Source organism: Ixodes scapularis, unplaced genomic scaffold (assembly GCF_016920785.2).
Source record: "Ixodes scapularis isolate PalLabHiFi unplaced genomic scaffold, ASM1692078v2 PGA_scaffold6__148_contigs__length_123643588, whole genome shotgun sequence".
Taxonomy (NCBI): domain Eukaryota; kingdom Metazoa; phylum Arthropoda; class Arachnida; order Ixodida; family Ixodidae; genus Ixodes; species Ixodes scapularis.
This window is the reverse complement of record NW_024609881.1, coordinates 39,036,394-39,108,482: the sequence shown is the minus strand read 5'-3', so window position 1 is coordinate 39,108,482 and position 72,089 is coordinate 39,036,394. Positions and strand designations below refer to the sequence as shown.

The 72,089-nt window shown below is 44.8% G+C and overlaps 2 protein-coding genes across 2 annotated transcripts; one reads left to right on the top strand and one right to left on the bottom strand.

The window, feature by feature from the left end:
- Positions 1–25,137: 25,137 nt before the first annotated feature.
- On the top strand, positions 25,138–27,610 carry LOC120840037. The gene is made up of 3 exons (XM_040210463.3): positions 25,138–25,409; positions 25,497–25,710; positions 27,506–27,610. Exons 1-3 carry the CDS (start codon positions 25,213–25,215, stop codon positions 27,608–27,610), a joined length of 516 nt encoding a protein of 171 aa, XP_040066397.1. The 5' UTR covers positions 25,138–25,212.
- Positions 27,611–37,765: 10,155 nt separating this feature from the next.
- Positions 37,766–41,371, bottom strand: LOC120840035. The gene is made up of 4 exons (XM_042294742.1): positions 40,850–41,371; positions 40,573–40,789; positions 39,286–39,366; positions 37,766–38,160 (listed from the first exon to the last, which is right to left on the bottom strand). The coding sequence occupies exons 1-4, from the start codon at positions 41,195–41,197 to the stop codon at positions 37,766–37,768; spliced, it is 1,041 nt and encodes a 346-aa protein (XP_042150676.1). The 5' UTR covers positions 41,198–41,371.
- Between the last annotated feature and the right edge of the window lie 30,718 nt (positions 41,372–72,089).

Sequence of the window (72,089 nt, the reverse complement as noted above, 5' to 3'; positions counted from 1 at the left end):
CATAGTTATTTGCTCTTTCGACGTCTACCATCACATTAAAGCACTATTACGGCGTTTGACGTCAGGATAAATGAACATTTTTTTTTTTTTCTTAATTTCTGTGCCGTCATTTTTAAAAAGTTGTAGTAATTAATATAATTTGTTCACGTCCCGTCAGAATAGCTTCATTGCTATTTTGAAGTCCTTGGTCTTCCAGGAGCTTGAAGAGACAGTTTGGCCTGGCGCAGGTGGCGTGTAAAGTTACTCATTTTTTTCCGTTCGCCGTGGCCTATTTTAACTATAGCACTGGACACACTAGATCTATCGGCTTCAAAGATCGACGTGCTTTCCGACACGATCAATTCTTCAATCGACTTCAGTCTTTCTAATTCAATTTTTTTTAAATTATTGATCAACTAACCCACCATTTTACAATTCCAGCCGACTAACACATCGCCTAATTTTAACTAAAAATAAATTATATTGACAGACAAGTGTTCGGTAATTCGTGTCAAGAATGCTTAATCATGAAACGTTCAGTTTCATGATTTATTTCACATCATTCTCAAAAATAAAGAGCAATAAAGGAGTTATATATAGCTAGCATAAATATTTGTGGCTACTCCGTGCTTTTGTGTAAACCAACGGCCAAAATTAACCGGTCACAACGTTTTAAGAGGACAATGCTCGCATTCATTTGCAACACTCTATTGGACGCCAAGTGGCATAATCTGGGCTCGTTTAAAGACGCCCTCCAATAATATTTGAGCTTCTTTCTATGTTGTGTTATTTACCTCTTTAGTGATTCGGTGAACTCAGTGAATAAAAACTAAAGCATAAAATAGTAGTGCATCATATTTTTAATAGAACATAAGAGAACCCGGGACTGGACAAAGTTACCCAAGGAAGTATTTGCGATTACAAATACTGAGATACATGAAAGGGAAGGCTAAATGCGAGATGCTGAGGTACATTTGTAGTTTATATCTCGGGAATTTAAGAGACACTTCCGTAGAAATGGCATAACTGAGTCCTAGAACAGAGAGACTGGAACACAGATATTAAGTTTTACAAGTCCAAAATATGTCGCCATTCACTATCCATTATTTAACACTCAAATACATATACCTTGTGGCAAATAGTATCTGTCTACTTGTCTCCAATGGCTATGTAGTACTTGTATTGTCCAAAATAATTTAAATAGTTCAAACAGTCAGAAACCGTCACAAGCAGTCCCCCCCCCCCCCCCCCCCCCCATTAATAGAAATATCTTTATAAACAAAGAAGATAAAAATAAGGCTCGATGGACCTCTTGACGCGTTGGACCCCTTGACGCGTTGGACCTTTTGACTCGATGGACCTCTTGACGCGTTGGACCTCTTGACACAAATTGGACCTTTTGACTCGTTGGACCTCTTGACGCGTTGGACCTCTTGACTCGAATTGGACCTTTTGACTCGTTGGACCTCTCGACTCGGATATCACGTGGCTATTGGACCTCTTGACTCGTTGGACCTTTTGACTCGTTGTACCTCTTGACCATAAGCGTTCGTGGAGTAGCAAGACAGGCGCGGTTCTGAGCTTTGCCCTTGGTGGCGTTGTCAGCGTTGTGGTTGTGTCAATAGCGTCAGCGCGTCACAACCGAGCCGCTCGAAGTACCCGTGGGGTGACGAGCTTGTGGCTGGCCCAAGGAGCACGTAGCTTCCACAACACTGTCAGCTTAGGGCTGAACGGGGTGGGGAAAGCAACTTTTGTTCGAGTTTTGAGCGACGGGCTAATCTTCTAGGGGGAGAATGGCTGTTTCCGGTTGCACGAACGAGGCTCCGAGAAAGAAGGGATTCCATCCTTTCCGTCTTCTTGGACCCTTTGGTACAATGCGTGATTTGTGAGTTCAGGAGGAAAGCTAAGAAGGAAAACCTTGAAATGCCAAAGAGCGGCGCTGCTCCGAAGGAATCTGCTACGTCACGACTACGTAGCAGTTTCCACAACGTTGCTAGACTACCTCCCAAATACGCTCCGCATGCATCCACCAGGTGCACATTGAAAGATCGTTTATTTACTTTAAAATTAGTTTTATTGTGCTTTTCAACGGAAGACTGGTGTTTTTGAGGTTAGAGTGCAACATGCAACACATTAAAGCTAGAAAATGAGCGCTGAAATTTCGTTTCCCTACCCCTTTAATGAAGCGGTGAAATCATTTTCCTCTTTCAATAAATACCAAAAAGAATATAGTAATAACCTACAAAACGCATACTGTTTTTTTTTTCATGCAATAAGTGTCGACGGAAAAATTAAAAAAAAGCAAATATGTATACACCTCTCTCAACTCGCAAACAAAACCATCGGCCACAAACAAAACCAGCGGCGACGATCCATCATAGTGACGCTTGGAGTCGGTAAAGCACAGGGCACGTGCTGAGTTATCGACATTACACTCTAGAAAACAAAAATGTAGTCCTACACTTTTTTGTACCGTATAATACACTCCCAAAACTCCCGTTCGATGTACACCTCACTGACGCCGAATGGACGGCACAAAATGTTACTAGGGACTGGAAAGCGGTGCGATATTATTCATAAAACCGCTAAAGTACGTTTAAACAACCTTTAAAAAAAAAAAGAACCTCAGGTTTTCAGCAGGGCTGAGAAAATCGATTATTTTAATGTGAAAGCAGTAACTGTCGCATGGAGCGCAGTCGACGTTTTCTGTAACCGCGAAAACCGGCGCCTAAATTCCGGCTGAGCGAAACGAGCAAACGAATTCCCATTGGCTGCGACACGTCATACTTCCAAGGAACGCCAACAGAGAAGCCCCCTTCCTGGCTCTGCGGCCCGCGTGCCGCTAAAAGGGAGAGGGTTGCGCAAGCGCGGCCGCAGCTCTGCGGAGGGGATTCCGAGTCAAGAGGTCCAACACGTCAAAAGGTCCAACGAGTCAAGAGGTCCAATATTGGACCTCTTGACGCGTTGGACCTCTTGACTCGCCGTGGATCTCTTGACTCGTTGGATCTCTTGACGCGTTGGACCTCTTGACCCATATTGGATCTCTTGACTCGTGCCTCGATGTGTTAAGAGGTCCAACGCGTCAAGAGGTCCAATATTCCCAGAGTCCTTTTTTAATTATTATTATGTTGGATTGTGTTGGACAAATCACGGATTTTGACGACGGATTTTGTCGACGGCTTTTTCGCTGACTGAGCCAGGTAATGCTCACGCATTAAAGGGAAACTGAAGCGGTTCTCTATTTGAGAAAACACATTTCATTGGCCTTCATTCTACCTCCAGGTTCAGGAATATCAAGATTATTTTTCAATTTGGTGCACGGAGGCTTCAGAAATTAATTTTTAAAGTACCGCCGAAGCCCCTCCTTCCCGGGGCGTGACGTCACACTAGGAGCGTTCGGAATATCTGCTCTCGCGCATCTTCAGCGCCTGTCAAAGCTATGCACGCGCACTCTTGCTATTTTCAGAAAGGTCAGAAAGAGACGTCACGACTGGTGTCAGTGCGGGGAAATATACCTGGCAAGCTTGCCGTTGCACGCGCTGAACACACGAGCGACACGCGCTTGGAGGCCCGAAGATCCTAGTATGACGTCACGACTAGTCGAATGTTTTTTCGCTTTTTCTCGCTTTTAGTTGCATCTTCGGGGAAAACAAAAGTGATATTCAGATTCACGGGATAAAAATACGCCAGAATTCACCTCTAACTCGTTTTTTTCAAGAAGTGTTTCAGCTTCCCTTTAAGAAAGCAGACAACAGAGGTGCTAACAATAAAGGCTGAGAAGAAAATGTCGAAAAAAGAGCAAAAAGTTAAACTGTGAAGACTTCCACACGGCAGGGGGAATCTCACGAACACGGCTTTGATACATCGTTTCTGGCCGGTGATGTAATCAACATAATGTAATCAGTGTTCGTGAGTATGACCCGTGATTTGCTTGGTTCTGAAGCGACAGATACACGCGCGCTGGGCTGTGGTGTTCGCATGCTGGGAACTGGGTTTGCAAGCACCAGAAATCATTGTTGTTATAAACTGTAAAGCTTATCGCAACATTGGTTTGTTGGGGACCTGTGTGCCGCCTCTCTTCTACCCCTGACCACAAAGTCGCAAATCTGCATCTCTCGTGTTGCTCTCCCCCGCGAATATTGAGATTTGAGATGCATGTTTTTAGGAAGTGACTACTTCGACATCCGGGTTCGAAATAATTGTAAAACTATTTTGAACACATCTTTCGTCACATACAAAATATATGTCCATAGTTATTTGCTATTTCGACGTCTACCATCACACTAAAGCACTATTACGGCGTTTGACGTCAGGATAACTGAACGTAGTTCTTTTTTTTTTTAATTTCTGTGACATCATTTTCAAAAGTTGTAATAATTGTTTACATCTGTTCGCGTCTCGTCAAAATAGCTTCCTTAATATTTTGAAGTGCTTGGTTTTTAAAGAACTTGAAGAGACAGTTGGCCCTGGCGCAGCATGGCATGTAAAGTTAGTCATTTTTCCATTCGCCATGGCCTAGCACTGGACACAGTAGAGATCTATTGGCTTCAGAGATCGACCTGCTTTCCGACAGGAACTGTTCTTCAATCGGCTTCAATCTCTATGACCCAATTTTCTAAAAATGATTGGGCAAGTAACCCATCATCTTGCAATTTCAACCGACTAACACATCGCGTAATTTCAACTAAAAGTAAATTATATCGACAAACTAGTGTTAGGTAATTCGTGTCAAGAATGCTTAATCATCAAACGTTCAGTGTCATGGTTTGTTTCACAGCATTCTCAAAAATAAAGAGCAGTAAAGGAGTTACATATCGCTAGCATAAGTATTTCTGGCTGCGCCCTGCTTTTAAGTAAGGCAACGGCCCAAATTAAGCCACTATAGCTTGCACCGGTCATAACGTTTCAAGGAGACAATGCTCGCATTCATTAGAACACTCTATTGGACGCCAAGTGGCATAATTTGGGCTCGTTTAAAGACGCCCTCCAGTGATATTTGAGCTTCTTCCCATGTTGTGTTATTTACCTCTTTAGTGAATCGGTGAACTCGGTGAATAAATACTAAAGCATAAAATAGTGGTGCATCATATTTTTAATAAAACATACGAAAACCCGGGACTGGACAAAGTTACCTAAGGAAGTATTTGCGTTTACAAATGCTGAGATGCATGAAAGGGAAGGCTAAATGCGAGATGGGGGGCCGCGGTACATTTGTATTTTATATCTCGGGAATATGAGAGACACTTCCGTAGAAATGGCATAAATAAGTCCTAGAACAGAGAGCTTGGAACACAAATATGAAGTTCTACAAGTCCAAAATATGTCGCTAGGCACTATCCATTATTTAACGCTGAAATACATATACATTGTGGCAAATAGTATCTGTCTACTTGTCTCCAATGGCTATGTGGTACTTGTATTCTCCAAAATGATTGAAATAGGTCAAACAGTCAGTAACCGTCACAATCAGTCCCCCCCCCCCCCCCATTAATAGCAATATCATTATAAACAGAGAAGATAAAAATAGGACTCGACGGACCTCTTGACGCGTTGGACCTCTTGACGCGTTGGACCTCTTGACGCGTTGGACCTCTTGACTCGATGGACCTCTTGACGCGTTGGACCTCTTGACACAAATTGGACCTTTTGACTCGTTGGACCTCTTGACGCGTTGGACCTCTTGACTCTAATAGGACCTTTTGACTCGTTGGACCTCTTGACTCGGCTGTCACGTGGCGTTGGACCTCTTGACCATAAGCCTGCGGAGGGGCGGCCGCGCGCCCCTCCGCAGGGCCCGAGAAGGAGGGGAGGGAAGCGGGAAAATTCCCCCTCCCTTTTGTTGTGCACTACTTTATCACGTGTTCTACGCTCTGCTTTTAGCCATGTTGCGCCGCTCGGGCGGCCCCCACGGAGGACAGCGGAGTGTGCTCGTTGTAAGAATGCAATGTGTGTACGAATGCTTTCGCATTCCTACACGTAAGCTTTCTTAAGTGTCCGCCTGTAATTTTTTTTTTCGGTTGGTAGCACGAACATTAGACAATTTATTAAGTTATACCACTCAGGCCAGAGGCGTAAATTCGGCGCCTCCCTGCGGCGGCTCCGCCCATTCCCTTTAAGAACTGCAAGTCTGCCTTCGCATTCTTCAAGCACGTGCAATCAACCATCTCTTCTACTTGGCTAGCTAAATTCAAAGGGCCCCCAGGGAACACGATACCTAGTCGAATCTTCACGCAATGTAGAGTGCCGGTCACACGCACCCCCTTGATCTGGGACTGCTCGAGTCTTTCCTATGCTGAATCACCGCATTGGTGCCATTTCCCGGACCACCGCTTACGAATAGACAAGCTCCCAACTAACTAAGGCTCGGGATCGCCACAAGAAGATCCCAGGCTCTCTGCATGGTTACGTGCGAGACGACGATCTCACGAAATACGTTAATACTCAGTTTCACCTCAAGTTTGTCCAAAGCCGACGCAACGCGTCCATCCGATGGATCCAACCCAGGAATGGGCAGTATTTCAAATACAATTATTTGAAATACGTATTTCTAATAGTTTGTGTATTTTGCATTTGTATTTAATTACAAATTGGTTATTGTATTTTACCTGTGTATTTAAATACAAAAGCGTGGGTATTTCAAATACAATTGTAATTAAATACAATTTTGTGGGCGAAAATACATGCCTCAAATTTATTGTCACTGTCCAGAGCAGGAAGAAAACTACGTTCTGCACCGAATGCAGTGTCTCTCAATCAAGCACAAGCGTTTAGTGACCTCGTGATTACGGTGCTAGACCAGGGCAAGACTTGTGACGAAATGGACGTTCACAGGCAGACTGGTTAAATAAGTGCCTGTGACAACATGTGATGCTTTCTAGGCTGATTTCTATCCATATTTTTGCCTGGAACATTCTAAATGCGCGGGTCCTCCAGATTTTCGTAACTGGTGCGAGTTGCAACAATTAAAAAATTCTCTAGCTAGCGTCTTGGTCGTCTCGGTTCTTTGTTGGTCTATAGACTCTATACCAAATTGTAATCGACAAAAAAAGAAAAGCTGCTTGAAGCGCTGTACCTTTTCACCTATTACGTCCAAGCTGATTACATTTTTTTTTGTGATTATATTTTTATTATGTTACTAGAGCCTCGCAACTAACTCCCCATTGTGCGATTTTCAAAATTAGAATGAGATACCCAGAAAGCCGTTGCAGGTGCCCTGAAGTCGCTGACGCAAACTTTGAGGAATGGATTTGGAAATTTAGAGGAGACCAAATACACATGATTTTATTTGTATCTTGTACTTAAATGCTTTTTTGGAAATGTAATTAGATTGGTACTTAAATACCTTTTTGACGAAGTATAATGTATTTGTGTTTCGATACATATTTGCATGTATTTTGCCCATCCCTGATCCAACCAAAGAGCTCCAAGGGTGCATCGTGGCGGCGCTTGCTGTCTTTCAGGATTTTCTATAATCGGCTAGACCTGTCACGCAAAAAAGGGGCCGGATCGCGGTGAATTTACTTCGCGTAATTATAATGCTTGTACCCAACGCACAAATGCAACGAGCACAGTGACTATGCACTTTTGGCGTGGCTTGATTGTCTCTATCAGACCTTACCATCGCATCCGTATGGATTTAAAGTGAAACAGAATATACTCACTTTTTCTTGATGGATGGATGGTTGAATAAGTGGATGTTAAGGCTGTACCCCTTGTAGCTCGTGATAGCTTGCGTGACCTATTACACCGATTCCATTAACCTGTTATATTTTCGCTTCGGCGCCGATGACTCGATACTTCGTTTCACTTGAACTCTCGACGCAGCCGACGCTATTACACTCTGAACCCGGTAGCGGATGTATCCGCTATTTATCCACCACCTTTTTGCAAATTCGTGGTGGATATATTTGTGACGAATATATCTGGGTCCGCTTGAAAATGTTTTATCTGGGTTACCTGGGAGAACTTTTATCTGGGTCACCTCGAAAATGTTTTACCTGGGTCACCTTGAAAATCCTTTATATGGGTCACCCCAGATATTTTTTTACCTGGGTCACCTTGAAGACTTTTTATTTGGGTCACATTATATACTTTTCTATTTGGGTTGATTACAGAATAGTTCACCGCTACGAACCTTATTCGATACAAATTAAACCCTTCTTTTAGGGCTACTAACGTCATTCACAAAGCCTTGAACATATGTTTCCAATATAGTGATGCAGTCGGCAGCAAGGATAGTATGCATTTAAGTGTCGAGGACGGCGCTAGTGACGCTAAAAATGAATGGAGCTGAATTATATCTACAGCTAGAACTTTTCTTGCGCCTATAGCACGGGGTTATCTAAAAGCTTCAAGAATACGTGAGAAGCAAGAAATAGTACGGTTTTTCACATACGATGCTATATTTTTGCATCTAACATCATGAGAGAAAGACATGTCTCGTTGCTACATTAGGTCATTTAACAGGCGGCTGTTGGCAGTGAGCGCATCGGGTCGTTCTATGTCGCCTCAGACACAATATGTATCTATATGTAAACTCCGGGACACTGTGAGCACGGCTGCATCAGCAATTTTTCGTACAAGGGCTGTTTTTTTTTTTTACTTGCGACAAATTGTGTGAAGAAGAAAGGAGCGATTAAAAATATTTGTATATGCAGATTGCAGATACATGCTCTAGCCACTTTACCACATAATCATGGCATATATTTAGGCAGCCATTATGACATTGCACAAGCGTTCGCATGCACCCCCCTTTACCACTAGAAGGGGAGGGTATACGAAAGGGAGGAAGCATACAAAAGCTCGTGCCACGTCATAATGACTTCTATGTGGTTAATATTTGTAGGAGTATCTCGACTATGTATCTACATTCTGTGCGTAAAAAAATATTTTTAAGCATTATTGTCTTGTTTACTCAGTTCTTTGGAAGTGCTGACAACCCTGGCGGAAGCCTCCTTTGGGGAGGGCATCGAAAAGTTTGCACCCCGTCATAATAACAGCCTTAAACATTACGATGATTTTGTAAAAAGGTAGTCAGAGTACATAGCTACTATTAGCGTATATTAAAATATTTTAATCACTATTGCTTTTTTTACACATTTATTCGGAAGTAAAAAAACAAACAAACAAAGAACTAATACTTTATAGGGAAGTTTGTGTGTATAAAATATGATTGCTTAGGTTAGTGCGCCCCAAAAACCATTTTACACCAAACTACTAGTTTTGAAGACAGCCCTTAGGCTTTAAGAGGGACAAAACAAAAAAAAAAAAAAAACAAAAAAAAAACAGCGATTGCGTGTTTGCGCAGTGTACTTAATCAGCTTTCTCCAGGCACTACATTAGGATGTCTACCAATATGACACTTTCAAATTTTACGACTTTTTCAGGTTTCTCCTATTCTATCGTAATAGACCCTTTCCGGAATTCAGCCTGGCCACTTTGATCATTACCATCATCATCTAAAAACAGCATATGTGCTATACTAATGGCGGCCTTCTGTTTACTGATGAAGCAAGAAGTTGCTCCTAAGCAGATGATTCGAGGCCTATACATGCTAGATGTTAGCGCGGCGTGAAGCAGGAATTGGACGCAGGAGCTGCGTAAGCGTTCATTTCTAACTCGGTCCCGGTCAATCTGGTAGTAGCACTCACTCGGCTTCAAAGCCCCTTGATGTATAGAACTCTATCAAGGCGTCTATGTGGGTTGGCGCTTCGTTCTGACTGACTGCATTTGTTTCGCCATCGACACTAAAAGAAATTGAAAAATAATTGTAGTGAAGTGAACATTCTCGCTTACCGTTGACCTTTAAGTGACGGAGCCCTATTAAATACTGCACACCACAAGTTCATTGCCGCCATTAGTATAGTAAAAGATAAACTGCCATTTGAGTCACCAGATGGCACTGAATTCCGGAAAGGGTCTATTCCCTGCTGGGTTCCAAGGGGGGAGGACGTATCTGTACCCTTAAGCACTGTTTATATGTGAAAAACACTGGTATATCTGGCGGCCAACAAAGCGTTGGCCAATCACTACATCATACTACCTTGTCAGTCTATTTTTTTTATATTTCACCCAAAATAAATCTTTTAGCGCGAGCACAAGGAGAGCACCTCATCTTAGTACGAGCACAAGGATAGAAGCTATAGTGCGAGCGTTTCAAGAGAATGCGATTGGAGTTCCAGAGATTTGCGTCGGCACGCCAGCCGAGTTGCATGCAGTTATGCCACACCACACGCGGGTGATTTTCGGTCGCTCAGGGAAAGAAAAGCTGAATTTCCCGGACTGCGAGGTGTATATTACTCGACTTTTCAAGCTCGCCAAATTCGCTGACAACCCAAGCAGCACCAGAAAGTGAATTTCGATCGGCCTACGGTTGGCCAGTGTCTGGACAGCTTGGCCACTTTAAGTGCTTGGCCACCGGAGACATAAAGAAGGCCGGCAAGGGTCCGGCCACAAACTAGCTGTTTTTAGCTTGCCCGCCGGAGACATAAACACTGCCGGCAAGCGCCTGGCCAGAAGTGCTCATTTTCAGCTTGGCCGCCGGAGACATAAACACGGCCGGCAAGTGTTTGGCCAGCAGTCGTGATTTTCAGCTTGGCCGCCGGGGACATAAACACGCCCGGCAAGTGTTTGGGCAGTAGTGCTGATTTTCAGCTTGGCCGCCGGAGACAAACACGGTCGGCAAGTGTTTGGCCAGTAGTGCTGATTTTCAGCTTGGCCGCCGGAAACATAAACACGGCCGGCGAGTGTTTGGCCAGCAGTGCTGATTTTCAGCTTGGCCGCCGGAGACATAAACACGGCCGGCAAGTGTTTGGCCAGCAGTGCTGATTTTCAGCTTGGCCACCGGAAACATAAACACGGCCGGCGAGTGTTTGGCCAGAAGAGCTGATTCTCAGCTTGGCCGCCGCGGACATAAACAAGGTCGACAAGTGTTCGGCCAAAAGTGCTGATTTTCAGTTTCGCCGCAGGGACACCCATAATCTAAACTTTCATCGCGTTGACGAAACTTTGGCATAACGACGGGCAGCGAGAGAAGCATCATGAGCGAGTGGTTGGCAGGATATTAGTGCGTGCATCGCGAAAACACTGTTAGCGCAAGCAAACGATCACCGTTTTATTCAGTTTTTTTTTTCGTTAGACTTGAAACTAGCACTGTCATGCGATATGTTCATTTGGAACATTACTAGAAGTGGGAAAATATTGTGCCCGTCGTTGTTCTATGAAAATAAAATACGAAAGCAGCGCCGACGTCATCTTCGCACTAACAATACCGCTCTGTCGCTGCGCGGCCCTCTTAGCGCGAATACCACATCCGCGATTTTTCGGTTAGTGCTCCACATATTTACTTCCCAACTGCACTCGAAGAAAAAAAAGTTGTAGTCGGGTGCATCGGGCGCACATGCTCCCCTTTCCTGGAAGACGCACCCTCCGTTACCCAGCCAGTGTACCTGTACACCGACCATAAGCCCCCTTCTCTACCTTAACCTATAGGTGTATCATTGAACTCAGCTTAGTAAACCGCCACGCTAGCCACACACCCCGATCAGCTTGTGCTTGAATCGGATAAGATTGGATATTTCAGTCTTTGTGTTTTGGAAGAGCCTAAACAAGACGTCTCTTATATATTGATTAAATTTAAGCTAGTCTCAGTAATGTTTCATATAGGTGCTAGGATACTGATTTCCTGAGCCAAGGAAAGCTGACAGCTTCAGTTAAAACCGCAACGGAAACGTTCAAAATCGAACCACGCGTAAAAGAAAAAGAAAATGAACATCTCGACCTAGATGTGCAGAACTCTGGTTTTGTTGTTAACAACGTGGTTGTTGGAGGGTGGTGGGCAACGCCGTGACGCTATTGACGCTATCGTGGTGATTGACGCCAGTGATGCTCGGCCGTACTACACAGTAAACGTTTTTACACCTTTAAGGGTGAAAAAGGGGTGTTGTAGCAACTTACACCCTCGGCTACACCCTTTTAACATCCTAAAAACTAGGAATACAACTCGTAGAAAACTCGTAGAAGCCTACTTCATTAAAAAGAAAGGTCACGACTGCATAAGCATGCAATCTGTTTCACTATCAGACAAGGAATTCTCTTTTTTGGACGGTCATGTTTAAACCTTATTTAACCGCAAACTGATTGCTGCTGTCATATATACTGTTGTGTCTGCGCCAAATAAACAGTTGGAAGTCTGCGCTCCGTGTGTCGTGCTCGTTTCTGCCTCTGTCCTCGTCCTTTGCGCAGTTCATTTGTTACTGAAATCATGAACCAACTAGCCCGCCAAAAGGTGTCAGTTTAGGAATACAACCTCATAGTTTTACCGAAAAAGGTGCCGTTTCGTGTTACACCCTACGTTTAGTGAAGAATGTGAGAAGGGTGTAGAAGAGGGTGCTGAATAAATAATGTGAAATGGTTTTGGAAAGCTTATATATGGCTCTGTACATAATGTACAGCTAAGATTTCTGCTTGAAAAGCAACAGTTGTTAGCAGTCTAGTTTCTTATAATGTCAGTTGTAATTCATGCAAATAGCTAATAATAGAGTGCCTCTTTTGCATACAATTTTTATGTTTGCAAACAAAATTTTATATATGAGTTCATATTTAATTTTCTTACAAATCACTTCATGCTCAGAAATCGGAAAGTAGGGTGAAATGCTCTATACTAGCAGTTTTTACAAATATTTATTGATGAAAGTGTACAGTAAGAAATTCAGTTAGTCTCGAGTTTATATCTGGCAACATGAAATCAAAACATTGTGAAAATGTTTGACAAATATTCATGACATGCTGCTAGAACCGGTCCCATGACCATGTGAACCCGGGTAAAATATTCATTTGAGAAAATGGTGACATGCACAAAAACTCACACACATAAGGAGGCAAATCCCATAATAAACCAGTCCGAGACATCCCTTAAAAAATGGCCTATGGTCGTCTATGGGAAATTCAATGGGAGGCTATCAACCTCTGTAGCTTTGCATGGTCGGCCTTAAAAATTTATAGATACAGCTACAGCCAGCTATAGAAACGTTTAGGGCCCTGTGTCCAAAGTCTCAGGGCTATGTTTCAATAACAACAACAATAATAATAATAATAATAATCAATAAGTTAGTGTTTTAACAGTGTCCCGGGGCATCCAATTGTTCTTCTTGCGGGCGCAGTGCAATAGAACGCACAAACAGACGCTTGCGCGCTCGCAGTCGCACACATACACGCGCGCACGCACGTACACACGCATGCACACGCGCAAACCCACGCCCGCGCGCAGACGCACACGCATGCACAACCAGAAACGCACACGCGCATGCACGCGGACGTATCCACACGCGCGCGCACAAACACACGCACGCGCATGCACACACGCACACGCAGACAATTACGACGAAGAAAACGTTGCTGAAGTTAGTTTCGGTTTCGGTTTACACAAAAAAGAAACAACCTAAAGTTTAAATAAAACCTAAGATTTACTCACGTTTTGTAATGTTTTACATTATTATTTTAGTGAAATTCTTATTGCTACAAATTTAATAATACTTTGCTTAGTATTGTTCTAAAAAAATAACAATAAATAAAGAGGAAAAGAGACTCTTGAAGACTGCGCAAGACCATCGCTATTGCAATCAGTTCTGTTGGGCTCGGTTGAATGGTTTTTGAAGTTCCAGAGGCTTCGGAAATCTCCTTTTTTTACGTTTTAGCCGTTTTAATGGATATTTTAAATATCTACGAATACCGTGTTCAAGAATAACAATCGATGACTGAGAGCTGGGAGACGCTGCGTCTTGCCAACGCCCGTAAGCTCAGAACAGCCCATGCACGACTCGTGCAAACGCCGGTTAGCAACTTTCTTTTGTTTCTGCGAAGTGGGCTGCTGTTTGAAACTATGTCGTGCACCGTGCGCTTGCTAAGCTATGCTTGATTCTAACTATGATTCTGACCTGTGTTATTTCGTTATTTCAAAAGAGCGTATCTTCTTCAAAACCTGTGGCTCGCTCCGCAGTGTGAGAAAGATTCCCGCGCGGCGGAACCGTAGGCATGTTCTTTGCGCCGTCGTGCGGCGCTCGTCCGACGACGCTTGTGCGGAGCGTTCAACTGCCGTCTGACGGCAGTTCAAGCATTCAGTCGCCGTCCCAAAGTGTTACTCACAGGTCATGCTAGTTCTGACGTCTTGTCCTAACAGCCGCTCGCCACCGATTTGTTTCATAAAGCGGGAGCGAGAAAAACGTTAGAAGAGCGAGCATGCAGCATGATTTTTTGCATTAGCTAATGCCTGTGCATAGAGACGCGCGGTCTCTTCGTCATATTTCCGAGGGTAAAAGCGCTAAAAACAACGGACAAACAACGCCCTGTGTTGTTTGTTTATTTTACTTGTCCGTCGTTTTTAGAGGTTTCACCCTCGGAACTTAGGTCTCTTCGCGTTTACCGAACCGGCACACTTTTTAAGTTTACGATCGTGTGATGCAAAAAATAAAAGGAGTTTAGATGTCACGTTTTTCAGTAGTGGCGAAAGCCCTTACAAAAAATCGGAGCAGCTAGAAAAGGCAAAAACATGAAAAAAGGCGGAAAAAATTAACTAATGTCAAACCTCAATATTTGATGGAGTTCAAAGACTACCACCGTACCAACTCGCCCGGTTATTCTTTCTGTCAAAGAATAATAGCCAATAGTAATAAACAAATAAATGCCAACTGGGTCATTCCATGCCAAAGGAGACGGCAATTTTCGCCATATTTTGGATATGCTTGAAAAAAATAATAGGAATAAAGACACATTTGAAAGTAAGGATGGCTAAGTTTGAGGGCTTAATTATGTTTATTTTTGCTGCCGTCATGCTCCAAAGTGCCGGAAATTTGAGAAAACCTCCTGTATTTCAAAAAATTGCTGAAGAGAAGCTATTTTTACCACACAATTGTACCTTTGCATGCAATCAAGCATAAATATATTCTATCTTATCTTGAAAGGAAAACACCTTACACCGCCATTTTGGGTCCAGACAGGCACTCCAAACCGAAGCAAATTTTTAAGATTTCTTGATTTTTTTTTAAACAACTTGAAATTAAAATTTGACCAAGAAACTTTTTCTACTTATTTTCATCAACCTTATACTCGACTAGGTTGCATTACAACAGTAAAAAAATATTCGGACAGTTTTTAATTAAATTGTGAATATGACACTTTCTTAAAAAACTGCCCTATAGAGGGTAAACAAAAGCCATGTGGGCAACGGTGCTCGCATTTTCTGAAATAGCCAAAAGTTTAACCGACCCCATCTGTTCAACAAATCAAAAAATTGGAAAAGTACTTTTTGTTATTTTGGAGAAAATATTTTTTTAAATATGAGGCAGAACGGCATCGCCTCTAGGCGTCCACCCCGTCGGGAACGCACGCCGTCGTCTGCTACGGTCGAGTGAAACACTGCACAGAGTACTTACTTTCGTTAATTATATTTGTATAGCTAAAGCTGAGGATTTTGACATTATTACATGTCTATTTATAGTGACTAGAAAGGGGATATTTTTTTTTTGGTCTAAACAATATGTTCGGGTGCGCTTATAAGTTGAACAGCTACAACTCGAAATATTGTTTGGGATACTTTTTATCAAAGCCGAAACAAAAGCACATTTGCAGCTCACCGACGTTTTTGTTTCTTATGTAGAGAAATATAAAATATAGTCAAGAAATACTATATCGCATTTGGAATATCAGTGTTTCATTAGCTTTCAGTTCATATCATAGGCTAGAACACTGCGCACGTCTGGAACGTCACGGGTGTGAACCGTCTGCTGCGATGTCTTAAATTCGCATGGAAAACTCTTCTTGCACGATGGACGTGGGTGTTATTTTAGCTACTACGTAATAATATTCTTTTGGCACGCTAATTTGAAGTCCTTAATTCCACTTTACCTGTGCTCAGGTGACTGGAGGCAAAGCCGTCGTCTACTAACCGAGTTTGTGAACGCAGACGGTTCATCAAAATTGGTTAGCAGACGGCGCGTCTTCACTTTTTAATCATACTGCGTTTGCTTGTAAAAAATGAAATAGTGAACGTCGGAGATCGTCAACGATGCCGAGCGATAACGGTGATTTTCCTCCTTTTCAACGAAAATGTATTGGGGTGCCAATACATAGTGCAACTGAAATACAAAGAGGGAAACATTAAAACAAGCAGAACATTAAGAGTGGATATTCAGGCAAACGACCATTCGAAGGTTATAACACAACAAAAGCATGTTGCGTATTTACCACTTGTAAAATATATGTTACCCCTATATGAAAAAAAGTTATGTGTTGTGCTCCTATCGAAAACCCCTAAATATGAGTATTCGCCCTACCCTTTCTGGTATATTGATATCTTATCTGAGCGACATCTGTACATAGTATTTCTGTACTATATATTACATTCATGTACATAAGAAAAAAAGAAATGTCGATGAACTACAAATGTGCTTTGTTTCGGCTTTGATAAAAAGTATCCCGAACAGTATTCGAGTTGTCGCTATTCAACTTGCAAGCGCACCCAAACATATTGTTTAGACCAAAAAAAAAAAAATATCCCCTTTCTAGTCACTATAAATAGACATGTCATAATGTCAAGATTCTTAGCGTTAGCTATACAAATATAGTTAACGAAATTAAGTTCCCCGTGCAGTGTTTCGCTCGACTGTACCAGACGACGGCGTGAGTTGCCGACGAGGTGGACACCTGGAGGCGATGTTGTTCTGCCTCATATTTAAAAAATAATTTCTCCAAAATATCAAAAAGTACTTTTCTAATTTTTTTATATGTTGAACAGAGGGGGTTGGTTAACCTTTCGGTTATTTTAGAAAATGCGAGCACCGTTGCCCACATGGCTTTTTTTTACCCTCTATAGGGCAGTTTTCGAAGAAAGTGTCATATTCACCATTTAATGAAAAACTGTCCGAATAATTTTTTACTGTTGTAATGCAACCTAGTCGAGTATAAGGTATATGAAAATAAGTAGAAAAAGTTTCTTTGTCAAATTTTAATTTCAAGTTGTCTAAAACAAATCAAGAAATCTTAAAAATTTGCTTCGGTTTGGAGTGCCTGTCTGGACCCAAAATGCCGGCGTAAGGTGTTTTCCTTTCAAGGTAAGATATAATACATTTATGCTTGATTGCATGCAAACGTAAAATTATGTGGTGAGAATAGCCTTTTTCAGTATTTTTTTAAATACAGGAGGTTTTCTCAAATTCCCTGCACTTTGGAGCATGACGTCAGCAAAAATAAACATAATTCAGCCCTCAAACTTAGCCATCCTTACTTTCAAATGTGTCTTTATTCATATTATTTTTTCAAGCATATCCAAAATATGACGGAAATTGCCGTCTCCTTTGGCATGGAATGACTCAACTATTAATGGGTTACAAAGTTGTAATTGGTGCAGTGCAGCCCTACACTACTCTACTCTTTTGATGATATCAGGTAATGTGTAAATGTATAGGGCAGTTCATAGCAACCATTTATGCCCGACCCATTATATTGAGTTTTTTCTTTATATAAAAGTTATATGAAAAAAGTGCTCTTCCTAAATTAAGCCGCACCACTGAATGTACAATAGCGTGTAACGTTTATGTAAGTTCTCAGCAAAAGAAAAGGATGCATTAAAAAAGGCCAATCATTTTGTTTTCTCTCTGTTGGAGCTTCTTTCACGTACACGCAAAATGTAGGTGTCTACGTCTAAAAGAGTGGAATTGACATTTCCTGCAGGGCTGGAAGGCCTGACTCAGTTTGGCTAGCAGCTTGAAACCTATGTCAACCTGGGGAACTGAACCACAAGAGTGAGAGTGAGACCCGCCTTGCACTTCCTGAACGATGGCACCATGAGGAAGGGGGAGCTGCCCTAAAGTGAATGCAATAGCAGATGGGTCGTTCCAGTGAACCCCTATACAGATGATACCAAGCAGAAAATTATTAACAAATGTGTTATTAAAAACATGAAATGTGAATGGCACGGACAAGAAGGAGGAGATTAACACAGCGCTGTGTTGTGTTCATATCCTCTGTTCCCCTATTCTTCATGCTTTCTTTTCAATAATTGGCTACTAACTAGTCCAATCATCAGCACTAGTCAATAAAAGTATGCTGCTATTTATTAGTATATATTAACACCGTGGTTGCAGTTGAATCCTACAGTCATTTATTAATGGACAAAAACAAAACGAAGGGTGCAAGCTAGCCAAACAGGCTAAACACATAATTTATTAAAGACGGGTTCTCTTAAGGATGACACAAACGCAGAGAAGTATCAAACACAGCTGAGTATTAATGGGCAAAAATGAATAGGCGACCCAAAAAAGAAAACGCAGGAGAAGACATGAAGTCAGTCTTTACAATTTCTCTTCTGCTTGCACCACTTTACAAAGGGAATTCCTTCCTGGGCCTTACATCGTTTTACTGTTCACAACCCCTGATATACCCAAGGACAGTAAACATAAAAAAGCAACCTACTAACATTGGGGTAAATGTGATTGAACAAACAACAGGGAATGCCTTGAGCTTTCAACCTAGGAAATAAAAAAATATGCACAGCATCAAGATTAAAATAAAAAACAGACGGACGCATCACACCTGTTTCTAACAAAATTATAGGCCAAGAAACTTCCACTCAATGGCAAAACACAGGGAAGGCACTAATAGGTTTCTAGGTTTCATCATTGTTAGTGATTCTTTCAGTATACCCTTGTGGTCACTCCCTTTAGTCAAAATTATTTCATCATCACCATTCATTAAATCATCATCACAGTTGTGTTCTTTAAAGGAGTACGGAAAGAAAAAAAATGAAATATTCAAATTTCGTTCGGAAGTGAATCAAGTATGAGGGATAATAACCGTAAATGATAATCGCACGTTTGTATTTTGAACGACTGGCTATATTTTGCGTTCCAAACGGTGCACTCGAGCAAGCGCTCGAAGAGAAGCGAACAGAGAGCGCGATGCGTCATGGGATATCCGGCGCAAACAAAAGCAGAAAAGATTCCCCGCGTTCGTGGAGTAGCAAGGAAGGCGTGGTTATCAGCTTTGCCCTTGGTGGCGCTGGCAGCATTGTGGTGGTGTCAATAGCGTCAGCGCGTTACAACCGAGCCGTTCGAAGTACCCGTGGCGTGACGAGCGTGTGGCTGGCCCACGTGGGCTGGCCCAAGGAGCACGTAGCTTCCACAACACTGTCAGCTTAGGGCTGAACGGGGTGGGGAAAGCAACTTTTGTTCGAGTTTTGAGCGACGGGCTAATCTTCTAGGGGGAGAATGACTGTTTCCGGTTGGACGAACGAGGGTCCGAGAATGAGGGGAGCCCTTCCTTTCCGTCTTCTTGGACCGTTTGGTACAATGCGCGATTTGTGAGCTTAGCCAGATGCGTGTAGGAGACAAGTGATAAGCGAAGCGTGGGTTGCCTGCAATCCTCTGAGACAAACAAATCATGTCACTTGATCTCCAAACAGGAAAGCTTTACATGCTTCGTTTGTGGCAGACCATGATGTTCACAATGGTTCAGCTGTGCAGTGCGATGCTTGGGGCCACTGCTTGCTCACTTAGAGTTTGAGAAAGGGGGGTGCCGTAGCGCTTCCCAATTGCCCACGGGGTTATAATGTGGCTTGGAAGGAGCTCTTTTGTATTACTTCATGAAGTGAGTTGTGTTTAGTGTGACTCATTATTTCTTTATCACATGCCTCGTATGTGGTGATGTGGCAATCCCTATAAGTGAAAAAAGTGTAAATGTGTTCAGTAAACATGATAAGCTGTAAATCATGTAATAATAATATAAGAATATGCAATACCATATATGATTTTTGTACAATTTACAAGTTGTGATATGTGTATTGGACACATTCCAATGAAATGTTCACTGGGTCTATACTTCATTTCACCCTTCGTCTGAGCGCGGCGGACGCTACCAGCCAATCCAGCGTCGAGAGAGCGTCATGTGACCTTGTACTCCACATAACCAAAACGTCGCATGATACCCTCCCGGCGCCAGATTGACTGGGGTGGCCCAGCATCCACTGGGCCACCCCAGCAGGTGCTCATTTCATGCCAAGCACCCTTTATGAAGGGTGCTTGCCTGAACGCCATAAGGGTGTTAGCCCAGGGACAAACTGATTTACACCCTTAAGTGTGTAAAAACTTTTACTCTGTACTCAAGGCTTCTATTTCCCATTAGTGCCAGTAAGCTTGTGTAAAGTGAAAAATATTGTAACTGAACAGTAGAGAGTTTTAGTAGATCGCTTCTATGACTCCGATAACGATACCCGATACTCCGCCACAGCCTCCCTTGCGCATGCATTGTATCGTTATCGGGGCTATCGGAGGTATCGGAATGATCTACTAAATCTCTCTATTGTTGCACTGTCCCTTCACCTAAAGTTACTTCTTTTTATTTTTTTTACTGCTGCACTACCGGGGGATCTTAATGGTGGGACAACATGCCATCCCTGAACCCACGACGACTGGAATGGTGGTCGCAACCAGCGTCCTAAGACTTAGTACTCAAAAAGTCCAATAAATATTGAGCAGCCTTGTAGCAGCTTCGCGTGTCATTACTATGTAAAAGTTTCTGGGGTTGAGTTCTCAAACTTGACCTCCCGAAACTCTTGACAGTCTTCTGAGGAACACCCAGATTTTCTGGCAGTCTGTGATAAATTATGTATTAAGTGTATAACTACAGCCACTTTCGGCCAGTGACTGGCCGGAAGTCAATGGCTAGTGGCTGGCCAAACGTTGAATGGCCAGTGGCTCGCCGAAAGTGACTGGCCAAGGGTGAATGGCAAGTCACTGACCTAAAGTGAATGGCCAGTCACTGGCCAAATGTGAATGGCCAGTCATGGCCATAGGTGAATGGCCAGTCTCTGGCCTAAAGTTAATGGCCAGCCACTAGACAAAAGTGAATGGTCAGTCACTGGCCTAAAGTGAATGGCCAGTCACTGGCCTAAAGTGAATGGCCAGTCACTGGCCTAAAGTGAATGGCCAGCGACTGGCATAAAGTGAATGGCAAGTCACCAGACGAGGACGAAAACACTGCTATTGCCGAGCACTTTGGCCAAGCTTGGGCCATCGAAAATCTGGTTGGCCATAGTACACTTGCCAGCGATGGCCCATTCACAACGTGCTGCTTGGGAATTACAGGTTTTCTGTTTGCCAGGTTGGTAGACAGCCTGTATACAAGGTAGATCATAGGGATCCTCAGTGTTTGTGTAACTGTTGATAGCAGGCACGTAGCCAGGAAGGAGGCCCATGAGGCCCGCCCCCCCCCCCCTTTTCCCGAAATCATTCATTTTGCTGGAACCTCCTCTCCCCCTCACCCTCATACAGCATTTCGTCATGGGCGGCCTCCCCTCCCCTTCCCCCCCCCCCCCCAAACCAAAATCATGGCTACGTGCCTGGTTGATAGCCTGTTTGCATTAGAGAGGTACTGAAAAGTAAGGCATTAAACTAAACCAGCCAAAAAAACGTAACAAAAAGATACATGAAGCAAAGGTTAAACAATGTGAAACGTATTTATTTGATCTTAAAATATTGGCACAGTGAATCCTGGTGAGCTTCCAGAAATTTTATATGCGTATAAGGAAACATGATTAGTTTCAAAAACTGTATAGTAACGTCTATCAAGCTTCTTCACTCTCTCAAGCTGTCAAAGATTTTAAGAGGGCCTTCAGAAATACCCTTCTCCAACTTTGGCGAAAGTTGGCGTCGCCCGCCACCACTATTTGGATTAGTGCCAGGAGCTGAGAAAACGCCACTGGGTAGGTTATGTTTCTTGCATAATAAACTCCCAGGCAGAGCACCAGTGCTCGCTCCATCGATGTTGTCTCGAGGACGATCTTTTGGTCGCTTGAACACCAGATGACTTTTCGGTCAATGCCAAAAGATAGTTTCGGCCCAGGTTCCACGACGTTGTCCTCTGGACATTCTAGCTGCAATATTGAGTAAAAATTCCCACTCACTTATACCGTATGCAAAATGATCTTGTCAAGGATGAGTCGATTCATAATTTACAATAATATTTTTTAAGCTAAATAGCAAACAATGTGGTTTACCAGACTGATGAGCTCAAAACGGGTGTTCTAAGGCCTCATATGCTTGTCGATGCTGACAAACGAGCTGGATTCATTTCCTTGGTCTCGTCGAAACACCGAACACCCCTTTAAGCCAGAATGGCAAAATAAAGACGTCTCTCTCTCTCTGTCACCCAGTCGACGGGTTCACGCAGTTATGAAGACGACGAACTCTCATTTTTCCAGGCCGTGCGGACCTCCGGAAACGCTTTAGAACGGCCCCCTATCGTTTCATCAAAACTCGTTTCGTGCGACTGCATTTCGTGGACAACTTTTCATAGACACTTTTTATGTACACACGTTTCGTCGACACTGCATGATTTCGTGGAAGCTCGTTACGTGAACACATATCCTCCTGCGACAAAACGTCACAGGAGGATATGTCTTCACGAAATGCGACCGTAATACACATTGCAACGAACTGTCGCAAGGAATGTCGACGAAACGAACGCAGAAAGCCTTACGATAAAACAATCTATCGAAGAAACGTCGCACGTCAACGACTTGGCGATGACTGATTTCTCACCGCTTCAATACAGGTCCACCTAGTTCACTTCATTTCCACAAGTGCGAACGGATTCCAGAACACTAATTACTTATATCCGCCAGATTTTCGCTAGGCGAGAAGACAGTTCATTTCTACAAACATACTTGCAAAATCAGAGGTAAAGAAATGAACTGTGGAAACTTACCCAATGCTCGGTGCGAAACCGGGTGGTGCCAGCAATCGATGCAAGCACCGAGAGGAATGTCCGTGGCAAGCTGAACTAACTCTATCGTTCTAACGTAGCGGTCGCACCGACACTCAACACAGTTACCGCGCAAAGCGCCGCGGAGGTCACGACTTGTTGCCTCCATTATAGCTCCTTTTGTCTGAATATCGCTTCTCTCTCTTGGTGCATCTCCCGCGCTTTTGAAAATTTATGACTTCCCATTGGCTGAAGTTCTCCCGGGACCGGCGTCGGATTGTAGCGTGGTTTTGTTTTTTCTGTCGGCTTGAGGCTCTCTCTTTACAGCCAACTCTTCGTCCCCCTCCTTCTCCCTCCCCTTCTCCCGACGGTGCGGTCATGGATTCAAAAACAAAAACGAAACAAAAAGCAAAAAGAAAGAACAATTGGCCGCAGATTTCACTTTGTTTCTTCATTTTCGTGCACAAGTCAGGGTTCGCCATGGGCTTTGCTGTGCGCTCTGAGATTCATCCGCTACCGATCTATTTTAACCAAAACGCAAAATGTAAAAAAAAACCAAAAAAACAAGGTCCCTTAACCTTGAAAAATCCTTTTCGCAACAGCGTGGGGAAAAAATATTCGCTACGAAAGGATTCTATCTTTTTTGATGGATTCATTCGCTACGTACCTCTTTTTGTATGTTAGGTTGCTCGACATTTTGTTGGTATTTTACTTTTTTTGTGTCTGTAGCGAATACAGGACTGTGGAAGCCGGCTTTTTACCGCTGTTGTAGCGAATATATTCGCTACGAGCGCTTTTATTCGCTATATCTTCGCAACAGAGATTTAAAGTGTAGGAGCTGATGGGACAAATAAAACATTGTCTAAAACGCGAGTAACAAAACATTATGCAAAATTCAAGTACGTAGTACACAAAACATCACGAAGACTATAAGTCTGCTTTTTTGACGCTGTTTGAGTCACAAACCATAACCTTGCAGCCTCAACTGTGCCCCGACACCAAATGAAACGAAGTATAGTCTAGGAGAACCGGAGTGAATGCCCGCCCCCCCCCCCCCCCCCCTCTTTTCATGTAAATCATCAACGTTTCCAGCGAAGTACCGAGAATGATAAATTTACTACTAGAGTTGATTTTAATGTGGGCGGCAGCTATAGCAGCCAAAGTACTACCTTCGGCACTTAATTAAGGATGTACTTATTTAGTAGGTTTAGATATCGAACTTTGAATTTGTTCCGATATTTTCCCCAGCTGCCGCCGAAACCAACATCATTCATGGTACTCTGAGGAGCTCCGACTTCTGCCGGAAGACGACGACGCTCGCTCGAGACTTCTAACTCTTCAAGGTTGGAGAGAATAAAAATACCTTGTCCCAGCCGACTGTGTAGTCAAGTTTTTATTTCAGTTTTTTTTTTCTTGATGCTGTATGCCACACAATGGTTTTAATTGGATATGCCAGGTGTTATAACACTATATAGTCAACGCAGCGGACATAACATGTACCAAGTACCTGGAACGATGTATATGACTTCTTATTGACATTACAATGAGACAAAAACCTAAGGGGGAGTAAAGTGGTTTATAGAATTTTTTAATATTTCGTCATTATTCAATTTGTCATTTTAGACACACTAAGTAACCCAGGATTTACCTGTGAAAGACTGGAAAAAAATAGTGACACACGATTTTTTTTCTGCAATACTGCGCAGAAAAGATGGAGTGACATCGGACGTAAGACAGCCAATCGCGAGCGACCGCTTATCATCTGGTTTCTCATGGACTGCGGAGACACTAGAAATCCTTTAAGATTGACGAACTTCCCGGAGTATAAATAATATTTATACTCCGGGAAGTTCGTCAGTCTCACAGTGCATACTCGGAACGAATTCTGTGTGTGTATACATTTGAAGTGTACACAAGAAGAAATTCGTTCTGACCATGCGCTGTGAGGAACTGCGAAAAATAGGATCCTCCGTCAATACCCCTTATCGATATCGGTGTAAGAGATGACGGGCAAAGCAAGTTCTTCGCTGTCCTTTTTTATAGACGCTACATATATTTCTTTCTTTGCTTAAAAGTATAAAATTTGTAACCGCGGATGCTGATAAACGAATACGTGTGGCTACAAAATATATTTCTAATGGCGTCTTAAGTCCGTGGACCTGACTCTAAATCTCATGGCTACCCTGGTCCGAAGTTAAAGGACCCATGAAACCATTTTCGGACTTCCGGCCAAATAAGATGGTGTTTAGGGATGCCCCTCAACTCATACAATGTTTCCCGGGTCACGTGCGCATGACGCGCCGCGGGGTATGTGACTTCCGGTCTTGTCCTCGTTTTAGCGCTGTGGACGTTGCTACAGCGAGAGCAGACTCTCCCCTCTCTCCCGTATCCCTCGCTCATGTGCCTTGCTCTTTCACCGCGGCTCCCACAGTGCTGATTCCCGTGGCCCGTGGCTGTGCCACTGCCGCTGTTTCCCTCAACATGGCGACCTGGAGAGACGGTCTCAGTGAAATAGAGCGCGAGATGTTCGCGTATAGCGAGTCTGTTGGATTGTCGCCGTACTCGCATACGCCTGAAAAGCGCGAGAGAAAAGTTCGGTTGCCGAATGAGGAAGACATGTCGGCACAGCCCGATCCCCGTCCGGACCCAGATGCATGGCGTCTGGTCACCACGGCATGGTAAGCACCGCGTCTGGTTTCTCAACACACACTTTTTATCTGTAGTTGAGCAGTTTCCATGTGACGTCTCTTCGTTTTCAATCATAGGTGCTCTTGTAAGAGGTGCGAGGTGATGCCAACATCGAGGGAATGCGTTTGCGGCCGAGAATGCCCGCCTGCTGTAACTGCTCAACCGGAGGGATGCGTGACAGAGCACGCAGACTTTTCGCTCATTTGCCTTCAGGCTGCCGTGCTCCGAGTAGCCTTCTGGGCACTACAAGAGGCTGGTCACAACCCGGCGCAAGGGGAACAGAGGTGCTCCGTTCGTCTCCAACATTTCGACGTACTTCGACATACTTACAAAGCGCGACATCGCAGGCACGCGCACTTTATCACTCTTCGTTCACGCCCGAAAATAACAGAAGCCCTTGAACAGATTTACGGTGGGTTTCTGCGACATCAAGTGCGAGTGCAACGCTGCCAATTGCCTGGCGATGTGCATCGAATTTTCCTTTTACTCCCGTTATATTTCGTCGCAACCGAGATGGAACTAGTGCACCCCAAGGGTCGTTCACAATGCGACGATGGGGTCAGGGACACATTTTACATATTCTCTGTTGTAAATCTTTATAGGGGCAGAAATTTGTTTACCCATGTGGATACCACCTAAACATATCACTAGATCTGGAAGGCCCCTTGTGACCCAAATATAGATCCACACAAAAAGCAATTGCTTGACACGCCATTTATTCATTCATTTTTTATTACAAGTGCTCACCAATGGCTCGAGGCCTTTGCAATAAGGCACAGAAACAAGATAACTCCATGAGCTTGGTGCCATACCTGGGGCTCATCTCAGCCCATTGTCCCAAAGCATCAGCAATAACGGTAACTAATTCACGTTCTGCAATACTCTAGACATGTCGGGATATGAGCTTTCTCTAAAAGAGTCGAATCCGGAACCCTAAGCGAAGCTAATGTTTGCTGAAATTCAGACTGTATTCGTCAGTACATTGATCTCAAATTCTATTGAACTGAAATAGGTCATAGTACGCAATAAATACTACTACAGACAGGGGCGGATTTAGAGGGGGGTCCGGATGTCCTGACCCCCCTCTTGAATTCTGCGTGCGTAAAATTTAGGGCGTAAAACGAGGGGGAGGGAATTTCTAAACATATGGTACGCTGACCAACACCTGACCCCCACCTCAGGAAATTCCTGCATCCGCCCCCGACTACAGAAATGGCCGTTGTTCGTGGCTCAAAGGCACGCTATGTAAACATTCCAATTTATCTGTTACCAACAGCACTCGCCTCACCTCAATTATGAACAGCTGGCAAAGAATAGTTTTGAATTGTGCACACATTTGTTGTAACAGATTAACAACTCAGAAAACATGTTGCACAGAGATTGATTTCACAATTGATTTTACAACCGGCTATATGTAACCTTGAATACTTTGTAAAAGCATTTTCAAGTGATACACTGCACAAGCATTACAAGTGCCACACTTCAAAATTAGCATGGCAGTAGAACAATTTTATTTTCCTGTAGACCCCATTTTAAAGCGACATAAGAACCAGAGCAAATTATTTAGAACTGCACTTCACTACAATGTTGATGATACCACCTGAACCTGTAGATAAATTAGAATACAGTGTCCTGATAACTAGTCAGCTCATCAACAATAACGCAAGTAAAGCCCACCACAGGTGATGTTACATGTCACACCAAAGAAGTGTTTACATTGGGAAAGCATGAAACATAGGTACATCTTATCAGAAGCACTTGTGTCTTCTACAAGCATACTCGGTACAATAATGTGCTTCTGTAGATGTTATTTAGTTCACAATTATCCACTGCTCTTTGACCATCATACCTCTGTGTTCCATCGTATCGGTTATTAAAATTCATCTAACTACATGTTTCTTTTTCTTCATACATGAAAAGGTTTTAGAAGAAATCCTGAAGGTGGAGTACAGATGCCTCCATGCCGCCTTTGTAATATTGTACCTATGCACTCCAGTTGTATAGTTTAACCTTGCAGTCTGTACTTTTACTTTATACGCAACTTTATCACACTGACAAGTTACTATCTATGTTATCATTTTCACAGGTTACGCTTCGTGGCCTACAGGCAGTTTGTACGGTGGATGTGGCGGAGACTGGGGCGCCGCAACAGACGAGTCCTGCCTGCCTGTGTCGTCAGGACAATGCGTGAGGAATTCCCCTCGGAAGCTTACACCGGGTTTTTGGACAGGGAATAAAAAAATGTGAACTCAACCTCAGACGAATGTTCTTTATACTATATATCTCAAATGCATATTCAACCAGTGAAAGTGCGGAACTTCTGCAACCCAAATCGTTCTATATCCCTGGAGTACTTTCTGCTCGACAAAATGTCTGCATAATCGCTGGCTAAGCCGAGTCTGTTCCATACAATGATTTGGTGGTCGGCATACCTTGCGGATGCAATTTTTTCTAAGTGTAAACATTTCAATCTAGGTTTTATTTTTTTAAGTTACCACTTTGTTGCATTTAGATCACAGTCCTGAATGGGGAGTTTCTGCCACGCAGCTTTTATGGTGGCCATGCATCCAATCCCAAGACAAAAATAAAAAAAAAACTGATGATTGGATATTACTGCTACGTCACATTGTGTACATTTACAGGCAAAAGCATCTAATGTAGGTGCAGTTTTTTTCGTTGCCTTTTCCTTGTTTCTTTTTGATATTGATTCCCACAAGCAGCCCCCACATGCAAGTTGTAAATTCTACGGTACATGCTCACCCTCCATTTCTGAGGGTGAGCATGAACCGTAGAATTTACAACTTGCATGTGGGGGCTGCTTGTGGGAACCTTCATCATGCCTGCCTCTTGAACATCCCTTGCCCTACTGTGCTTTTGGCTGCCTTTCCACATTATAGAAGAGCAGTACTGCATGAGGTATGCCAGCCAACCATCCTAATGTTGCAAGAGTGTGCCTCTTTGACATTTCAAAGACAAAGCAAGGGGTCGTGAAGGGGCAAAAGGCTTCGATATGACAGCCACCTAAGGCAGAGGTGCGTAAAGTGGGGGTCACGAAGCCTCCGAGATCCGACGAGGTGTAGAAGGCGGTCTTAATATTTTCGAGTAAAGCCAAGATTATTTGTTGCTACATCTTACACAATACGACAACAGACACACAAACAAAAAGCTGCCCTTCAAAAGCTTGATAGCCAACTTGATAATCAAGTTGGAGTTAGTTTAACTAGCAACTGTGATGTGCAAGTCTTCTTGATTCCTGTGCACGGCACAATTTGAAAATCTTAATTAAGGTTTAAAGCGAGTTTTCTCCTTTCACTGTTTTTTGGGCACTTGAACCCTATAAAACCATGATCTTCTGTCGACTAAAATGCAGCTGTGCCTGACACAGTGTTTGTATCGTCCCTCATCTTTTCCCCATCTTGAGGTTTTGTCGAAAATTGACAGTTCGTTCGGAGAGATCCAGTGGCTGTGGCCCTCCTGGCCATCGCAGTACGAAGGCCAAGCCTTCGCATCCTGTCTTTCCTCGGCACCTGAAGATATTCAGATACGGCTGTTATTGTAATGCATGGGCTCGGAGGACCGATGCTTGCTGCAGCCCTTTCCCTGTCCGTTAAGGCGTCCACAACGTCGTGGTACAGCGTTTCACTGAGCACTTCGTATACTCCGTGAACAAAGTATATGAATCGTTGCGATTCCATTGGCGGGTCCAACAACCTGAGGAAAGTGTCGACGCGTTCCACGTGGAGCTGATGCCCCTGGTCAAGCAGTGTAACTATGACTCCCTAGAGGTCGAGGAACGCCTCGTAAGGGATCGTTTGGTCGTCGGAACCCAGGACTCTCAGCTTTCAGACAATCTTGGACGAAACCCGAACCTCATGCTCAAGGACACATAGGTGCAAGCGTGCCAAGCCGAATACACAGACAAAGAAATGGCAACCGCGGCAGGCAAGGGTACATCAGCAACTCCAGAAAGTCAAGGTGTCAACCTCGACACGACCAAGCTCTTGAGGTTGTCAGAAGCAACGCGGGACTCAGTCTAACGCTAATAACGCTGGTCACGACCAGTGTTAATGGCCAGCCTGGTTCTTGTTTATTCTGCGGATGCTCATCTCATCCTCATGCAAACAGTCCCGCGCGTAAGTCAAGTGCAACTTTTACCGCAAGGAAAGGCACTCCGCAGAGGTCTGTCGCTCCCGCATGAAAAAGCAAGCTAAAGTAGACACTCTGCAGCTTTCTGCAGTCGATGCCGGAGAAAGGGCTAAGTTTGTTGAAGTCCCCGTCAACAACTATACTGCGTCTTGCAAAGTGGACTCAGGAGTTGACGTGACAGCTGCTCCGGATAGTTTCCGGATAGTTTGACAACGGCTGAAAACGCCATTTATGGACCGGGAAACCATCCGCTTAAAGTGCGGGGTGCTCTCTCACTGACACTGTGGTGAAACGGCAAGACTTCCAAGCAGCAGGTTTATGTTGTCCAGTCTCTCAGAACTCCTTTGCTGGGCTTCCCTGCCATACAGAACCTTCAGGTCAAGTTCCTTGACACTGTAGCTAAGCCTGCAGTCAAGCCAGGCTTCACTGAGCCCTTCGCAGGTCTGGGTATGCTACCTGACGAGTACACAACCTAGCTTGAATCCAAATCTAGTTCATTCTTACTGAGTGTGTCGAGTCGTACACCAATTCCCCAACGAGAGGTTGTGTGGACGTGGCAGGGAGTCATTTGTCGGGTTGAAGGCCAGACCCCATAGTATGCAGGAACAGTTGTTCCGATTGAAGGCTTCTGGAAGTCACCACCCCTGCACTGTCCTTACGAAGCTCAACGAGGTCGTCCTCGGAGAAAGGCACATGCTCCCTAGAGTGAACCAAGTTCTCGTACTTTTGAGTGAAGAGAGGGTGTTTGCCAAGTTGGACGCTATTTTTGGATTTCAGAAGGTATAACTTGTCAAGGAAAGTCAGGAGTACACCGCTTTCATCGCTTCCTTTGTCCGCTTCTGCTTCTGCTGTTTGCCTTTTGGATTTACGTTGGCACCAGAGTACTTCCAGAAGCAAATGGCATGCATTCTGAGAGGACAAGACAGGTGCATCAACATGATTGATGACATACTTGTCTTTGGACGGACGCAAGAGGAGCACGACACGCAACGCGGTCAAGTGCTCTCCCGACTATCAAAGGCAGGCATCACCCTCAAAAAAGATAAATGTGTGTTTGGAGTGTCCGCAGTCAACTTCCTTGGACTCGTCATATCAGCAGAAGGCGTGAAGCCGGATCTCAGGAAGATTCAGGCTGTACAGGTGACGGAAAGGCCTGAGAGTGTCACAGGTGTGCGAAGATTACTTGAAATGGTAAACCATGTTGCACATTTCGTGCCGCGCATCCCCGAGCACTTTTGTCGAAGAGCAACAGATGTATGGGGCTGGGGTTCCGAACAGGCGGCAGCATTCCTACGCGCGAAGAACTTCCAGAGTTCAGACTGCTGTCTCGCCAACTACAACCCGGTGTAGTACACAACAGTTTCGGCAGATGCCAGCTCCTTCGGTCTCGATGGATACTCCTTCAAGAGCAACCTTCTGGAGAAAGAAGGGCATTTGCCTTTGCATCTTGGGCCATGACCCCGACAGAGATCTGCCACAGCAAGACGGAGGATACGGCTTTGGCAGCGGCGTGGCTGAACGTTTTGACGAGCTCATACGTGGTTTGCAGCTCAGCGTAGGGACGTCCTCCCCGCATCCAGCGCCTTCGTTTAAAGCTGATGCAGTACCAGTTGTGCCGGGGAAACTACTGGCAATGGCAGACACACTCCCTAGAGCTCCACAGAGAACTGGGTCTGAAGACAAGGGAAGGGCTCCCCGGGCACCTTTGCAAGTGCAGCACCGGAAGACGCGTCTGCTGACCTCCCACTTCACCCCAAGAAAATCCAAGCTATGCAACAGACTGACGGAGAGTGCTGTACACTCACATGGTATTGTGAGGTTGGATGGCCGAAGAAGCACAAGCTGCCCCTCAATCTGTCCAAGTATTGGTCTCTCCAAGGCGAGCTGTCGCTTTGCAAAGGACTTCTTCCGAAGGGCTCGAGGCTCCTCATACCTGCCGAGTTACGACCAACAATAATGAGGGTGATACATGACGGGCACCATGGAGTTGTCAAGTGCAAGTGCTGAGCTCATGACTCTGCCTGGTGGCCAGGCATCAATGCACAGATCGCATCCCTGGTGAGTGTTTGCAAATAATGTGCCAAGAAAAGAGCGCAACTGGCAAAACAGCTCATCTCGTCTGGCAACCCTGCTCGCCTATGGGACCGTCGCTGGTGCGGACCTGTTTCATTAGCAGCAGGTCTTCATCGTTATTGTCGACTATCACTTAAGGTACCCAGAAGTCCTGATGCTAAGCAGCACCTCGAGTGGAGCCACGATCGTGGTAATAAAGTCGGTCTTTGCTCGGCATTCAAAAGCTTGTAAAAATGAGTGGCATCGTCACAAGCTGAGTGGCACTTACGATGACACCACTCATTCCATCAACGAGTCTTGGAGTGAAAGTGTTACTGCATTTACAGCTCCTGGAAGCAATCAAGACAAGAACCCTAACAGCAGGTTTCACAAGACTAAACTCGCTCGTGCTAAGTCACCCGGTTATGCTTGCCACTTGTTTTGCAAAACGGCTGAGCCTGGCTGCAACAAGGTCTTCCTTTGACGGCCTTTCGAAGCTCTCGCTCATGCAGGGTGGACGTGGTGTCTCCGCATCAAGCTTGAAAGCTTCCTTCAGGGGCAACGTTGTCTTGCAGAGTTCCACAGACCGAGTCAGGAGCTTTGCGACGTAATCTGCAAAAGTAGTTGTAATATTGGGCATTATGTCAACTGTGGGGAATCGTGCGCATCGGAAGGCACATGATTCTGCCAAAATGAGATGAGGAAATGAGATTAGAGTAGGGCTTCCAGTTTTTCACAAAAATGAGAACGTAGGGAGATTTATGTTCGGAAGTAAAAAAGGCTTAGTAGCCCAACATCAAATGTTTGATGAGTTTCGCAGCGTTGTCTGACCATATCTGTGAGTGCTTGAGGTTTTTTTAACTGAGCAGATTTTGAACTACATGTATGTTAGAATTCCTTGATTTAAAACGAAAGAGGCATGTAACAAAACGAAACACACAACACACCTTGTGACTTGCATCTACAAATTTACTGGAGCGGCTAGCTGCTCAGCACTTGCCTCGGGAAAGCCGATGGGGATAGAAATAGGAGGACGAAGGGGGAGGTTGGGGAAACGGGACGATTGAGGGAAGCGCGATGACCGTGTAGAGGTCTCTGGTCTACGATGTGTCAATTGTCGACAGCAGCTTGGGCTGCTGAGCCGGGGAGGTTGGGGGCTTCTTGGCACTCCGTGGAGGAAGTTTGAGACGGAAGAGAGGGTCAGGCAAAAGGTCAATTTAAACCTGTAGCGCCGTGCAAGCTGGGCAGCTCCCCACCATGCAAGTGGATCTCTCTTTCCTAAAGTGATAGGGAAGGGTTCGAGAGGAGTGTTGTCCCGACTTGATGTTTAAAATATTATTTGTCAGCCGAATTGCGATTGGATTCCCTGTGCGACACTAGATAACGGCGCTAGCCGCAAGCGGCACTCGCAGGGCAAGGAGGTTGCTCGAAGAAGCAGGGAGAAGGGAAGAGAGAGGCTTCAGTCACCATAGCGACGGAGGGACGCACGCACGTGTCGTTCACGTGCGTGCGTCCCTCCGCTGTGTTGGAAACAACCGCAACGACAGACCAATTGCAGGTCGAGAACTGGTCGCGCGTGTTGCATACCGCTCGCGGGCTGGCTTCTTCTACCCGCAAACATAGCGTCGGTTGTGATCGTCGACGTAGACGGCGTGGTGGAAGCTCATCGTTCCGCGGAAAAGCGCTATCCTTGACTGGGAATTTTCGTTGTGCGTCGCTATGATAACCCAGCACGTACTAGAAGGGAAGATCCACCTACTCGTGCGGTGATGTCGTGGCGGCACTCTCAAGACGGCAGAAACGCCCGTGTCGTCGTGTTTGTTTACTTCGGCTGCAGTGGTGCTTTCTAAGCATTAGTGTTTGCGAACATCGTCCGGATTTCTTATTTGGAGCATTTCATGCCTGTGCTCAAGTTGAAGGTATTACTGGCGCGTACCGTATAAAAGGTGCGAATTTTCACGCGTTTTCATCGCCGGAGAAAAGTGATTAGGGTTAGCAATCCTGAATGCTCGCAACGTCCGTCCGCAACCCGCGACGCCGTTGAAAGGCTGTGCCAGGCAAAAGTCACTCATTTCTTTCAAAATGTGTGACACACTTGAGAGAGGTGTACTAGTCTGGTGAAATGAAGACTTTCCTCAAACTAAGCTTTATTATTCATCTAACATAAAATAAATTCTTTTACAAAGGTAAGTTGTCTTATGGCATGTATTTTGGCCTGAAAAATTGGTGTTTTGGTTATAGCGCGGTACCGCTTATAATGCGGATTTTCGCGACTCCCACGACATACGTTATATGCGGTCTACACTGTAACTCCAAACATCAAAATTTTGTAGGGAAAAGTAAAGGTATCTCTGAACAGTAGAATTCTTCTTATATTACCATATGTGGCTTTTGTCATCCTGGGATTGACGCTGTGGTGTCCCTTCCTTGCCTTGGGAGATGCCATCTTCCACTGCATCTCACCCGCTTGTGTGATGGCCTGGCCCCTGCTGCTGTTTTCGTTGTAGTGGAGCGCTGCAACGCGCGTTCTGGACGAATAGGGAATGTGGTCAAACAATCTGTTTTGCTATATCTTACTGTTGGATTCTCAAGCATTCCGCAGCCACGATGAAGCTAGCTTCATCACGTGAATCAGTGTGTTCATATTTGCACATGTGTTAGATGCTTTGCAAACCTACTCATTTTGATAAAGCACAGCCATACTGCAGTTGTGACTGATTAGGAGGTTATAATAGAATGATTAAGGTACAAAATTACGACATTGTGACAAAACTGTCACAAAACTCAGGAAACACACAAGACAAGTCTGGGCTATGATATTTTAGCATAAAACGGCAGGCAACCTGAGGATCTTCTTCTAGACCCCTAAAATTTTTACAACATACCTGGCGACCATGCCTCCTGTGTTGAAGGCAAACGCTTTCGCTGCGAAGCCGTTCAGGACACTGGGGTAAGACTCCAGGGCATAAGTCTGTGTGTCCGGGGACAGCTGTTGCAGGTCCTTCAGCAGCTGCTTCCTCGTCACGATGTCCACAAACTTTGCATGGACAGGCGTTTCTGAACCAATAAAAAATGGGATCTCAGCTTGTCGGAGCAAACAGTAATTACCAAAAGATTGGTACTTTTACGCTGAGTTGTTGGTAAACCTTGTTGTATTTATTGAAGGTAGTATCCTTTGTAACTAATGTTTAGGCTGCGGCATTTTTATTTTTTATTTTTCTTCCAATTATGGCAACCTTTCCGGTTTTTATTTGGAAATGAAATTTTCAGCTTTTATCAATGAATATAAGTGCAGATAAAAGTTTACCTTTCTTTTTGGTGAATATGCATTAACAAAATACGCTTTTTGAAACATGTTTGTACAAAATATAGTGCACTAAATGCATAATTTTTCTTTCCTCTTGCTGTACTTTTCAATAAAAAATCCAGACAGTGTACCACTTTCATTTTGATGTGACGTACTGAGTTGATGTGCTCTTCTAGGTGCACTGGTGCTCTACCATTATTAATTAATCGTCCTGCAGCAGCCCTCGCGGACATGAGTAAGGTAGTCATGGCGACCACTTTTGGCACGCTTTTCCCCCAACTTTTCAGGACTGTCAAAGCTGGCTAGCTCGCACAAGCAACAGAAATGACAACAAATAAATTGCGTTCCTGTAAAGCCCGGGAATATTGAGAGATGCATTAAAAAAAGGTTTAGAGCTTCTCCGGTTGTCCCCTAGTTTGAAAAAGGCCAGACAAAGCAACAAACTAGGGTAGTGTGAATAGTGGCTTGAATCGAATAGCGCAGCGTCATCCCTAGCTTCTGCACTGTTGAAAGAACCGGTTGTCTGGGCTTTCCCTTGTATTGTCAAGGCTATGAATGACGCAGCGCTATTCGATTCGATCCACTATTCACACAACCCTACAACAAACACCAAATATGGACGAAAAAGTAAGTCTGATTAGGTATGTGAACTGCCTCCTTACCTGGCTCCATCCATTCGCCTTCTTCAATGGGCGAATAAAAGCACCGGGTGTACATCCCAGGATGGTCTTTGTGGACGTTGATGACGTGCCTGGTTAGGCTTGTCCAGGCGTCCACAAGGAGGTCACCATTGCCACGGCTAGCTGCCGCGCACCAGTAGATGTGGCTTGAAGCTGGCTGTGCCCACAGAGCAAGTGCACCACAGTCCTGCCCCTTGCTTGCCACGTTCAGGTTCTTCTTGATGCCTGCAGTTCGACGAGCGAGCAAAATTAGTGCAATCTTTCTGGTCCTTCTAACTTGTAGTCTGCATAAAGATAGTTCTTGAAGATAGAATAGGCTTGCTGACACCGCTCATATTGGAGAATAATTCACTTTACAGGAAGGCGCACATAGAGACGGAAACATATTTTATGCTCTATTCGCGTTGAGAAGTTTGGGAATCACCACCTGGTAGATTGTCTCGCAACCCAGAGTGAGGATGACGAGGTCAAAATTTTGTCTTCATATTTTGATCTAAGCATGCTTTTGGCCTCGTCATCCTCCGAGCTTCCTCCGGTGGTCGCTGTGATTGGCTCTCCGAGTTCTGACCGAGCCAATAGATGACGGGCATGTGAGGACTGCTAAAGCGCCCCTAGCGCAATTCTTGCCGCGAATAACAATTCCTCCCAACAATAATTGGATGGTGCTGGCATCCCAGTGCAAAATGAGCAGAAGCAAGCAATGAGAGTTCACGAAGCACATGGGAAAACATTGGTTTCAGAAGGGCACAAGCAAGCAATTCAGCATTCCTTTAAAAGACCCGCAAGACAAAATATTTTAAGGGGACAGACTATAAAGACCTAATGCCGCTAAACAAATTGCATAGGTAACCATTGTATATAGATGTGTTAAATGCACTGTTAGCAACAACTGCTCTGATTGAGCACTGGCGGCTGGCAATACTATAAAACAAACAATATGTTTTTGTTAATTTTCTGTCGGAACACGGTTTGTGATGGGCTCTCAAATTCTGCTGTAGTAAGGCGTGCTCTATTGGGGCCCTATCAATTGGGGCCCTAATCTAAGTGGTCAAATTTCATCCCATCAAAACACTTTAAGATACAATGCAAAAAAGTGCAAATATGATACTGCAGAAAACTTTCGGTGAGCAATACCCACTCTGCTATGTTGGCAAGCAGTATGGTTTCTTTGTTTGCATACAGTGGCATGAGGTCCTAACAAATTGCATTTACTTTTTGAGACGTGCCAGACGTCGAAGTAGTGCAGGATGCCTGGTTCCTGCTCCCTCATGTGTTTCCCAATGGAACGGTGTCTGTCTGTAGTCAGAGACCGCACAGTGATGTCCTTCTTCTTGAGGAAGTCCAGGGACCGCACCAGGCCTTCTTTCTCCATCTGTCCACTGTTGCGGACTGTCTCGCACTGTGTATTCAGTGTAAAATGGAACAACATATTTCAAATATCAGTATCAGCAACGATTATCTCAGATGTACAGACATCCTCAGATATGAGGGTGAACAAGCTCTGTTGTTCGACTGCCTCTGGCAGCGCTTCAAAGGTGCGTCACCTTTGAAGGTGACGCACCTTCTCTGTGCCTTTGTTGCCGCTGGCATGATTTTGACGCACTGGTGGTGACGACCCAACGACTTAGCTTGTTCACCCTCACTGTGAAGATGAGTGTACCTATGTCAGGTAACCTGCAGCCTTAACAATTTTCACCTATTTCATTCTAGATGAGAAGAGCTATAGACTTCAAGTGTGTATCACAAAGACAAAAATGTAGCAGTAGGCTGTAGTGTGTGCTCTACTGTACTATTCTGTTTCAAAAGGTTATCAGCCCAAAAAGTCCTCCACAATCACGTGGTTCCATCCATTCCTCACCTCCACAATAAGGTGGTTTCATGCATCCCTCACCTCCACAATAAGGTAATTGCATGCCATTCCTTACCTCTCCAACCTGAACCTGTTCGAAGTGAAGGATCTTGTTCACGTGACCCACAAACAGGGAGTGAGATATTTGGCACAAAAGCCGGGGGAGTCGCATCTCCCATCACCAGCAAGGTCCAGTGGCTGGTCACGAAGCTCATCCAGCAGCTTGCCCTGCTCGTCTGTCCACACCTGTTGCAAAAAGTTTTGAAATGTTTCATACTGGCATAAACATATAAAGCGACACTGCATTGGGGATCAAGAACATGTCAGGAAAAAACTGATCTCATTAATTGTCACCTGTTCGATGGCTTGGCACAAGATTGTTCGCTGATAGTTGAAGTATGTCTTCTCGCACATCCCCTGGAGGTTGATGCGCTCGAACAAGCGCAGCGTCTTCGTTGGAGATGACCCCGTGAACAGTATGGCTCCCGACAGCAGCAGGGTGCCCAGAGCCCTGCCTTTGATGGACGGCATGTTGTCCCAGCGATGGGAGTGCCCAGCAGGGCAGAGTGTGTGAACCGTGAGAAGGGTGGTGTTCGTCGAAGTGGACACCTTACATGGCCTGTAGCAGGTCTTGCAGACTTTAAACAGCTGTCGGAGTCTGCTCTCGAACACGATGAATTTCCGTTCCTTGTGAGCTGGCTCCTCGCCTGTGATAGGGTCATCCCTGAAAAAATATCTAGTGTGAGGGCTTGTGAACTAGCTTAGCTGAGATGCAACGTTACAAAATAATATTTTACATATTGCAGAAGGCACCAATCATTCAAGTATATAGGTATAAATATCTCAATTATAGTAAGGCGAAATTGATGAACGCTGTCAAAAATTCATTTAAGCATTTGACCTACTAATAAAATAGTGATATGAAAATTTAAAGAAAAAAATTTCATATTACTACGTTATCAGAAGCTTAAACTTGCACTATTTTCACAATTTTAACTGCATTTTATCACTATTTTATTAGTAGTTCAAACTTGCAATAACAATGTTCCGACGCAATATCAGTGTGGAACGTCAATACAGTTTGTTTGTTATACAGGTGCTCGTTAAACTTAGACTACTGGCACAGTCTCTAGATGCCTTTGGTCTAAAAACTTTGGTCAGAACATAAGACAGCTTTAACTAGAGGTGAGCTTGAGCACGAGAGGTGTGCTGTCGACATTATAATAGGGGAACAAATCAAATCGAGCGCGCTAAAGAAACTGAGATGCTCATGCTCTCCTTAAAAACCTACAAAGCTAACAAAACATTGATGCTTTCCTAGCATTTCAGGGGCAAGCACTTATAGCTTACACATAATCCAGTGCCACTAGAAACAGGTCAGTCTCGGAACCTCCTCTCCCTCTTCCCTACCTATGACACTTTGCCATGGGCGCATCCTGGTTATGTGCCTGATTCAGGGTGTGTCACACATTCTAATTTCTTAGCGACTGCCAAATTTTTGGCCTCACTTCCTTTGGTGCTGTTGCATTAGACAGAGCGTAAATCAGCCCGTTTAGTTTAAGGATGAAAGCATTCTTACTCGATGAAGCTCCGCTCCACAAATGGCTCGTACAAAGGATCCGCGCTGTCGTCTGGATGATCTAGCACTGGGGTCCGAACCGTCTCCGTGGGTACAGGAGTGGCAGGTGCTAAGGCGGGTCTCATTGGTGGCACTGAAGAGGCAGCAGCGGCGGCGGCGGCGGCAGCAGCGGCAGCGGTGGCGGCGGCGGCAGCGGCGGGGGCGGGGGTGGCGGCGGCAGTGGCGGCGGCGGTGGTGATGATGGTGGTGGTACTTGCGGTGCCAAGTAGCTCCAACTCTTCAGTCTGCGCCGACTGAGTTGTCACCACCTTGGCATAGGTGTTTCCCTGCGTGCCTGAAGGGAAGGAAGATTGACACAGTCCGATTGCTCATTATGCCTCACTTTGTGTCTGCTGTAGGAAAATTGAGCCCTGGCGGGAGCTACATTTCTCAGCAAGACTTCCTTGGATTGTACAGGACATGACTGTAACAACCTTCATGTTTGAACTGCCTAGTAAAAATTGAATTTCAAATATACTCACCTAAAATTGGGCACAAGGGCATTTCGTCTCAAGTTTTTTATTTAATTGTTTCAGGCATAAACTTTGAATAGTATATGAATGTTTAAAAATCGGACAAAAACGGCAGCAGTACATTCCGTCTGCGCAGCGGCTCGAGCCCTTGCTGCTAGGTGGCGTACTGAACACAAAAATGCCAAGAATGTATCAGGAAACACTGACAACGATCAAAATAATTGCAATCAATTAAAAAAAAAGCTTTTAGCATTGAGTAGGCCACCCTGAAACACATGCAAACCAATATGTAGACAGAAAATGACCACTATAGGCCAGAGAAAATGCACTGCGGCCTTTTTGTTTTATTTTAAGTAACTCACTACTCCCAAGTCAACCCCTTAAAAAAACAATTAGACAAAACTTTCAGGGAAGCAACGTTGATGCACCCATTTTCAGATGTGCATGTTATAAATCTAATTTTTGCTAGGCGTTTTAAATATCAATGTTTTTATGGCCACATCCTGTACATGCAAGCGTTTGCATGCACTGGTTGCACCTCAACTTCTTCCTTGCAGTTCGGTCTCATTTACACTTGTGATACCCGGGAGCTTTAAACATGAACTTATCTATATAGTCTGTTGCAGGGTAACAATAGCAGGAGAACTCTCTCTTACTCTCTCTTCACATTAGCGGAGTACATGCTTGAGAGGAGAGTGGAAAGGAAGAAAATACCAATCGGTGAGAAGAGGTAATTTTCTCCTCTCCATCCTCCCGCTGTTCTTAATCCACAAAGGCTATAGATATCTGGATTGTTTGTCACACCCACGACTTAAAAAACGCCGTCTTCATATGGAAATGTCGAACTAATCGTGTATAATACTCATCACCTTGTAAATAAGCACCAAAAAACACAAGGAGGGGAAAGTAGACAGACAAGAGCACTCTTTGTCTGTCTACTTTCTCGTCCCTGTGTTTTTTGGCACTTTTTTTTTTTACGTGATCATAAACCAACTGGTCCAAATTTCCACGATAATATTCATGCCTACCGACAGACTTTTTCCCCAGCCGAGGGTCCGTTCCCACAGCCTTGTCTTTCCTAGCAGGCGGCCGGGGGGCTTTTGTAGGCGCTTGCACTTCCTCCGGGTCCACTTGAACTGCTGCGTCGTGTGAGGCTGGTCGGTGACCGCACGAGCAGCAGAGCTCACGAGGCGCACTCGGAGCACTATCCTCGGAGCAGCCGGCGTCCCCAATCGGCTCATCACCCTGAAAAAACAGAATGTTCCTTGACAATCTGACTTGCACTGAAATGAGTAACATGCTTACCAGAGTTCTTCGGCGTTTCGACGGTGGCTCCTTTGCTTGGGTAGACCTCGCGAAGGGGGGCAGTCGAAGCGAAGGCACAGAAGTGGACTTCAGGCAAACGCGCTTCAACGTCTGTCCAGCATCGCGCAGAACACTCGCTATGCGAACGTAGTCATTATCGCCGTTGAAGTGTTCCGAACAAACGCGTACGTCTGCCTTCCCGGGGTCCTCCCTGCCGATGCTTCCGCACCACGCACTTCGGAGGGGCTCCTCGCGGGGTAAGGAGTGGTACACGAAGTTCCTGCCTCGAATCACGGGATTCTTCTGGTTACGGTTGGGGCAGAGCGGAACACCGCAACCGGTGGGCATCGCGAATGTTCGCAATGGCTAGTTGCAGGCAGGCGAACCAGGCGCACGAGAAAGAAAAGGAACCACGCAGCTGCCGAAACGTTGTTTTGGGTTTTGATACCGCGTCGATCACACCGCTGGTCCGGTAGCAGGCAACCAACGTTGCTAGACAGCGGAGCAGCGGGGAGGGGATGCTTTGACTTACTCCGGAGAGATGGCGCTGCGAAAACTTCGTGTGCTGAACAAGATTATAAAACTTTCGATTCATTTGTTTATGTTGGAACGAAATCATTTCTAAACATTAGCATTAAACTGAGAATATACTTGTTCAAAAGCGATATCAATAACAGCACCCGCCGTGACGTCACAAAGTTAGTTCCTATGGCTGCCGTGCGTGAAGTCAAGTCAAGAAATAGTTCCTTTTAGTTTTTGCGGTTACGCAGCGCATTTGCGACATTTCGAGAGAAGTAGTCGCGTTTTATGGTCTTTGTGCTAAAGTAAACAAAAAAAGGGTAATAAGGTGCACGTTCTCTCGATGTTAAAATCGTTTCACGGGTCCTTTAAAGCTGCGAGACCGAGTTCCCAGCTTCGGTAGCTGCTTTCGACGCACTTGCCGCAAACACGACCAGCACCTCTCCAGGTTGCGACCTTGCGAGCCTAGCTTTCGCTGCACTCAGAGCTCAGACAGAACCCCCACGCAGAGTGCAAGCGACGCTCGTTTTGCACTGTCAGGCCAATCTGCCATTCAAGGAGGCGACGATGTGGCGCTCCAGCGACAAAAGGGCGTTCTGTCTAGATTCACTCGTGCGAGAATTCCGACAACTGCCGTGGGTCCACTACAATGACCACCAAACCAAATATATAAAATGCAAATTCTGGTCTTATCGAGGAAATACAGGAGTGTTTCTGCCGGTATGGGCTTTACATGGCAGGTGACATCATGAGTCGAGACACTGCGAGAAATAAAGAGACGAGAGCGGGAAGACGTCAGAACGCCAATATGTGGTTAGAATGATTAGTGGGTTGACCTAAAGCTAGTTGTCTTTGTGACAACTGCACTTGGACAACCCGTTTTGATTGCGAGATCCAAAACCCCTGACGTCAACGTTCCGCGTTCTCGCGCGTTCGGCGTGTGCAGTGGAGATAGAGGCAGCTAACTTTACGTCTATCCACTATTCATTCCAAAAGAAAGCGGTGTTCTGACACCCCCACGCCGTCTCGTTTCCACCTTTCCCTCAGCTTCTCGGCAGATTGAACGCTGACTGCTCCACTTGAGCTGCGCTGTTCTTTTTGGCCTCTTACATTTGCCTTATCTATATAAAACAATAAGACGTTGAAATAAAAAAAAAAAAAAACGCGCCGAAATTTTGGTTAGTAAAGGTAAATTCACGATAATATAAATGAAAAAAAAATTGCTGAGAATGAGTACAGTACGAAGAGGTTCTAACGCATCCTCCAATTCATAGGCTGCAAGAACTCTGTGCTTTCCACTGGCATGATCATCAAAGTACCAAAAAGATGAGGATCCTACTGCCGGGAGTAACCCCACCGCAATTTGCTGACCTCTTCTTGTTTACGTTTGAAAGTGTCCACAAGCCCTTTTAATATATAGAACCCATTGACTCCTGTGCGAAGTCAGGCTGCCGATATCTAGTATAGTTATAGCTTTGCGCAGCACCACTGGCTTTGAACTCGGCCATGACGACGCTCTGCATATTTTGGCATTTGCTCGCTCCTGTAGGTCACGGTTTTACCGATACTCGAAATAGCCGCCGAGTGAAGCTGCTAACGTTAGTAATTGTCAGCCACGTAGTGCACCGGAGTCACGCCCTATCAAGGCGGCAAAGTTGGGAAGGGCATGCTCAATCATTAACGTTGCCTTGGCGAATATAAAGGCTTAAAGACGAGTCGAAAACGGATTTAGCGACTGGTTTGGCGGAATAACGGACGGGAAGAGGCTAATGATAGTTCAGAGATGCGGCAATAAATCATTATAATTATAATGCAAATAACTGCAAAGGTGCAAGCGAGCTGGACAAGAATAACGAAAATGAACCCTGGAGAAGGGGAACAAGAGGGACAAAGGACAAACATAAATCTCCAAACACAGCTAGCAGACTGGTGAGCCTCTGGAAAAAATCCGCCTGGTCCGGGTATCGAACCCGGGACCTCTCCATTACAGGTGGAGCGCTCTACCAACTGAGCTAACCAGGGATTAGACGTCAGTAGAGCAAACAGGTTTTATCAGCTGCCACCAGTCTAACGCCAACAAGGGTGAAGCTTGCAAATTTAAGGTTATAATTATAATGCAATTAAATGCAAAGGCGCAAGCGAGCTGGACAAGAATGACGAAAATGAACCCTGGAGAAGGGGAACAAGAGGGACAAAGGACAAACATAAATCTCCAAACACAGCAAGCAGACTGGTGAGCGTCTGGAAAAAATCCGCCTGGTCCGGGTATCGAACCCGGGACCTCTCCATTACAGGTGGAGCGCTCTACCAAATGAGCTAACCAGGGGTTAGACGTCAGTAGAGCAAACGGGTTTTATCAGCTGCCACCAGTCTAACACCAACAAGGGTGAAGAATGCAAATTTAAGGTTATAATTATAATGCAATTAAATGCAAAGGTGTAAGCGAGCTGGACAAGAATGACGAAAATGAACCCTGGAGAAGGGGAACAAAAGGGACAAAGGACAAACATAAATCTCCAAACACAGCAGGCAGACTGGTGAGCGTCTGGAAAAATCCGCCTGGTCCGGGTATCGAACCCGGGACCTCTCCATTACAGGTGGAGCGCTCTACCAACTGAGCTAACCAGGGGTTAGACGTCAGTAGAGCAAACGGGTTTTATCAGCTGCCACCAGTCTAACACCAACAAGGGTGAAGAATGCAAATTTAAGGTTATAATTATAATGCAATTAAATGCTAAGGTGCAAGCAAGCTGGACAAGAATGACGAAAATTAACCCTGGATAAGGGGAACAAGAGGGACAAAGGACAAACATAAATCTCCAAACACAGCTGGGAGACTGGTGAGCTTCTGAAAAATTCGCCTGGTCCGGGTATAAGCTTCACCCCCGCTGAAGCGATACGCCGAAATGTACTTCTCCCGAGCTAACAAGTGTGTTTTGGGTCATCGCCACCGCAAAAGCTGTGCGCTGACGTCCAGGTTCCCTGAGAAATGGTTCTTTGATGCTCTTTGCTACCAGATCTTCGCAATCCAAATCTTCGACCGGGCACTCCGTGGCTCCGTCGTCGAACTATCAGGCTTTGTGAGTATAGAGGAGGCCATGGCAGCAGTAACTATTCTAAAGCAAAAGCCTGAAACAAATGGCATCTTGCACGCGCATTTTTCAACGCTTTATTTTGGTTATTTAATTCGAGTATTTTATAAGGGGAAGGCGTGGGCTTGTGGTGCCTGCGAGCGAGGAGTTTTTAGTCACTGCACAACGAAAAATCCATAGAACCTTAGCCGCTTAAATCCCAATGCTCCACAAGCAATGAACACGTTTAGGAACAGATATAATAGATCCATAAGGTAAATCGGCTTTCACAGCATTGCATTCTGGAACACATAGAACATTTTTTTGCAGTTAGCATTTCCCTTTTTATTCTCAATCGAGAAAAATCAAATAACGATCATTCCCACAACGCGAGATGAATAATCGTCTGAAAAAACGAAGTAGGAGGCAATATTTAAGCGTATTAATAGTTTTTCCCGGAAATTAAATGCATTCCACGTTTTACTACTACTTTTGATAGCCTTAAGGGGGATTCAACCACTCGTCACTCAATGGGCAAATTTCGCTACACAAACCTGAGTTTCAGGAATGCACGATAGTATTCATTCTTTTGAAGGTTACTTAGGATAACGTAATGAAGGTTGTACGACCCTTGGATTTTTCTTTTAGAGCGCTGGAGATTTTGAATAAAATCCAGAAATATGACCGGTTTGACTGTTTTTAGCGTGTTTAGAGGCATTTTTGCAAATACAATTATTTAGAAGAGAAACGTGACAAAACGCTTGGCCGTACGAACTAGGGGTGCCTCTAATCTTAATTTTAAGACCATAACGAGAAAGCAAAATATTGTTGTATTTGCGTATTTGTGTTAATAAAATTACCCTGTTAAGTTTATTTTCAACTTGTTAAACAAGATGGTGACACAAGTACTAAATGCCTCAAACCGGAGATTTTCTTGCTGTTGCTGTTGTATTTCTCTCGAGCTCGAATTCGACCGCGATGTCTCGTTGCTCGTGGATTGGTAGCGTGTGTAGCGAAAGCTCAAGCTGTAAAGCTCACGATCGTGGATTCAATCCACCGCCTCTGTCCGTTTCAGTCTGGATGAGCATCGTACCGTCGTGCTGTCATGTATCACTATCGCGTGATGCACGTTAAATTCGTCAAACAAGCAGCGGTATACTGCACTGTCTTTCATCTCCAACGAAGACACCAGATGCCATCAGAGCTGACTAACTTCCCGCTGTATAAACATAGACACAACAGAATTACAATTGATAGCTCCGTTGGTCGGCACTTATTGAGCGTTGCAAAAAAGGGTAACTAGTCATCAGCAGACTCCTAGCGAAAGGTCTGATAAGGCTCTGAAGGCAATAATTTTGTTCATTCTATTTTTGTGTGTGCTATGCAGTCTTGTACACGTTACTAAAAAAAGTAATCGATTACAATTACTATTACTCTTGGCTAAAAAGTGTTCGATTAGATTACTTGATTACTCGACGGCAAAAGTAATTGGACATTACTTAAAGAAGTAATCGTTACTTTTCCGATTACTTTATTGTGTGAAGATACATCTTTAGCGCTCATAACAATGAACTACTTCCAACCAATATTTCACATTTGCTCAAGAATTGAAGAAAAAAAACTGGCTCCCCCTTCGTGGTCCTTGCACCTTCACAATGCGGACACAAGCAAAGAATTCGTTTGAAGATGTTTAATGATTTGGACGTTCGCCAGAGTGTGTGCGTGTGTGTGTGTGTGGGGGGGGGGGGGAGGGGGAGCGGACGGGGTTCTAGATCTTGTTAAGCTTGAGCAAGGGTTGTCGCTCAAAGTTTGCGTCGCCCATTTTATTATTCACATGTGGATGAGCTCGCATGTCATACAAACGAGCAGCAACTCCAGGATTTGAAACGGATCATGTGTAGTATCCATTAGCGGAAGAGATCGCCCCGACCACTTCTCAACTCGAAACATTGCTTGTCACAAAGACCACGTAGGGGAAATGAGGAAATATTTCAACTGCCTTTGTTATATTTTGCACCCGCATTAGGCATTCTTCGGTTCTGGTTCTCCTACGGGCTGCGAGTAGGTATCCTAAGCAGGATTTTTTTTATTTTTTTTTATTTCTGTGTGTGTGTGCGTGAGGGGGCTAGTTTGAACGAAGGACTCACAAAGCTACATTCTGCTTCCTAAAACTTCGCCCTGAATGGGCTTTGTCACGCACTGTGGCTTTCCTGGGGCTTCCCACTCCCAGTCCAAGCTCAAAAAAAAAAACAAGAAAGAAAAAAAAAAACGGATATTTCACAGAAACTGTGCATAGAAAGAGATTGACCTCGTTTCCTACAGCTCCGCAAAAATCTTTCTTTTTTCCGTTCGAAAAAAAAAAAAAAAAAGATTTTATTTTTGTCATTTCATAAAAAAAAAAGGCATGTGCCGGGGGGGGGGGGGGGGGGTCCTGTGGACAAATTGTAACGGTTACAAGTAATTTTATTACTTCAAAAAGTAACCAGATTACTCTTCTGATTACTGCCTAATAAAATTAATCAACTGATTAAAAAATTACTCCAAAAAGTAATCGATTACAAGTAATTTGATTACTTGTAATGCGTACGGTACAAGTCTGGTGCTATGGTAGCGCGCGTGGTCAAACGCTCGCATACGCTACAAGCGTGGCTTGTAAGCACCCTAAGATCATGCAGGGTTGAACAGAGATATCCTAATATGTAGGGTGCCTCAATGCCCTTCTGCTTAGGGTGATGCCACCCTTTGTAGTACCCGATGCCGACAGCACGCGCTCACGGGTAAAATACAAATAAATCAACGAAACCAAAATGTCGCCATAGAACAGTCAGCGCCACAACGAGTGCCGGGACACGCTCTTTTACGCGCATCTGAACAAAAAAAAAAAAAAGTGTGGGACAAAATTGCCAGATGTCCCCACCTTAAAGGGGCGATACAACGATTTTTGTATTTTGCGCAAATACGGCCAAGAACGGATCCCTGACGTTAATGACCTGTAAAATACCCGTTCGTTTATCACCACACACAATCGAAGTCGCAGAAAAAAATTAGGAAAAGCGAGAAATGTTCACCCCCTCAACTCGCAGCCAGAACAAGCGGCCACGTGATCTGGAGCCGATTATATGCCGCCATTGTTGATCATAGTTATGCGCTTGGGTTGGCAAGGCACAGGACACGTGCTGCGTTCCAGACATTGCCTGTTATGGTTCGGCTGTTGTCGTCCTTGCAGTGATTGGACACAGGACACTACCCGAATGCTTCTCGAGCTATAGATTATCACGAGCCCAAATCGAGTGCCCACGCAATACTCGGGTCCAATCTATGAGTCGCATTCAAAGATCGTCATTGGGAGGTACTGCTACCGCCCAGCTACGTCATCAGGTTTTGTGAAGGAGAGATTGAATGAAAACACTCGGTTTTGTCCTCGAAATTACAGCGCAACAAAGGTGTTTCTTGATCAGTGGCGTTGCGTGCGAGCATCCTTGAGTCCCACTGGTGCCAGTAAGCTCGTGTAAAGTGAAAAACATTCCAATTGAATATCGGTGCACCGCCGCTTTAAGCAAAGCGCACATGAAGGCACCCTACTAATATGTATATGGAAAGAAAAAATAAATAGTTGAATGAGTTGCAAAGAAGGCTAAAATACTTATTCCAAAAAAAATTTATTTTATTAAACTTTTTTTTCTCGGATATTTGCATTCTCTGTAGACCTTGTTTGGTGGCTAGTGGATAAAAAAAGAAAGCATGATTTCTATTATTTTGAACTATTGCAATATATTTTCTTAATCAACAAACAGGTGCTTACTCTGAGGGGATCCGGGTAACTCGTCGAAAGCCAACTCGTCGACGGCCAACTCGTCGACGGCCCATTCGTCGAATAGGGCAATTCGTATTAGGGAAATTCGTCGAAGGGCAACTTGTCGAAAGGGAAAATTAGTCGAAGGGCGATTCGTCGAATGGGTTCAATGACGGTCCAATGTAAAAGTTGGTGGTTCCTTTTTATCTGTTAACCTAAATTTTTATTTGTGTTTGGACTACGGTCAGCGCCTTTGTTAGTGACAAGATGGAAAGAAAAAATACAAGAAGGCAAAGACAAGAGAGAACCTTTAGACAAATTGAAAAATGTGTCATCTCAGGATCGTCCCTTTGTTACCTTTTTTATTACTTAATTTGTAATGAGCCGCCGCAGACTGTCGCCGGAAATGGCGTGAACGGATGGGCCGGGTAGGTTAACACGCGCCCCAGTGATACAAGAGCGACGTAGTGACCCTGCCCCACTGCACCGTGAAAGTGGCGAAAGCGTCAAGGTGTTACCTTCGACAAGAAAGAGCAGACTGGAGGTCAGTTTTTAAGCAGAGCGTCAATTGTACACATTTTTTTACGGAAGAGTTACATATAAAAGACAGAACACGGATTATTATAGAACGATGTTAGCTTTGAAATTTAAAGAAAAAAATATATATTTGGCTTTAAAAAAGCGGCGACAAGTTGGCCTCTTCGACGAGTTTTCCTTCGACGAGTTGACCCATGACGAATGGGCCTATTCGACGAATGGGCCGCCGACGAGTTGGCCGTCGACGAGTTGGCTTTCGACGAGTTGGCCTAGACCCTACTCTGAGATGCAAATTGAATTTTGACGTTCGCGTTTCGGCACCCGAAACAATTTTTTTCTAAATTTAACACTTCCCGTTTTGCGGTGTACGTTTTTTTTGCTTTTTTTTTGTTTTTCACCTTTCTAATGTTTAGGCGAAATCAAATGAATCTCTAAATAACTTTAGTGTATTCATAAATAACCTAGGGAATTCACTATTCTATTGTCCCTTATGAACACCTCTTTCAACAGTGATCTTACTATGCAACGGTGACCTATATAGACGATAGCGTACAATAGACGAAAGTTACACGCGCAAACTAAAATGACAGCCCTTTAGTTTGCGCGTGTAACTTTCGACTACTGTACGCTATCGTCTATATAGGTCACCCCTGCCGGCCCGGACACAAAGTCACCCTGCGGCCCCTCTCAAGAAGCTACAACCGTCGTCCCGCCGTCCTTGAAACTTGGCACCGACCGTCAAGCTTCTTCACCCGGATAAGAACTGCCCTACGCATATATATATATATATATATATATGTCCGTCACTCACGAGGGGGCGCCGCTTTTATAACATGCAAAGCAGCGAATGTCCGTGACAATTCTTTTTGATTGGTCCCCTCTCACGGAGATAGGCAAAACCAATGCGTTGCGGAAAATTCGTCTGCTAGCGGAGACTCCGAGCTCGCCAGGAGAGCTGCGCTCACTTTTCGCCCGCGCACCGCGGGAATTGCCAGTAATCGCCAACGTTACTAGATTACCTGAGTTACGGAATTGCTCATAGACGCTGCATGCATGAGCAGTACCCCCACACTCACCGCGACTCGCCTCCCGTCGACCCACGCGTCGGACGGCTTCTATGGTAACTATATATGGTCTTCATACGTTTCGAAACACTGCGTCTAGGTGGCGTTCAAGGTCTGCTCTACAGAATACGCAGTTATGAAACAAAAATCTAGATGGCGCTTCAAACGACGGGAGGGGGATTGAAGTGAGAAAGGGAGGTACCCCCTTCCGCAGGGGTTCCACAAATGAGGAAATCTAGTAACGTTGGTATAAGATTAAATGGTGTTTGCGATAACTGGAGTTGTTTTCTTTGGAGCCGAAAAGGCGGGCGAGTGGAAGCTGCCGTGGAAGCTGCCGTGGCAGAAACCACTTTAGCTGTGAATAGTGACTGTATACGCAAGGTAATTGCAAGTCAAAATGCGCATTCACAGATTTTTCTGCGGAAATCGCATTCCCGACAAAAAATAGGCTTGCGTGCGTGAAAAGCTTGTTAGCTCTCGCGTCAAGTGGCGTGTTGCGCGGTGAAGAGAAGAGGCGCTAATAAACAATGTCAGGGGTCGACGCGAAAGCTCAAACACAATATTTGTTTTTGTCAAGTTAGACAAAAATTATTTTGAGTAAACTTTCAGAAAGGAAAGAAAATAAACTGTACTGATAAAGCCGTTATATTTCGTATTTTTATTTGGACCACCTCTGGGTAGCATACGCGGCTGTTTAGGCAGCAAGACGGACTTCTTAACAATTTAGTCTTTTTTTGTTTTTTGTCTTTGAAGTAGTTCGTGGTACGACTTGAAACATTTTTTTTTTCAATTCTAATACATATACAGGGTTTCCATAAAAAAAAACTGACTTGCCAGGCGAAAAGTGATAGTAAAATGAACAATTGGGAAAAGTGCTAATTTTCGTGCATTTTTTGCCTTTAAAAATATTTAACAATACAAAATGCATAATCATGAAATCACAGCAAGCAAAGAGCCGCTCAAATTTCATTAAACAAATTGCGAAGCGTTTCTAAGAAAATTTTATTTTTAAGCAGCCATTGATTGATGCATATTTGACGCCCATTCTAAAATTCAAACCACGCTCACGCCATACAAAAAAAAAATTCGTTTTGGCAAAAATATCTTAGGAAAACGTTAAGGAACTTTGGGGTAAAAAGACCATAAATTTTCTTTTTAAAACTCGCAAACTGTCGAGCGCAGCGTCTGTGACGTTCCAGATGAAAATAATGAAATAACCCGCAGTGGGTCCCTGTATTAACATGATGAGATCTATCTCTGGATTTCGCAATGAAAAGTACAGTAAAATATGGTTAATTTCTAAAGCGTCTTTACATTCGGCAGGGAATAAGACTGTAATTAGAAGAAATAACATATAAACACAGTCGGTTCAATTTAATGGAAGCCAGTGTGAACCGTTCCATAAAACATAGTCAAGTAATACCCTTTTAATACCGTTTTTACACCGCCGCTTCACGATCACTGAGTCAACGATTCTTGGCATCTCCCAACCGCCATCGAGCTCGAACAAGTTGTCAGATGTTACAAGGTACGTAGGCCACAGTGTAAGAAGATACTCTTCAGGTGAGGACAGCGCGCTCCTCGCGACCTACCGATAAATTTCGCTTTTCACTCTCTCTTTCTCTTTCTCTCTTTCTCTTTAGGCGGCGCCGGCAGATGACTCGTCGACCCGTAGGCACGATGTGAGACACAGGAGGCAGGCAGCAGTGCACAAGACGGCTCGTGCCACCTCATGCTCCACACACGTAGAGCTCCAGCGAGGTTGTCGCATGTGCACAAAGACCAAGGTGTACCGGTGTGTCACGGCAACGAGATAATGTTTTTGGCTCTCACACAGTTTCGCCGTTTTGCCGCCGGGGACACTGTCAGCCGCGGCACGGTGGCCGCGGAAAGATGTAGCCTTTCGGATACCCGTCGAACGAACGCTATCTGATTCCTCGCGCCCAGCATTCAGCCCCGCCGTGTCCTCTCCTAAAGAGTGTATCTTACACCGTGACATAGGCCTAACAATGTAAACTTTCGCTCCCAGTTGAACCTGAAACGAAACTAAAACCGACGTCGCTTTACCTTTTTTTAAAGCGATGCAAATAAATTATATCCAGATATTAAATTACTTATAAAAACGTTTAACAAAAATTATAAACATTTTTTTTTTATTCCGTGAGTAAAGAAACAATAATCAGAACGTTTCACAGGAATTCAAGCAAGTCTTATCGGCACATACCAGTATCGGCATTTCATCGAATCTTTAAGTGGCCCTGCAGTCATATTTAAGCGTCTACCTTTTTTGCGGTTTCCATGTCTCTTGGGGTTCGGGCAAGCCAGCGGGCACGGAGAGAGTAACTAACTGTCAGTGCGTCATATTTCAACCGGACGACGCCGAAACCTCCTCCACCTAGGGGGCGGCCCGCGGCGCCGAAAGCGTGCATATCTTTTGTCGTAGGCTGAATACTCGTGAGAGCTGCTAGAAGATTCTTTTTAGTCGAAATACAAAATATAAGTGGCGCGAACAGTTTCAATTATTTATAAAAGTAGGTTTTGTTCGGTATGATAAATCGGAAAAGAAATAAATGCAGTTTTTGAAGTGCGGAAACAAGAAATGACCCGTCGACATACCCGCTACAGAGAGGTAGAAAAAGCGGCACATACAAGAAAGGTGTAGTGGGATGAGGCACCGATGAGCGGCGAGCGTTTAAAGGTCCCGGATATACGCGGAGGCGCTGCGGTCGTATACGGCCTCGAGGATCCGATCGGTTTCGAGCATTCCGAAGGCCTTCGGCGAAAAGGTTCGGCTTGCGGTTTGGTTGTTTGGCGGTATGGCAGCGCAAATTGGCTCCTCTTCTGAACTGATCTTTACCCCTAGTTTGCGTCGTTTGTGGCCAATGAAATTTCATACCAAATTAGCGTTTAATCGCGCAGCAAATGCAGTGAGAGCCGCCCTGGCGGCCCGCTTCATACAGCCTATAGACCGCTCCATTTATCGCTCCCTGGGCGGCAGCATTTTGTTCGACAGCAGCGCCCTCTCCATGCATCCGGGAAATTCAGCAGGTTCGGCCGGGTAAAACGAGAGAGAGGGCACGCGTACGACTCCGCTAGCAGACGGCAAACCTGGAAGTTGCCATTTTCCATCTTTGGGCTGTACCGGCGGGCTGTACGGAACATCGAACACTCGCTCGTGGCTGCCGTTGTGAAGTGGTTCGCGTTCTTAGAATAGTTATGGCTACTCCAAAATCAGCGTATAGCTCTGTTGTTCTATTTCGGTAAATGATCAATTAGGAAATCTTTTTTTCCGTTACTTAAAGGGCAACTCCGCTTCATTTTTGGTTTTGAAAAAACAATGCAGTCCTCTTCAGTATCGCCTAGGAACACCACACGTGACATGTTACGACGCAGTTCTGTCTAAATGTTTCCTAAACAGTCCGGCAAACTTTGCAACTTGCCAAGTTGCGGAAATCGGCTGACTTGAGCGAGCGAATTCAGGCGCAATCAACAGCGCAGTCAAGGCTACGGCATGGGCGGAGCCAACATTGAGCTAAACGTCATTATCATGGCCCCCTTTTGCTTGTTTTCACTTCTCCGGGCAAGCGTAGCGCATGACGTCAGCAACGTTGCCTCTCGGTGCTCAGCGGTGTTCACATAATTGGTGTAACGCGCCCGCGCAGCGCGTTTCTTAGGAGCCATCCGGAAGCCCGCCGTGGTCCCGCTGTTACCGCCGTCTTCCGCGCCACAACCGCCGTGGTCGTCTCACCGATTGTGATTATTGTCTCTCGGAGTTTAGTCCACACTACGGACACCACGTGCGCAGACTTATGCCGCAATTGTGCAGACGTCGTCGAATGCCGTAGACACCAAAACGTGGCGAAGAGTGCGGTGCAGGCGACACTCGCGCCTGCCACACACCCGCCCCAATCCCGCCCGTCGGTGGGCCATGTACTTGGCGACCCGAGGCCAATGTTGCCGGGCGGAGCCGAAGTTTCGGTTTCGATTTCCGCTCGTGTTTAAAATAAGATTTAAAAATATATATCCCATTTATCGCGAAGCAAAGGACGTAGTGTGTTTTACTAGGGCTTTTTAATTCGAAATCAATCATTATCCCGAAATTTACGGAATTGAGCGGAGTTGCCCTTTATATAGCAGTTGAGTCAGCCGGCAGTGCTACCCTCAACTACTGCGTGTATTGCGGCAGGAGAGGACGTTTTTATTTATTATTTCAGACTTCCACTCATAGTCGCTAAAAGCCTACATCATTATGAAGTTTGTATAGTAAAAAGGGTGCAGCAACCGGATTTACTTTTCGCCGGAGAGACCGGTCAATCTGACGCAGGTTTCCCTATTTTTTTTTTTATTTGCACTCAGGGAACAGCGCAATGGGACCCTGTTAGTCTTTTTATCGAGCGTGGCATTACACAATAACTGGCATACCAAAAACTGCGCATCTGCGCTTGAAACTTCCAAAATGACACGATTTGAAACAGAGTTTGCACGCCAGCCGGATGCTAGGTACAGCCCACTCGGCGGAGCAGACGACATGTGGGTGAGAGGGGGAGGGCATATTTTTCCTCTGTTACCCTCTCTGCTATGACCTTAAGGCTGCGGTCCCACGGCAGCCATCTTGAACAAGGCGTTAGTTCAACCAATAGATGGCGCCACGTACCCCTGTTGTGGCCGAAACCTTGGTTCACGGTGGGAAGGCTCGAGCACAATCACGTTCCCATCGTGGCGTTGCTCGCGCCGCTGCTAGCTGTACTCAGTTGCCTCAGTAGCGTAACTCAGCAAACTCATTATTCTAGGATATCCGGCTGGGTAATAATTGTTCTCTGATATAGGCACATGCGGTTCGGCGGTTGCCACGCGTTTTTGCAATAAATCTCACCAAGAAGGAATCAATTGTTGATTGACGTGGCAATAATCTGTCAATGAAAACTTAGTTTGCATTAATTCACGCTCAGTAGACTCAACCTTCCAAGACACCAGTGGAAGCTGACGTCTAGCAAAATGCTTCGTGATTTACGGTACTTACCTCACTATTATATTGATAACTGAAGAGTTACGTCGCGAATTATTGTTCCACGGTAATAGGAAGATGTTGTAACGGTTATTACTATATAGTTTCTAGAAAACAAACGCCGTTACAATGTTTTCGGAAGTACCGACAGATATAATGGTGAAAGTACAGCGTAGGAGGAATATGATGAAAAGTATCAGAATAACCAGGAAGACGTTTACTTGCAAGGAAGACGTTATGAATGAGCCGTGTTAGCGACGGCAAGCGATGAGCGTTCGGAAATTTATAAGTTCGCATGATCGCTAACTATGGACATGCGGACAATGAAGACCTGTTTTGTTGGGAGATGGAGTTGCAGTGATGACCTGACATTGGACGGCTTGTGGCAGACGAACAAGCAAGTTCCTTCTCAGTGGAGGGTGTGAAGGCTAAGCGCCCAGTGTCAAGCACAGCACGTCGCTACCGACGTTGTCGACGTTTCGAACACTTTTCACTTTCGACGTAAGTGTTGGCACCTGGGCTGACTTTTCAAAAAGGCTAAGTCTCGCTCGAGTCCAGCGCCATCATGAACAGTAACTGAAAACAATCCACTATTCATTTGGTGGATGGCGAAACGTATCCGTATCGGCGGAGTCATGGTCGATGCGTACTCTAAGTGGTTGGAAATTTAGACGATGCATGCCATGACAAACGCGTCTTTGACGTTCTACTCTCTTATTTCGATACTTTAGGCGCTGCAGAACCCATGATCCTGGGTTCAATCCACACCCCTGCCCATTTCGATCTGGATGAGCATCTTACCGGCGTGCGATCGATTATTACTACTACGTGATGCACGTTAAAGACCCCAGGCTAGCGGTCTTACTGCACCGGTTGTATTTCTCATCTACAGCTGGGAGACTCGTCGCCCGTTGAGGCAGACTTAGTTCTAGGCTGTATAAACATGCACACAACCCAATTTTTTTTCGCTAATTTTGACCTACCGAAAATACTTTTATCTGATAACGCGCCGAAGCTTGTTTCAAATGAAATAAACAAGCTTTTGACAAAAAACAACTACAACAAAACGGCATCAGGCACTACACCAGTGCACAATACCATTCTGCAACTAACGGGCGAGCAGAACAGATGGTGTGCGAAACGACGAAAGCCCCTTTGAAGCTTACGGAATAAGCACTTCAGCGAAGAACCGCCAGGTCCTTGCTCCGGCAGCACGCGACGGTTTCATCTCACACGAGGAAAACACCCGCCGAAGCAACGTTCGGCGGATTTTTTTTTCTTATGTTTTGTTGCCTCATACCCTTTTGCGGCCTCAGTATGCTTGAAGAATCTTTTGGAACGGGGACATTTCAACCCATCGAGGCGATTTGTTCCGAGCAGTCCATCAGGGGACGCTGCTTGAAACCCATGCTCCATATCAACGAACAAGCGGCACTTTAGCACAATGCAATTTTCCTGTTCCACGTACAGTTGTAAAGCAGCATCTTCATTCATTCTACCATAGTCTGTTGCCGTAGAATAAAAATCTTTAGGGTACACGATTCTTGAAAAAAGTCTCGCACTGTACGTTGTGGTTCGCATCTTGCATACCTCCCCAAAATAGGATGCTGTCAGTTTTGGCTTCGTTTAAATTCTCCAATTTGGGTTGTTTGCCTGGCCTCCCGTCCACAACTCAATGTTATTGTGCTGAGCGACGTCTACTTGGAGGCTGTGGAGCTTCATGGTCGATTTCTCTTCATAAGCATCAAGAGGAATGTCTAGTTGTTCACACCTTTTACCGTAGTGTGCCTTAGAAGCTGGCTTTAGGTTCAGTTTTCTTTGCTAAAATGTGCTAGCAGTTGCAGACTCCTCCACACGACTACGTATCCTTGTGTTGCTAGCATTTGCTTGCTCTATTTTGGATATGAATTTGTTCAGCCAATCAGATGGGGTCTTTCCTGTTAATTGTTCAACTGCATTACGGTGCAAGCTTGCTCCAACTGGAAGTTCAGCGCGGCTCCGTGGCATTGATGCTGGTAGGACCCCTTTTGCGGGCGGTTGATTTACTTGCCTCCTGCAAATTTTGCAACTAAACAAATCACACACTCCGCTAGATTGCTCGTGCTGTTGGTGATAAGGTGATGAGCCTTGTCAACGATTTGATTTGTGGCAGAGATTATTTTTGTTTTCAGCATATAAGGCATCGCTGCATAGACGTCTGTCCCCGTTGTGCCATCGCAAAAGTGGCTTTCGCAGCATTCATGATGGCCAAACACGTGTTTAGGACCATTAATTATGCCAGCCTGGAGCGGCCTCACGAGATCTTTTGTTTACCTCTGTCGGTCTTGAGGGATCCCTTGCCAGTTTGAAAGCTGGGGGGCATAATGTGACACAGCCTTCCGAGCACCAGTTTTAATTATATTATTGCGAGGTACTGAGAGGAAATTTTCATGATATTTGCTCTCTTTGCGTATGTTGAAGAGCTTGGTTGTGTAACACTTCACAACATGGTTGGCACATTCAACTTTCTCAACAAGATGGCCGTAAGAAACTTTGCATAAGATCTGGTTATGGACAGATGCATCTCCTTCTCCAATAAAGGTGCGATATTGCAGACCGTACATTGTTTCACTTGCTTGAAATCCTTTGACTAGGATATCGGACTCCATGCAGTTGAATCAGTACTGCAGATCTTGTAGCAGGTGTGTTTAGGAATCATACCATTTTTCTGCTTGTAGTACTTGCAATAGCTGCAGAGCTTGTTCCTTACTCCTATGTGGAAGATATTTTTTTTTTCGCTGCACGAATTATCACAAGTCCTGATTTAGCTGTGTAGCGGTGCCCATGATTCCTGTGGGACCAGCTTCCGCCAACAACTACGGTTGCATATGCTGTGGCACCATCTTCGCATACGTTACCTTGCTGCAAGGCCAATGCTCTGTCTTTTTCCCCGGCCTCAATGATAGACTTCATCAAAATGGCTTTTCAGTTCTGAAAGAAGAAAACATTAGACGCACTTTTAGCAACCAGCAAACCAGAAAATGTATTCGGGGAGGGTGCAAGAACTTATTGTAAATCGTATGGAGCTCTTCCACCATTTGTGTTGGTATCCTCAACGCATAGCAGTAATGTGGCCAATTTTTCGCAACTTGAAATGGACTGCTGATGGTCATAATATACACACGGTGATTTACATCAGACTGCAAATACCAAGGGAATATTGAATAAAAACTGACTCCTCCAAATATCACTCGCGCCTGAGCTAGGGGCACGAGTGAAACGTGATAATGAGCAACATAAGTAACAAAACATATAGATAGAAATTTCGGCATTACTTTCAGTTGACACTTTTCATTCGACTTAATTTACCAAACGTTGAACACGTGCATGACCCAGCTTTAACTTTAGCTATAATTTAGCTATAATTATTTGTAGAGTTTAAGCTAGCGCGCCTTTTTAATCCAGCGGCAAGAAGTGGATTATTGGCCTTCTTCAGCCTGGTACGGCTTGAGTTTTTTCTCGAGCGCTGACTGTATGGCGAATACTGCTTTCGGAAAGGGAGCATTTCCAGACGTCGATTTCTTTTCGACTTTTTTCACAGCAGAGACTGCTCCACACTAACTGCGGCTATGCACGACGTGCACTCAAGCCTATACCAAGAATAACAGCGACGATCGCAGGACCACAAAAAAGCGTGCAGCGATGGCGACGACCAATTACACCACTAACGTCTTCGTCCTTATAGGCCAGTAGCTCTCAAGTCTTGAGCAGCGCTTTTTAAACGATCAAAATACAATATTTGGCTCGCGTTTCAAACGTGCGTCATCACGCTTCCCCACTGCAGTTTTTATACTCCGTTCCATTCTAAGTGCCAGCGTAGCAGAGGCTACAAGAGCGAGCTCCGAGCTTGCAGTGTCCCTTCCAAGGAAGCACGCGCGCTCCTGCAGTGCGAGCATCGTTCAGGAGAACATGTTTTTGCAAGTAGCTTCAGGTTCGCTATTCCGTAAGGTGAAGCATACGGGCTCACGGAAGCTATGAAAGAATGCAATAAAATTATAGCAAGTCTTAGAATAGGGGGCCCCGCAGCTTTGAGTGCCCCAAACAGCTTGGGGCTGCCTATTCTAGAACTCGCTAGTAAAAAAAGAAAAGCTGAACGAAACGCTGATGCTGCGGGCTACACAATTCTTTTTTTTTTTTTTTATTTTAGTTTCTTTTTAGGCGTTTTGTTATCGCGCGTCTACAGATGCTGAGAGATGCTTGCATTCGAACGTGGCACGTGCAAAACTGAACGTTGCAGCGCCGCCTGTATAGTGTTGCCAGCATAACATGGTCGCGTCTTGCGGATGCGCTCGCGACCCCTGCCCGAGAGCAACTGGTCTATAGAGCCTCATCGCCTAATCATTACCTCGTCATCTCATATTGCTCCTCATCAACAGTAAATACTACAGGTTACCGCTATACTACAATCCAATAAATGAAAAATTGAGTCGGTCAGTCCTTCATTGTTTTTATTATTTATAAAATGTTATTATGTTACATCACCTGGAAGCGATCGACGTCCATCATGGATCTTCAAATATACCTGTATATAAATTAAACGCACAATCAGAAAGAACACAACGTGCCGCCTCTTTTCTTTGGATCGTCTTTTTCAAACCCGCGCAAGCTCGCGCGTTCTCTCTTCTGACGACATTTGGAACGGTCGCACATAAAGCCCGCTTATCCGCTACCCGGCCGCTTTGTTTTCTCATTATGTGTAGTTGGTTATCCCTAAATAATGGTGTAATGTTTCTATTTATACTTCGCTTCAGCTTAAGTCAAGACGCAGCCAATGCTACAAGCGTGGGTTCCGGGCTTTCAGCATCCCTGCCAAGTACGAGCGCTAGTGCAGTACAGGCACTGTTCAGGGCCATATGCTCGCGCTTGTAGCATTGGCTTCGTCTTGACTTAAGCTGGAACGAAGTATAGTTTCAGTTTGAGACATGGGAAAGGATGGTTACGGGAACAATGAGAAAGAGGCAGGCGTCAAAAGGTAGTGGCTTGTGAAACCCATGGGGCTTACGTCATGGCCCTTCCAGGTATTACAATCTCCTTGAACAAGGGCATGAAGTGAACTAGGGTGTGTTCTTTTTTTTTCTCCTTTATTGGTTATTGATTTTAGTCATATCAAATAATGAACACACTATATCACACTAGGCTTGTGTAATTTTTTATCCTCAATTGATTAACCTGATCCAGTAGTTAATCCATTCATTGGTCGATAGTAAATCTTCCAATATATTTTCTAAATGTGAAGCTAAAAAAAAACACGGACATTGATGATGACTTCCTGAACATTAGAAATCAGCACTTTTGTCAGCCATCCGGCAGGTAGCGCAACAAAACATCCAAACAATTTTTATTGTTTTTAAAATTAGCTATGCTCTCCACCTATCAAGAAACCAAAGCAAAATCACTGTGAAAGTCTAATACATCGCAGTGTTTACCTATTTCATAAAATAAAGATTATTAGATGCCAATAAATATGTTTGCTGTCCATAAAAAAATGCGTTAAAATAGGTAAGTTTGAGGGGTTCCCGGAGCGTTATGACTTTGAAAATAAAAAAAAAAGCCATCGTCCACTTCTTGGCCAAGCATTGTAGTTAAAATGTCATAAAATATTTTATCATTGTTTAATTATTTCCTCAGCGGCATTTAAAGTACCGTGACCTGAGTCACAAGAAATTGCTACGTTTGATATAAAATATCTGAACAAAAAATGTTTACAGAACATTAAATCTTTTTATGCATATTACCAATTCTAAGACGTGTAGCTAATTTAATTACCCTAGCGCATGCCGTTAAAAACATATTTGAGCTGAAAAATTACAATTTTAGGGCAATGTTTGGAGAGATAAACAAAACAAATTAGTGTAAATACCAAGAAAAGTATATTGTTATATTCTGCTCCCGACATCATCTTAACAAAACTGCACCATTGGAACCGTGTTATCTTTAATGGATCGTTCATTAAATGTGAACTAGCGAAGCAAGTGAGGTTCCGCGCCAGCCATCATATTCGCAATGCTACAAATGCGCGTGAACAATATAAGCCAATACATACATAATATCAAATGAAAGAAGAGTGCATTGCCTTTCGAACGACACCAATCACACAAAACAGTATTGGAAAGAAGATGAGCAATGACCTGCCAAAAAGTACCTGAAATGCCGGATCCAGTGGGACCGTGGCCTTAATAGAACGGTCTATCCAGAACATGCTTTAGTGGCGCCTTCTCGAGCCGTCGACACGGAGTGCGGCAGCCGTGAGCGCTCGCTAAGTTCACTGCCCCTCCTCGAGTTCACGGCCACTCAAGCGATCAAGGACGACATGAAGGAAATTGCTCTGCATGTTTTTTTTTTTTTTTTGTAATTTTAATTTGCTTATAACTTTTAAAATAAAGCGAAATTCAAGAGAAGAAAATTTCCATTAAGTTACTACGCTCAGTGCGCTCAGGTTCGGTGCAAATTAAAAACAAGTAAACAAAAGACCTTGCAGAGCCTTTTTAAGGGCACCGATATAAAAATAACCGCGCTCGACGTGCGTGGGCTTCGCGACGTGCCGTCATCGTTTTAGCGGGAGTTCTGGCCCCAAAGTTACTAAAATACTCAGTTGGGAAACTCGTCCTTATGACTATAATGCAATTGAATGTAAAGGTGCCAGCGAGCTGGACAAGAACGACGATGTCTCTCTTGTTCCCTTTTCCCGGGAATATTTTCCTCACCCTTAAACCCTGGATCGATTTAGTCCACCGAGACCAAGCTAAAGACTACAACACCTCCGTCCTTTCGAGACGAGTTGAAACATGAAAGTTGCTTCATAAGGCTACTGCTAGAGTGACTATGTTTCCAGAGTACCGTAAGTCATAACCTTGAGCTGCTAGGATGGAGGCTCAATCTTATTTCTTTAAAACGGTCACCATGAGCTTTTAAAAACATTCTTTTGCGTAAAAACAAACAGAAAAAGCTCTTTTTATAGATACTTTACTGAAGATCAGTGCAAAATGAGAGGTGCGTGATATGTTTGCATACAATTTAAGTTTACAGCGTTTTGTGGCGCAATCAATATTGTTTTTTTTTTTGTTTTTTTTACAGTAACGTCTCACCGGTGATATCAGGTAACGCGTCCCGACCAGGGTGCGTCGTAACTTTGTTAATTAATCGCGGCGCGTCAGCTTGGGACAGGGGATAGGCAGCCTTAAAACTTCGTCTACAGTAGGCACCAAAATGGCCGATCAAAGCAAAATTTCAACAGTAAGAGTGGACTCTATCGGATGTGATACTGTGGCTACTGCAAGATGGCGCCGTTGAAGCCCTTGCGCGGCTCGACCTGAACTACAGTAAACTAGAGAGGAGTAGTGAGTCCACATGCTGGCCGGAGATGTTACTCTTTCTGTGGATGCCAGTAGAGAGCGCCACCGCCGCCTTCGCTTGAAGTTCTCCGACTCCTCAGCCTCCGCGCCGTTGACTCATGCAAAGCTCTGCGCGCTGACCGCCGTTTTAATTATATTTTTATAAAAGCAATATTTCCGAGATCATATGTCTGAATTGTATCATAAAACTGCCTATGATTCCCGTGTTTTACTGCTGCTTGCCGTTCTCTAATTGGACAAGTAGTGCGGTAGCGCCTTCCGCCATTACGCCGGCAATCACCAGTTCACCACCAGTTGACAGTGCCTCACTACAAACATTTACGAAGAGCATCACAGCCCACCTGAGGAGCATCTACCTCAATTTGTGTTCTCCCGCGGAGCTTACCGCTTTATCTATGTACCGGTTCTAGTTATTTAATAATTTTCTTCACTTTTTCCGCCGTAGAGGCACTGTCAACCCCTTGGTATGGGCGTAATGTCCTCTCACAGTTGTCTTAACCTCCCGGGCTAAACCAGTAAGCAAACAAACAAAACAAAAAGCGCACTCACGAAGTCAATTCAACGCAACGCGTATAGGCCGATCCGCAATATTTCGGTGCTTTGGTGAGCGAGTTGCTCTCAACACACGAATTGTTGCACCTACAAAGCGTTGTGTTGAACAATTTTCTTGTAGCGCGGGGCTGAACTTTTGGGAATGAGTATATAGAACGACATTGCCTTGAATTCTTAACCTACAAAGTACGCGAATTAAGCTTTTTCTCTGTGTCAATAACATTACACGAGTGGCAAATTGGGGTGATACATAATAGAGGGTGATACAGAAGAAAATCCGTATTTATTAAAAACGAACAGCACACAAAAAATACACAAAAATCATAAAAAGAACGCACCAAAAACGAGTCGTGAAAATCGAAAGAAAAAAAAAATTAAGCTTTTATCGCGTTTAGGTTTCGCCCCCTATCGGAGTCGTGTTACGCGCCTCATCTTCAAGTACTTCATTTTCTGGCGTTTCGCAGCTCTTGCAAAATTTAGTGTTTCAATGAAAAAGTACAGGCTGGTGTGGACTGTTGGACGCTAAGCGCGTGCTGACGGGAGCGTTCACCAGGTTTGTATTGCACCGTCAAAACTGGTGCTCATGGCAGACGATAAGTAGCTGACGACACATAAGCAGAGCTACATCAGAGTTTTGCTGCATGGGAGAAGCTCCGCCTTCAGCGCGAGCTTCCCGCCCTTGCTAACACAACTGTGAACCCGCAGGCACGCGCAACCAAAGCATTGCGAACGCCAGCAAGCTCGCGCTGAAGGCGAGCTTCAAGTGTCAGCGTAAGGGTGAGCGGAGTATAGCGAAACGCTCTTTCGCTAAATCAGATATTCTATTAAACTTTACTCCAGTTCACCTTAAAACCAATCCAAGAGGTTTAGCAACCAGATTCCAGCCCGAACATTGAAAAGGACCAAATTAAGTGCCCAGAATGATCCTCACTGTCTTGAATATGGATATTTCCAAAAAAGGGCTCCTGGACGGTTCATTTTCAATGTTCGTGCCTATGGCGCGTGATTTGCTCGCTTTCCGAAGCGACGAACATGCGCGCGTACTGGGATGAAAAGATCGGACGTTGGGCTGAGGACTTGTAAACATTGGAATGGTGTATGCTTTTTGCCAAACTACTCATACAAAGCAGAATGCTGGCAATGTGAGTAGACGCGCGCGTTCTCCTTATCTGCATAAAATATTTAAAGTACGCAAATAACCAAAATAAGGCTTTGAAAAACACGCGTGCAAATTGTTTAGTTTTTTTATTTTTTTGGCTCGGAAAAGTTGATTTGCAAACGCTAGCACGCGCCCGCTTCTTGGCACTGAGGTAATTTAGGAAATGGTCTATAATATGATAATGCGCTTTGACAAAATCTTCGCGGTGAAAGGAGACATGTATCTCTTTCCTAGTGGAAGTTTTTTCATCTTCGCCCAAAATTGTACACACTTCCCGTTTTGCTACCAAAATAATATTTTCCCTTTTTTTTTCAAAAAAACATTTTGAAACAGCATTTTACGATTTTTTAAAACTTTTTTATTAAAGTTTTATACCCTTCGGGACCGCTGACAAAAATTCAGTCCAGTCGGTCTGCAGCACGGCCAATGACTTAATAATAATGATAATAATAATAATAATAATAATAATAATAATAATAATAATAATAATAATAATAATAATAATAATAATCTTTATTTCTATTTAAAGAAATATAGGAGCACAAAGGGAAAAGCTTCAAAAACAAGCTTGAGTGGTCCTCATCCCCGCCGTTTCGATTCGTTGCCTTGTCCATTTTTGTTTTACTTGAACATCTCAGGCTTCATAAGAGTGTATGTGCAAAGTGCTCGCTCCGTCAAAAATCGGATGTTCCTCAAATTAAATAAAACACCGCGAACTCGCAGTGACCGCAAAACGCTGACAGTTCGCTGCCGCTGATACTGTTCAGGGAAAGTCGACTACAGCGCCACAGCTATCCTCGGCATTTTTCAACGCTTTCGGGTCCCCTCGCCAAGACCGGTTTCGCGGCCGAGTGATGTAACTCCCCCTCTATAGGCAACTGTACCTGAACGAATGCGTGCAGCTGTTCAGTTCCGGGAGTGGCCGCTGCGGGAGAAATGGCGGCGTTGCAATTGCGTTTACTTTGGTTCTGGAGCACTAATCGGAACCACTTCTTTTCAATGCAAGATTCTACGGCAGTTTCCCAACTCAGTGCTCCAGTAACGTTGTCTGGCTCCGAATCATTCCTCTTTCGAGAATATTTTAGGCTACTATACTGTTGTATCTTTTAAGTAAATAACTTTCCGGTCACTTCGCCTTCTTCTGTTCTTTTCCGCTTCTAATTCTTCTCCTTTATTAAAGATTAAAGCGATCAGCCTCGTGCCAGCCGCGCTTGTGTGTGGTCGCTCCACTCCTGCCCCCAAACACCGTATTCTTTCAGGCGACGAGAAAGGAGGGACTGCAACCCAAGCTGCCTCAAGGATTTTTCAACAAATCAGGGACTCCAGAAATTCCTTGGGCGCGCTTGATTTCGCTGTTCGAATGCTACATGAGTGGATATGGTGCCATGCACTACCTTCGGAACGCAGCTGATACCTGCTCCGCCACTGCCTGAGAGTGGAGGAACAAGGGGTCTTCAGACACCCTGCCTTCCTTCCGCGCTGTCGCTGTGCCGTCGCCAGAAACGGCTTCAGCGGCAGCCACTTGTGGTACTCTGACACGGATTTTCTACCAAGAGGCTTTCGATGCCCTAAGCGCGAACTTCAAACTGTCGTGCGACGTCAGCCTGGGGCGTCACCGATTCCGATGGGGCGATCAACAATCAGGAGAATTCTTGTCAGATTACTTGACTGCCCTTGGAGACTTGGCAATTCTGGCCAACGTCGGTCCTCAATTTAGGACAAAAACATCCGGGAATATTTCACGGCTGGAGTCCTGTCTACTACAATTCAAGAACGGCTGCTTCCGGGACAGTAACCTTCCCTTCGAGCAAGCTGTTCAAATCGTCCAGAACATCAAAACGGTCAAGGCCGCAGTCTAAAAGAAGACCGTTACCGCAAAAACGCAACTCACATGGAACGTCAAGCACGCCGCTCAACCGTCAACCACTGTGACCGACCATAACATGCAGCGTTTTCCTCCCGTCCTTCAAGAGGGCGGAACTTTCCACCGTGTCATTGTGAGCGGCACAGCTCGCAATACCAGCAAGCGTCATATGGGCGCGTACCGTTTGCCACACGTAGAACGGAAACTATGGCACTCCGAGGTATAACGACCAGCAATCGCCTCTGTCCCCTGCGTTCGGACCGCCGCGCCGAGCATTTCATGCGCGTTCGCCTAAACGGCACGAGACTACTTATCGCGACAATCGATTATGAGCTAATTGTAGATTCAGGGTGAACCGCCGTCACAGTGTCCAGCACGAGGAGCGCTTGCAACGTTTCCGGCCGGATTGCACACCTTTAGCGCCTGTGCCACTGCAGGCACGCTGGAAAGGCTGTAGAGTACTACAACCTTTTTGTTCCCAAAGTCACTTGCGAATCAACGCAATATTTTCGGATGACGCAGAGGACGAGACATAGGTTTGCCATGTATATACACCTTCACAGATGGAAATTTACATCAACGTAAGAATCTATGGTAAACCACTTCAATTCCTCTTGCATACCGCCTCTTCAGTGTCCATCGTCGAAACGGAAGTTTCTAAAAATAATTTTATAAATGACGCAGAAATCATCCCACCGCCGTTACTCTGCTCAAATATACCCGGCAACGTATCGAAGTCCTGGAAGCGTTCTACGCAGCAGTGACGTTCAAGGAGCGTTCAGCCAGGCTCGTGCTTTATATAGCGAACACCGGCACGTGGTTGTTGGTGATAGATGCCGCAAAACGTCTGAGTATTGAGGTACAAAGATCAACAATAAACTGCCGCTTTTTTTTTTTTTTTTTTTTTTTACGGAGGCAAATGATTTTATAGTAACCTCCGAACATATCTCTGAGATTTTCTGGCCTCTCGAACCATCATCTTCAGGTCACACCTCTAAAGGAGCTCCTGAATATCACCATGAGCAGACCACACTGCCTACAACCGCACCTGAACAGGCCTCAGAGCTAGACGAGTCGTCGGACTTTGTTGAGGCTACGTGGAAGTCTTCCCTTCTGTAGCTACGCCCGATAGATGCCTGAAGAAAGTAATTTATTTTAGGCTCTGAGAGCGTGGCGAGAATTTCGTTAACGCTACCGGACGTTCCAACTTCCTTGAAGGACTACAGTCCCCTCTAATCTTCCGAGCTCGGCCACGTGAAAAGCTGCAGTCGCAAAATGAAGATCCGAAAGTCAGTACTGCCCGTGTAGCGTAAGATGCGTCGCATTTCGTTGAAGGCGCAAAGAAGCGTGTCACTGAAAAAAATGTAACACCTTGAGGCAGCGGGAGTAATTGAGCGCATAATTGCCTCAGAATCTGTTTCACCCATTGTTGTGGTCAAGAAGAAAGATGAATCAATCCGGATGTGTGTAGACCTCCAAGAAACTAATAATGCTGTCGTCATTGACAGAAATCCTCATCCTCGTGTTGAGAATATTCTAAATGCGCTGCAGGTCGCGAAACGTGTTTCCAAACTGGACTCGGCGTCAGCTCATTACCAGGTCAGACTTCAGCTTGACAGCCAAGTCTTAACTGCGTTTATAATGCACGAAGGCTTCAAGCGAGTTTGTTTTGGCCTCGCATTTGCTCCATCAATCTTCCTGCCTATGAAGGCAACGATCCTAGAAGGATAAGAAGGTGTCCCGTTTTATCTTGGCGACGTGATAGTGAATGGATGCGAATCGCCGAAACTGGACTCAAGCTAACAAAAAGTACGTTTTTGACATAGCCGAACTTTCATTTTCAGGTCATCACGTCAGCGCAGAAGAAATCGCTCTGCCCGAACAAAAAAACAAACAAAAAAAAAAATCGTCGTAGACGCAGCTTTAATTTCAGCAGTACTGCAGATCCCCGAATAATACTAGCAGGTGCATCCCAAGGGACATTTCGCGACTCCAATCACTCCTTGGGATGTGTAGTACCACAGTCGTTTTGCACCTCGTCCATCCGCAGAAGTCGAGTACCTGCCGAAGTTCTTACGGAAAGACATTCCGCCCATTTGGGATATCGAATTCGATCCAAGTTTCACGAAAAAAAAAAACAATGCTGTCCAGCGAGCGCTTTGAAGATGCTTGGACCCATCCTTCCCGTAATCGTATTTACTTATGCGTTTGGAAAGGGGCTTGGTGCCGTGGTCAAACAGCGTGATGGGATTGAAATTCAGACGATCGCCTTCGCCTCTTGCATACTGACAGCGGCAGAGATAAAATATTCGGGGGGTGAAACAGAGGCACTTTCATACCTGTAAGGGGGTGAGTTTTAGTACAAAAACCTCTGGGGCCGCCGTTACACCCTTCAGCCTGAACATCAAGCATTAGTGACGATGTTAGCAACACAGGGCAAAGGCCATCAAACTCTCCGAATGACAAGATTGTCCACCCGTTTTCTCTGCCACAACTTGCTCTAGTTTCAACGTGGCGCAGAAAATCAAGTCATCGACGCGCTTTCTCACCTTCCTCAGCCCGAACATGAAGGTGGTACCGGATTTCACGAGGAAATAGTTTCTTCCATATCATTGCAGTACGAGTGAATCACTAAGCTTCATATTCAAGAAGCCACAGCCAACGACTCAGTCTTTACTGCTTTAGTGGCAGACGTTACATCAGCTTGGCTTCCACGACAAAACTTGCCCTCCGAAATTAACACTTCCTACGACCTAGAGGATGACCTTGTGGTTGATGACGGCGTTCTTTTCGAGGATGAGCGGTTTGTGATTCCACAAGAGAGGCAAGGTGTTCTGATTACCAAGGCGCAAGAGGGACACTCCGGGATCGTCAAAACCCGCACGAGGGTCCGATAACACTACTGGTGGCCGAACATGAATGCCCAAGAGAAGCATGCCATCCACACCTGTGATATCTTTCCAGCAGCGGACAGAAACGCACATACCTTTTGCACTCCGTTCCAACCAGTGCTTTTTCTTGAACGACCATGGTTGAGGGTAGGAATCGACATCGTGTGTTCTTTTGAGCGTGCAGAAATATAATGCTTCACGCCATAACCTTGGTCGAATATTTTTCAAACTTGCCAGACAAGCAATTCTATTGAGATGTCGCCGCCACAAGTGTTAATGAATTGCCGCATCTCTTATTCTCCAGAGGTTTAGCAGATAACCTAGGTTCCGAAACCGCTCCTTTAGTCATTTCCAAACCATTTCGAAGACTTTTTAAGTTCTCGTAGAATCAAACGCCCTCATAATTCAATGTACTTCCCTCAGACCAATGGGCAAGTTGAACGTTTCAACATAACACTTAAGTTATCCAATATGCACCGAGAAGAAAAAGGGCAGAGAAATTCTGCTTTAGTTGATTAGCTTGGAATATATCGATGCACACCACATGCGACAACAGGGCTCTCCCATGTTGTAGCATATGATGTGCATCAGTTTCTTCGCATCGTCAGTTTCTTTGCAATGCCTTCGATGAAGTGCAGCGACTTCCTTGACATGTTCGACAACATCAAAACAAAACCAAAGCCCACACCCAAAAAAAAAAAAAAAAAAGGCGAGAAGCTAGAACACCGAAGTTGTAAGTTGGAAAGCTGGTCTGACCGAAGAAGCCTGGATACTTTCTGAAAGAATCCTCTGCCCTCAGCAGTTGTCTTAGAATTGTGTAGCGCGTGGGCCAATGGACATTTCGGCTATAAGATGGCGAAGTATGGAATGGCTCAAACCTAGCGGCAGTTCCAGAACCGGCTTCCTCGAGTTTGGACCTCAGAAACGCGGTAATAACAGGAAGACTTTGTCGAAGGTCAGCAAACCTTCACCGCTGCCAACCACTATCTTGACAATCGAACTGGGGGAGCCAGCACGGCCAGGAGATAACATGGCCGTCATTTGGTTCTCTAACACCAGATGGACGACTGGCGAGGTGAGCTCCTCGGCCGGCATTTATCACTCGGAATCGACCTCTATGAAACCCCCTAAAAAAATCCCTTGAGAACAAAAATTTTGTTTTTAAATAGTCTGGTTGGGACACGCGTGTCAAAAAATAAATTTTACACGAAAAAAAAAATTAGAGCAATATTGATGGCGAGAGATTTATTTTCAATTCTGCACGCAAGGTCCATGACGTCACGGATCATTCCGGGATGACCATCTAGGTCGTGAAGGCGAAACCGATCCACCTCTCCTCCACGCGCCCGTAATTCCGAGAGAGGAAACAAGTGGAAAGGAGGTGACTGCCGACTAAATTGCGTCTCGCGCCGTCAATATTGCTCGAATTTTTTTTTTTTTTTTCACGCGTAAAATTAGTTTTTGGACACGCGTCTACCAACCGGACTTCATTTTGTTTTTTCAAGGGTCCTTTCAGAGTCAGTGGGATTCGTGCCATTGCCAGATCGACCACGTCGGAAACAACGGCCACGGGTGCGGTATAAAAACTTTGTCCCAAGATTTAAAAAAAAAATTAAAACTGTTTCTAACTGTATAAGTAAACATACTTTCCTCTCTTATTAATTTTTGAATCGCTCTTATAATCTTTCTTTGTTACTTTTCTTTTATCCTTCATCTTCATTCTTAATTTGTTCAATCCCTTTCCTCGGACTTTGTCTTTATTCTATTTTGTTTAATGATTGGGGGAAATGCAAGCTTTTAGCTAATTACTTTCCGGTCTCTTCGCCATTTTCTGTACTTTTCCCTTTCTACTTTGTCTTCTTTACTGAAGATTAAAACGATTAGTGTCGTGTCAGGCACGCTTGCCTGTGGTCGTTTCATTCCGGTGCTCCAGACACCAAAGATACTTTTTAGATATCTACCCCAACCATCCGCAATAGTAGGCGGTTCGCTGGCGCAGGCCATCGACGGCAGTGCGACGGACGCAGTCATCTTTAGCTTTATTGGGCAAACCAGGGAGTTCGTTGGCCGAGTGGGCAAGCGCACACCAGCTCGGAGCACGTGGAGCGACAGCTCGCGCTGCAGAACCCAGGATCCTGGGTTCAATCCCCTCCCCTGCCTGTTTCGCTCTAGATGCGCACCGTACCGGCGTACAGTCGTGCACAACTACTGCGTGGTGCACGTTAAAGACCCCAGGCTAGCGGTTCTACTGCACTGGCTAAATTTCTCATCTACAGCTGGGAGACTCGTCGCCCTTTGAGAGAGACCAAGTTCTAGGCTGCATAAATATGCACATAACCCATTTTTTTATTGGGCGAACCCCCATCAGTTAACGGAGGTAGGCAGCTCAGATGAACTCAGTGATTGTTAGCGGCTCAATGACAGTGAGCGCCGTCGTTTAACTCCGACCGATCGCGATTGCGTCGACTGTCCTTGGCTCAATGACAATTGAGAGCACTCGGGTAACTAGGGTAGCGCTATGACTAACGCTAAAAGTGGTCCGTAGAAAAGAAAAGAAAGACGGATTCTGCAGCCACTTCTCACGCGAACAATTTGGAGCGATTGGTTTCTTCCGAGTTAGCCAAGCCTGCGAACCTTCCACGGACCTCGCCGGACCAGAAAAAAGCGACGACCGAACGAGTTTAAAATCTCGATAACCGTGGTACGACACGTTCGCGGACCAATTTTTTGACATTTTCACACGAGATACACAGCACTCCCCAGGTCCGCGGTCTTGTCCCCGGACACGTTCTTGTGGCCCGCGGACATGCTCTTGGATGTTGCATGCTTGTTCGCCTAGAACATAACGGATTTGGAACCGCAGAAAGGGTGGCGTCACCGATTTCATAAAAACTTGTCCGGAGACAAGTCCGACGTGTGAATGCGCCTTAAAACAATAATTAATAGTTCATTACCAATTTTAGTTAATTAGACAACTTACCGTAACGGTTAATGTTTGTCGAGCCTAATCAACATAAGAAAACGCAGCCGCAATCACTTTATTTTTAAATAAAAATCTGTTCGATTTAAAACAAAACCACAGACTATAACGCACCACACTTTGTGTGAGTAGCTGTTTGCATATGCCTCCAAGAATATAACTACATTTCTACGCAATACTTTCTATGTAACTCAATTACTTTTAAAGCGTTGTAAGTTTTCTGAAGGATCTCGCTAATCTCAGAAAAGTGTCCATCCATCCGTCCGTCCGTCAATGGGCGCATTTTCGTATTAACTTTAGCAGTGAAAGGGACGACACGTGACCAGAGTTCGCGTGGCCAACACGCCGATTTCGTTTGGCCGTTAAATTCCAAGCGAAAATTGATATTACGTGACTTCCGCACCTGTTTAGTTT

What these genes read in the sequence shown, in the direction of transcription:
- LOC120840037 (XM_040210463.3), top strand. Translation starts at nt 25,213, where the DNA reads ATGGCGACCTGGAGAGACGGTCTCAGTGAAATAGAGCGCGAGATGTTC. An exon ending in CGTCTGGTCACCACGGCATG is followed by an intron (nt 25,410 to 25,496) that starts GTAAGCACCGCG and finishes TTTCAATCATAG; the next exon opens with GTGCTCTTGTAAGAGGTGCG. An exon ending in AAGGGGAACAGAGGTGCTCC is followed by an intron (nt 25,711 to 27,505) that starts GTTCGTCTCCAA and finishes TCATTTTCACAG; the next exon opens with GTTACGCTTCGTGGCCTACA.
- LOC120840035 (XM_042294742.1), bottom strand. Translation starts at nt 41,197, where the DNA reads ATGCCCACCGGTTGCGGTGTTCCGCTCTGCCCCAACCGTAACCAGAAG. An exon ending in CGAAACGCCGAAGAACTCTG is followed by an intron (nt 40,790 to 40,849) that starts GTAAGCATGTTA and finishes CTGTTTTTTCAG; the next exon opens with GGTGATGAGCCGATTGGGGA. An exon ending in GCTGGGGAAAAAGTCTGTCG is followed by an intron (nt 39,367 to 40,572) that starts GTAGGCATGAAT and finishes CCTTCCCTTCAG; the next exon opens with GCACGCAGGGAAACACCTAT.